Source organism: Juglans regia, chromosome 2 (genome assembly GCF_001411555.2).
Source record: "Juglans regia cultivar Chandler chromosome 2, Walnut 2.0, whole genome shotgun sequence".
NCBI classification, from domain to species: Eukaryota; Viridiplantae; Streptophyta; class Magnoliopsida; order Fagales; family Juglandaceae; genus Juglans; species Juglans regia.
The window spans coordinates 23,504,724-23,576,812 of record NC_049902.1 but is presented as its reverse complement, the minus strand read 5'-3'; the positions used below and the strand labels follow the sequence as shown (position 1 = coordinate 23,576,812).

Below are 72,089 nucleotides of genomic sequence, written 5' to 3'. Positions count from 1 at the left end.
AGCAGACGAACCTAAGAGATGTTTTCCTCAGTAGAGGCTGGGGAAATATCTGCACATTGAGGGGGAAGGTATACCCCTCAATGGTTCAAGAATTCTATATGGGGATGTGTGACATGCCTCCGGATGCATCCTCTCACACCGTGACTGTACGCGGTGTTTCCATTGAGGTATCGGCAGATGTCATCGGCGAGCACCTCGGGATTCATCGAGGTGCTCAGACATTTACACACTCAACACCCCGTGAGGATGTAGGCACTTCTGCATCATCTACTGGCCGGGGATGTGAGCCAGCATCAGCCGATGATGCAGGCCAGTCAGAGGCTGAGGATACTGGCGTCGAGGCTCGGGATGATGACCGAGACGAGGATTTCTACATCCTCACCGGGAGGGATCGCATGCAGATCGAGCGGAAGAACGCCTTCAACCAGAACCATCTGCTGCATTTCTTCCGCATGTTGCACCTTATTGTTGCAACAAATGTCGATCCTGTGGCTCATAAAACCACATTTAGTCGGCTTCGGGCACAATTTTTGATACGAGTGGCACGTGGAGATCCTATAGATTTGCCACTGCACATTTTTGAGAGGATCCGTTACGAGGCGAGCATCGTCTCCACGGATAATCTCCCATATGGTGTCCTCATCAGCCGACTATTACTTGCACGGGGAGTGCCGACCCAGCCAGAGGAGCGGGTCAAAGATCAGATGAGCCCCCTCGACATGACCACGCATCGGCGTAGCATTGGACAGGCGAGGGGACGTCAGCCACCCCCTGTAGAGGATCTAGTTCCTCCGACGCAGCCTGAGCCAGGTCATGTCGGGAGTAGTAGTCAGCATACGCCGAGTACATCTGCAGGAGATGTGCGGCCTGCTTGGGTTGATGCGGTCATCTCACAGCTGACTGCGCATATTGATCATAAGATCGATCGATCGCTCGAGGCTATATCGGCGTCTGTTGCCGAACTCACCCATCGTGTAACTATCCTCAACGACAAGGTTGATACCTTGACTGAGGAAGTACGGAGTTCGACTTTTGCGGATAACGTTATCATCTGACTGTTGTTTACTACGTTCTATCAATTTTTGTATTTTATTTTTAATATTTGTAACGAAAAATATTATGGAATATTTTTATCGTTTTTTCATTTCAATTTTTAATCTTCTTTGATGTTATAATTTTCAACATTAATACTAAATCACTGCATTTCAAATATATATAAATCAATAATATATATTTATATATTACAAAGTGTGTATATATAAATATATACAATTCAATTTTTTAGACTTGTTCACAAATTATGCACAATAAAAATACATAATTTTTAAATTAAAGTCATTTAATTTAAATTTACAATGAACGTTCGAATGTTATTACTTAACGTTCGAACATTGGTGCAAACATTTTACGTTCGAACGTAAAATTAATAACATTCGAACGGTTGCGCCAAAACATTTTACGTTCCAACGTAAACAGACATAACGTTCGAACGTATATGTGACGTTCGAACGCATATTTCACATACGTTCGAATGTAAAAAAATCTCATTCTATCTTTAGTGACGGTTTCCAAAAACTGTCACAGAAAATGCCTTTTAGTGACGGTCTAGGGACTGTCACAATTTCCCAACCGTCACTAAAAAGCAATTGTGTTGTAGTGACTTTACCCAAGGCATAAGGTTGAAACTATTCAACATATATATATCTTAATTCCCTTTGAATCAATGACCAACTAATTATAATTAAGTATGAGAAATGTTTTAGCCACAAATAGATTCCACAAAAGTAAACTCACAAACTGATTTGACTTGATGTTGTATGTTAGATTGTAAAAATATTTTTACTATAAAGCAGATCTAACCTATCATACAAAACAATGTGAGTTTGTGAGTTCACTTTAGTGAGATCTCTTTGTGACTGTAGTACTTATATATATATTCTCATCTTTGAACTAACATTAATGCACCACTTTTGGTTGGGGCAATGTAAAGTGTAAACACATAAAATTAGAAAAATGATAAATTTACAACTCTCTCACAATTATTTTATAACTCTTTCACAAATTTTACTATTTCCTTCTATAGTGGCATCCTACAATATCATTGTTTAAGAAGCCAAGTGTGTGAAGAAAAACTCTTAATACACTCATTTTGTTTTCATTTTCTGATTTTCATTTTTTCATATAGGTTATTTCTATCATTTAGAGTGTGGATATTAGACCTATATATTACAATCACATTAATAGGGAATATTAAAAATATTGAAAGATCTAAAGATATTGCAAATGTGCTAGATAGAAAAAAATAAGTATATATACTTTTTTAATATTCTCATAATATAATCTCATTTTTTTATATTTTTTTAATTTTTGTTTGACTTATAAATTTTTATTTTGTGTGTAAGACATAATTATACGACATTGTATAGACATAATTATATGTATGATATTGTATATGGAGAAATATTGCAAATATCAAATGTGATAATTTGTAAAAGTCATTAGGTAAAATAAAAAAGTTCGTTTTGATGATATATTTTAGAGAACAAGATGTATTTTAAATATAATTTTTTGTTATTTTAGATTTTTTTTTTCAATTCAATCTTTTTTAAAAAAGATTACAACATGGCTACATTATATATATATATATATATATATATATATATATATCTTGACATAATATCAAATTATTGAAAAATTAGTTGTTATCTTTTAGTTATTTGCTCATCGTTTGATATATCACGTACATCTGCAAATAGTAAAAGGACGGTGCATGCATGGTTAATTAAAAACTTAAAACAATATTGATGAATAGAATATATATTATTATTTATCTTTTGTTTTAGAAAGCAAATCCCCATATAGATTTGTTGTTGAAATTTATCACCATAATTTCCATATTAATTTCTACAAAAAGGTTTTATTACTCTTTTTCAATTCTTGAAAGAAAAAATTAAAGAAAAAAAAAACCATCAAAATAGCAAAAACGTGATTTAAAAGAATAAACCATGCGTGCATATGCATGCATCTCGATCTCCCGCCCGGCCTCCACCTTCCTGCACTCTTCGTACGTACGTCTTTTTTCCGACCTAATTATTTTCTTTTTCTTTTATCCTAATTAATTGCTACGTACGGCCATGATGACCATCAGCAGCAAACAGATTTCAACCCCTTTTAAAATTTTCAACTAATTATAAGTACTTATTTTGATCTTCTTCCCCGTTTTTTCTTGTTTGTTTTCATGTTTACCCGGCCCCTAGCTAGCTGAGCAATTAACTTTGAATTAATTAATTATTCAAGGACGCTACTTTTTCTTGCATTGTTTAAAGACGTTGATCAAACCAAAAGTCCTACACATATAACAATAATAAATTAAGAAGAAAAACTAATTACAGAGAAAAAGAAGAAGATAGATATCAGCAAAGAGACAAGTTAATCATGAATGGCGCCACAGCTAATTAAATGACAACAACAAATCCGTGGGCGTTCCCACTTGCAGAACGAAGAACAAAAGAACAAGAACAGTCAAAATCCCTTGCTTTCTTTCAACTCATGTCCCTCTCTCATTGTAGCCTCATGACCTTTTGTCGTTCAATACACGAAAGCATGCTGTAGTACCCCGGCCCGCATGCAGCAGCTAGCTAGCAGATCAAGGGGAAAAAAAATCTTAGAAAAAGCATGGAAAATTATAAGCAAGTGTTTTCCAAATTCCCCATGGAAATTAAAGCAATTAGGATCATACAATTATCACCTGTTTCTTTACCTACAATCCTGATCAGTATTCCAATGCAAAATATTGTTAATTATTAGGTCATTAACATGCAGATAGTGGACCATGCAGCACTCATAATGACTGAAAAATATAATAAGCTAATTTAGATATTCAAGCATGCATGCATGTGATCATTAAAGTAGTTAATAAAAGAAAAGATCAACAACACATACAAGAAAACTTTTGATTAGAATAATGATCAGATCGTCATTTCATGGCACAATGATCATTTCATTAGAATCAAATCACACTTTAATAAACCTAAATCACACTTTATTACTACTACATGATGACGACCCAAAACCCCATATATATATATATATAGCTAGCCAGTTTGTGCTCTCTTGCCTAACATATATTAATTATTCATCCCATGCATGTGGGCAATTATTCATGTCCTAGCTTGTACAACAAAACCACCTCAGACCATCCATTTCAGAATATGCATGGCTTCCATTAGGGTTTCCCCATCAAACTAAGTATCTCTTTTATGCCTTATATATTCATTTTTTCTCCTAATTTATTTCTTTTATCTAAAAAGGGGATCATCGAATTGATTCTGAGACACCTGGACACTCCATATGCGCGCATTCGTATATAATTGCTTAATTACCTATTCACAAAAAGGGAAAAAGATCAACCAAAAAAAGTTTATTAGCAATATATAAAGTTCCAAGTACCCAAAGTCTAAACAAACAGAAAAAAAAAATAAGCATCGAGAACACGCGTATGTGTTCAAGCACTTGAGCATATATATATATATATATATATATATATATATATATTATGTCACGATCGATTAGCCTTTTGGTTTAAACAATAATTAGGTTAGGTGTGGGCATGTGTATTATTTTGCTCCGTTCGTGTCTCTCAAAACTATAGTGGTTCTGGGAATCGGTCTTCGAAATCTGAGGGCACTTCCACAATATTATATAATGATGAGAAAAGGAAAATAAAATAAAGGGAAAAAGCAGTATATTCGAAAGGGAAAAGGAGAAGGAATCAATATAATGACGAGGACCAAAGAGGAAATGACTGGTCTCATGTCCAAGGACAGGTCCTGTACCGTGCTTTGGAAACAAACGTTGGAGAGTCATCCACGTTGCATGCAGGAACGACCAGAGTATTCTGGAGGGTTTCCATGCATCAATATATAATACAACCAGATCGAGGCATTATTTATCGTTCTATTATTTCTTTTATTAATCTTAAATGGCATTTAATGTTGATCCAAATAATTATAATACTTTTTTAATTATTTGATAACGTCGAGATAATAGTGATCTAACAAATTATAATTTTCTTATGACCAGAATTTCTTTGCCTAGAACTCTCAGCTAGCTCTTGGTTTATTTAAGTAATTTATCGATACTTAAATAATAAAATTTAATTTATAATATTTAAATTTTAAATTTATTTTTTAAATTAAATAATGTTATATAAACACTTTATTAGGTGTGCTCTACAAATTGATTTAATAATAGGATTTTTCTTTATCAATTCAACTTTATGAGTTTAGCTAAATCAACTAAAAGATCAATTAATATTTAATGAATTATATTCAATAAATAAATGGGCGAGATGTAGGGTTGTGCAATTCCTCCGTAACTCCAACTCCAACCGACCACCTGCTCCAAACTTGACTCCAATAAAGTATGATATGTAGTTGGAGTTCGAAGTTCGAAATTCGAAATTCGGAGTTCATATTCAAAGTTTATGTTGGAAAAATGGTCGGAGACGAAGTCTATATATATAGGCTCCGAACTCTAACCATTTTTTTAAAAAAATTGCAGAGCGACGACGTTTTGCTTCTAATAAAAATGTAGTGAATCTACCTTTACATGAAATGATGCTACTCCATTTGAAGTGCAACGACGTCGTTTAAGCCTACTCTGGTTCAAAATCTCCTCTCCCTCTTCTGCCCCCCACACTTCCCTTTACCCCAAGCCAAGTGGTGGTACAACACTAAACCACCACTCTTCGACTAGGACCACCCCCATTGAAGCCTTATATGGGTATGGCCCTCCTAAGCTACTGCCTTCTGTTCGCGAGACAACTAAGGCCAAAGCTGTGGAAGAAAACCTCAAGTCCAGGGACCAAATTCTGCAACTATTGCAACAACACTTACACACGGCACAACAATGAATGAAAAGTAATGCAGATTTGAAGCAGAATGATCAATCTTTTGAAGTGGGAGAGTAGGTTTACCTCAAACTCTAGACCTATAGGCAGTTATCAGTGACTTGATGGCAAAGTTTGAAGCTTTCATCTCGATTTTATGGTCCCTTTTAGATCATACATAGAATCAGTGAGGTGGCTTACCAGCTAGAGGTTCCTCCGTCTTCTTCCATCCATCCAGTATTCCATGTATGAAGTTAGGACAGCGGGTGAAAGCCTTCCCAATCCTGCCTCCAGTCAATTCTAATGGCGTGATCAAACCCGAACCCAATGAGGTTTTGGCCAAGAGAGTGAGGAAGAGCACAAACCAGCCCTTGGTTGAGCTCTTAGTCCGTTGGCAAGGGCAACACAGTGAAGATGCGATCTGGGAGCCTTACCATAAGCTGAAGAGAACCTACCCACACCTTGTGGGCAAGGTGTTCTAAGGGAGGAGGCTCCTGTCACAAGCATTAGGGCATGGCAAGGAGAGGAAGGTTTGGGCTGTTTGTGGGCTAGGGCACGGAAGGCTTGGATCAGGCGCATCGAGCTGGATTTGCTATGATGGGCTCGACCTAGTTACTTTTCTTGATAATTGTAAAGCCTTACATGGCTCAATAGATGTCTTAGTTAAATTCTCTATTTTACCCTTAAGTTGGTTACTCTAGTCTTGCAATATTATTGGACAATGCTCTATAAGTCAGTAGTGAAATCTCATTGCTATAAGGACTGTAGATGCAAAGGGACAGTTATCGAAGAATCATTTTAATTGAAATACAACTTCTATCCAAACCTCTTCTTTCCTTCTATGTGTTTATGGAGGATTCTCAGTGAGTAAACCCAATTTCATCAATCACAACAACTTGTGTGTTACATATACTTCATTGTTTGCTTGTATTGATTGTTTGACTTTTAAGTCCAGATGTTTTACTAGGGTTCTACTTTAGCAAAAACTAAATATTTGTGCTTAATGTTTTCCTCTATTAATCTCTACATGAACTATAGAAAATACCTCCTTACCAATGGTGGCAAGTGATTTTACCTTGGTTTGTATTCTGATTGGTTTGTTTTAGATGTGTTCCAGATTAGTTTCTTGGTTTTCATTCTAAGATCAGCGGTTTTTTTTTTTTTTTTATCGGTAATTCTAAGACGAGTGAATTTTATTTCATCTTGAATATGATTTTAACTCATTAATAGTAATATAATTTTTTAAACAATAATAATTAGAAATGATTATTAATTAACATATGATCGATAGAACTTTAAAATATGACAAAAATAAATTAGGTAAGAAATGATAAAAGATTATATTAATAATTTGAATATTATTATATAGATAGTAGATGGATAATTCAATATAGCAATAAGTTTTGAATGGAATAGACAAAAGACAAAGTATGTGATATTAGCCAAAACTAAACTTTTGGGATTGCTAATCCAAAAAGGATGGTCTTTGGACTTAAGGATTGAGATTTTAGAATAATTATTTTTAGAACGAAAGCTTTTGAAATAATTTTGAGTTTAAGTCATATTTCATAACTATAATTTGAAATATTACATTAAACTAGATTTTTTTAAATTTTTTTATCCCAAAAGTACGGTTTTGATCCACTTTCTTGGAGATCTTCCCACTGCAACAAGGCCTACATTAAATAACCGAACCTAAGTTTAATGCTGAACCAAAAAATTTAAAAAACTGGAAATTATGTCATGCCTCCCAATCGGAAATTATAAAAAGAAGTGGATTTTTTTGCAAAACTTGCACAAAAGGGCTTTATGTTAAAATTTTAATTCAAGTTAACTAATCTTGATACTCCAATTTATCATTTATTTTGCTTTATTTCTTGAAGTTCAATATCATTTTCTACACTAAGTTTTAAGTTATTGATGGCCTCACATTCTCATTCAAATATGATTTTATGTTTCATATATGGTTAAACTATGGATAAAAGTTAGATGAAAAATCTTCGACATTCAAAGGATTATGTTGATGGTGTTGATGATCAATTTTTGAAGTTTGCATGTGAGGGTTTTCCTACAAATACGTTGATTTGTTGCCTATGTAGAAAATGTGGATTGCGTATGCTCTTCATGCCCAAAATAGTATATGATCATTTGATTAGCAATAGAACTTCTCAAGGTTACACCATTTGGTATGCTCAAGAGGAGAGAAAGGGCAAAAGATCTTACCATGCCACTGATGTCCAAGACAACAATGAGCAAACACATGAAGGCTCTAATGGGATGACAAGCATCTTACATGATATTTTCCCTGTGTTAGATTTTGAAATAGTCGAAGGTGGGCCGAAAATAGATGTTGAAGCTGGAGAAGCTAGAGTGCAAGATGAAAATTGACTTGGTTTTAGCGAGAGAGTTAATAAATTTTATAATATATATGTTGAAAGATACTAATGAGCCACTATATGAAGGGTGCACAAAACACATGAAATTTAGTTGATTATCTATATTTTATTATTTGCTTCTTTATTAAATTAGTAATGCTAGATATAAGTCCCAAATAGACAAACCTCATACAAGTCTTTTGAAAATAATGGATCCCACTAATAAAGAATAGTTTTTTTTTTTTTTTCATTTTTTTAAGGTGGGATCCATTTTTTTACAAAGGCTTGTATGAGACTTGTCTATTTGAAACTTGTACAAATCATTTCTCTTATTAAATAGATGGAAACAGGTTAATATAATTTATAATTTTATTATTATGATGATGTCTTTTAATTTATCTAATGGATTTAGATGTTATATATGTTTCCTAGCTTGTTTGTTAGTTGATTCTAATAATAATCATCTATTATTAATTTATTATTGTTTGTTGGTTATAGTAATCATCTCAAATAATCGTCCAATTTATTTTCTCTTTTTGTAGAGTTTTCAAGTTTATTGGTTTAAACTGACATGATATGTAGTAAATTAGTAATAGAATATAATATAAGTCTAGAAGAGCCCATCATTTTATTAATTAGTTTTTTTTGGCCTAGTCCGAAAATACTAGCCCATTGGACCGGCCCAACTTTGAGTTGGGATCCGATCTCTAACTTCGAGTCCATAGCTCCGATCGGAGTCGGGGTCTGCTTCTTATCGAAGCCGAAGTTAGAGCTCAACTTGGACTCCGACCCTAGTTAAAGTCGGAGGTCGGAGTTAGTCAATCCAACTCCGTCGGAGTCGTAGTCTAGCTCTAATGAGATGTTTATAGTAAATAAATAATTCAATATTATCCATTTAATCTTTTAAATATCCCATCCATAATCTTTTCGACCCAAACTCTAATATATACTCACCAGCTGGAGCACAACGAAGCAGCACAATTATGGGGGCGAAGAAAGGACATTGCATTTTCTTGGAGTGGAAGCGAAATTTCATACATTGAATCATGAATGGAAAGTAAAAAAAAAAAAAAAAAAGGGTTTGCAGTTCGATGGGTAGCAAAAGACAAAAGGACAGGTGGGCTGTTTTATTTGCTCAATTAATTATATATAAACTGAATTGGCTACGAAAATTAATTTTAATTTCATTGACATGTGGCATGCATCGATTGATATTTAATTTTCCCTGATCAAATTTCATCATGTATAAATCAGCCAAAAACTATTTTAATTAATTAGCTGTGAGATCGAGTTGATGATGATGATGATCGAGATCTTTAAGAACTGAAAGTGAAAGGCTCCACTAACCATCAAAACATGATCGATCATGCACTACAAGAAAAATGAATTTTTGTGACTATTTAATTACGGTGAAAAGGTTATTTGTGACTAAAACAGATTTATTTTAATTGTAAATAGTCATTTCACTAGAATTAAATAGTTACAAATAAACAATTTTCTTGCAGTGACGGTGTCATAAGTGTCAAACAATTTTGTGGAAAAAAAAAACATATAAGACAAGTTTTTTTTGTTTTTATTTTTCCTTGAATATCCCACGAAAGAAAGAAAGAAAGGGGAAGTCTGAGACTGACGTTTCCATTAATCCATTAGTGGAACCCATCACTCATAAAGTCCATCTGATATTTTCATAAATGTCTCTTTTTTTATCTTTCCCCATCAAGATGATTATAATTGTCTCTGTCAAAGGACAACAACTCCTACCATTTCCAAATAATAATAATAATTATTATTATATTATTATTACAAATAAATAAGATTTGATTAAATCAACTCACATAGATTGTATAATAGTCTACTAGCCAGTGATAGGGACACGAATATTATTATTATTATTATTATTATTTTTGTAATTTATTTTTTAATTATTGATATTTTGCAAAATAATGTCGACACTCTCAACTCTTTTTTAAAAATCTCCTTGATTTAAAATTAAATTAAATATATATATATATATATATATAATATCATGCATGTATATATATTGCCCTTGTCTTTAGCATTAAGTTTATAGTTTATCTTTTATTTTATTTTAGGGACGTGCTGCGTGCATAGCTCCCAGTTATCGTTGGTAGTTACTGTTAGACAATTTTTTTTTTTTTTTGACTTTTCTTACATGTATTTTTTAACACTTTTAAATATATATTTTTTTTAAAAAATCATAATATTATTAAAAAATACTTTCTTAATTATTAAGTAAAAAAAATAAAAAATCACAGTGATAGAAATAGTATTTTTCTTTATTTTATTTATAATAATAATGAATTGAAGAATGTTTGCCATAAATGGTTTATATAGTTTTTCATAGAAACATGGTTTGGAAGTCTGGTTGTAACTCTCTAAGTTTTTCTTCGTAAAAAGGTATTATTCAGCATTAAGTACCGAAGATATTATTTATAAGGCATGCATCCATGAAAAAAGAATATGTAACAACATTTTAATATATTGTCGTAATTTAAGAATAAATTAAAAGAAATTGTTTTGAAACATCGATCCTATATATCTTCTAGATGGTAGCTAGCTAGCTAGCTGCTTTCAGTTAGATTCGTCAAACACATTATGAGAATTTGCAGTGGGCGGTGCTAGCTAGGACCCGATGGAAATACCTACGAGTATTAATCACACGAATCGGCCCCCATAAAGACGTACGGTTCAAACTTCTGGCACTTTTCATCCACTACTAGTACTTGCTGTTAAAGTAGGAAGAGAACATAACACTCAAAAGTATTTGCTGAAATGTCTCAAATGATTTTTTTATTATTTTGAAATTCTTTCACATTATTTCTGTCATTACATATACAATATTTATATTACTCAATACATGACAACCTATTTTGTATCGTTAGGATACGTGTATTTTAGATTCTTATTTTGATTTTACAAAAATATTTTCAGATTTTATTCCAGAACTTTCTTGGTCCATGACGTGTGCACCTTCTCTGCCTTGAGTGTCAGCTGCTGCCTTATTGCCTTGGGTGCAATCTGCTGTACTCTCGCCTTGAGTGCATGCTGTTGTGGTTGCCTTATCATCCCCCTCAATGCAAGCGGCACTTGACAAACTAACAAACAAAGAGTCAGAGTAGGCCGAGATGTTAAACAAAGAGTGGGTAGAATAGTGCAGTCCAAAGTGAGTAGTTAAACGCAGATAACGAAGAATTTGTTTTACAACTTGCCAGTGTGAATTTTTTGGACAATGCATAAACTAACAAACTTTATTAATAGCAAATGAGATATCTAGATGGGTAAATGTCAAATAATACAGACTACCTACAAAGCTTCTATATAGATGAGGATCCTCAAAAGAGGAACCATCAAAAGCTGTAAGTTCAGTGGAAGTTGACATAGGTGATGAGACAGCTTTAGCATTGTGCATACTAGTGCAATGCAAGATATTAGTGATGTATTTAGATTGACTTAAATAAAGACCATAACTATCCCGAATAACCTTTGTACCAAGAAAAAAAATGTAAATAACCAAGGTCCTTAACAGAAAAATGATTACTCGTAGCAGGAATAAAAGCCAAAATTAACAGAGGATGTGAGCTAGTAACAATTATATCATAAACATAAACTAAGACAAAAACAATATGACCAGCTTGTTTAAAAATAAATAGAGAAGAATTAGACCTGGACTCTTGAAAGCTAAGAGAAAGAAGCTGAGAACTTAGCTTGGAGAACCAGGCCCGAGGGGCCTGTTTAAAGCCATAAATGACCTTTTTCAACTAGCAAATATCCATCGGAAAGTCAGGATTGACAAAACCAAGAGGCTGTTGCATCTACACTGCGTCTGCCAAGTCACCGTGCTGGAACGCATTTTTGATATCTAATTGGTGTAAGGGTCATTTACACGAGACAACAATGGAAAGCAATAATCGAATAATGATGGGTTTCACAACGGGGTAAAAGGTTTTGTTATAATCTACCCCAACTGTTGATGAAATCCCTTGGCAAAAGGACGTGTCATGCGCCGTTCAAGGGAGCCATCAGCACACCTCTTTGTTTTCAAAACCCATTTCAGACCCAGAACATTGAGGGAGGAAGAGGGTGGAACTAGATCCCTGGTAGCGTCTTGAAAAAGAGCCTGAAACTCAAGTTGCATGGCATGACGCCATTCAGGTTACTTAGCGATATCTATATAGGGCATGGGTTCTTCAAGAATCACGAATGAAGAGGAAATCGACGAATGAAGAGGAAATCGTAAGTGAGGTAGAGTGTTTAGGAAAAGGCCATGTAAGAGTTCCATCATTACGCACTATAGGGCAAGAGACATTGGCTTTCAACCTTGTGACCATCGAATGGGTATTTTCAGAAGGAGGAACCATGGATGCAGCAAGCGGCATAAAGGTGATATTAGGGTTTGAGAAGTCTCGGGATTAAGGTAGGGAATTGGGGGAGGCTGGACTCAATGAAGTGATGGGTTTGAGAAGAGTAGTTGAGGGAGTTGGGCTGGATGAGGTTAGTGGGCCAGTGGAGATATGTAAGGGAGAGGCAGGTAAGGATGTGGAGACCAAGTGTTCGGATGGGCTTGTGCCTGCTAAGAGCGGGCTTGAGGAAGTGGACGATAAGACCAAATGGGCTAAAGGAGGCAGGATGGGTGCCAAATGTGGGGCACGAGAACTGGAGACAACAATATCACGAGAGTGGGCCTGATTTTGAACATTAGACTTACATGTAAAGGGAAAATGATTTTCATGAACTTGACCATCACGAGAAATGTAAGTAAGACCTGATGGTAAATGTAGACAACAATAGTCCTTATGATCAGGGCTATATCCCATAAAATTGCACAATTTTGAGCATAGGTTCATTTTATGTTTATTAAAAGGACGTAATTTGGGCCAACAAGCAGCACCAAAAGTTCGAAGAAAATTATAATCAGAAGAATGATTAAAAAGCTTTTGCAATGGAGATTTATTTTTTAAAATGTGAAGTAGGCATCCGATTGATTAGAAAAATGCGGTTTGAAAAGCAACGGACCAGTATTTAAAAGGCATTGAGGCATGGGCAAGCAAAGAAAGTCTCGTCTCAACAATGGGGCGATGACGTCGCTCAACACTGCCATTTTGTGCATGGGAATAAGAGCAAGTGATGCGATGACTAATGCCATATGACTATAGCACTTTTTGAAGGGGGTAGAAATTCACCACCCTTATCCATTTGCACAGATTTCACATTTGTTGAAAAACAGTTTCTAACATAACGCAAAAATGCAATAAAAATAGAAGTGACATCAGATTTTGCTTAAAGCGGACAAAACCAAATATATTTGTGAAAGCCATCAACAATTGACAAGTAAAACCGACATCCAGTAGATGACAATACTAGTGTCGGTCCCCAAACATCTATGAACAATAATTCAAAAGGGTGATGAGAATGAGATGGAGAAGGGGGTGAGGTAAGACATGGGTTTTGGCTTGTGGACAAGCCGGACATGGAGATGCTGGGTTACTTGAATTTGTGGGAAGCTTAAAATGACTAATAATAAAGGAGGTAACTCTGGAGGATGGATGACCAAGGCACATATGCCAATTGAAAGCCGATGTGCGTTCACCAACAAGTACTTGAGGATTCGGTGAGTTGGAGATAGAGGTCGAAATCATGGTGGGAAGAACATACAAGCCATTCCTAACAGTGCCTTGAAGAAGAGCCTCTCAGGTTTGTAAATCCTTCACAAGAAAACAAGAAGAATAAAACTCAAAATAAAATTGATGAACAGACAAAATATTTTTAGTTAAAGAGGGAACATACAAAAGTTTAGAGAAAAGAAAATTGGCAGTAGGAGTATGTAAATGTCTAGAACCAGTATGCTGAATGGGAATAGTAGAGCCATCTTCGACACTGACTTGACCTGTGCCATGATAAGACATAGAGTCCAAATTCAGGTTCTAAAAATCATTTGTGAAATGATTCGTTACCGTAGTATCGAGGAACCAAGCATGAGATTGGGTGGATGACATATGAGGTGCAGTTGTGGTTAGATTGGCTGAGAGGTTCGGTGGAAAGGGGGTTTGATAACTCTGGTAAAAACGAAAATAGCAACGCAAGGCCGTGTGGCCAACTTTGTGACATACTTGGCAAGTAGGTCTGGTATCATTTATATTGGTAAAGGGATGAGGACTGCTGCGACCCCCACGACCTCGATGTGGGGCACGACCCCAACCTATAAGACTGGTGAAAAAGTAGAACTAGGAGATGATTTGGTTTGAGTAAGATTGGCAGACATGTGGTTGTGAAAGAGAGGAGTATGGGTTTGATGGGCCAAGTGAGATTCATGATTGAGTAAATAGCTACATATCTTTTTAGGACTGAGAGGGTCTACTCGAGTAGTGAGAGAAGTAACCAAGGAATCATAATCAGTGCCTAGACCGGCTAGCAAATACATTGAAAATCCTGTTTGGGACAAAGGCTAACTTGTGGCAATCATGGACTTTGCAAGGGACTTTGCCTTATGAAAATAGTTCGTAATGGACTCAGGTCCCTTTTTAAGAGTAGCAAGCTATAGCTGGGTCTGCATAAGGTGCACAGACGACTGTGCCGCAAAAAGATTTTGGAACGTGGTCCATATTTCATGAGCAAAGATGCACTTAAGGGCCCAAGCAAGAACATTTTCGGACAAAGAAGAATTTGAAGCCGAAATAAGCAGCTGATCAAGTTGAGACCATTTGTGGTACTCAGGATTGGGGTTGTTATCAATCAAGGGAGGGGGCACAATTGAGGAGCTGTCCACATGATGAAACAAATGATTACCCTTGAGAAAATGCACAACTTGAGCCTTCCACAAGAGATAATTATCGACTGTAAGCTTCATAGTAATAAAATGACTAGCCGAGTTAAGGGGAGGGGTGTTTATGGTGGAGGTGGAAGTTGGGTCAGAGTCATCGGAAGAGATGGAGGAAGCCATTTGGGTTGTATCAGTGAAGGGCGACAGAGGTCACTGAGCTCTTGATACCATGTTAAAGTAAGAAGAGAACATAGCACTCAAGGTATTTGCTAAAATGCCTCAAAGGGCTCTTTTATTATTTCAAAATTCTTCTATACTATTTATGCATTACATGCACAATATTTATACTACTCATTACATAACAACCTATTCTCTATCATTAGGACATCTGTATTTCAGATTCTCATTCTGTTTTGACATGAATATTCTCAAACTTTATTCCAGAACTTTCTTGGTCCATGCCGTGTGCACCTGCTCTGCCTTGAGTGCTAGCTGATGTCTTCTTGCCTTGGGTGCAATCTGCTGTAGTCTCGCTTTGAGCGCATGCAGTTGTGGTTGCCTTATCACTTGCACCTACTCGGCACCCAATATGAGGGATATTTTCAAAATACCACGCTAGGCAAATGTTGAGACTTAATGTAGAAAAAACCATGCTTGGACTCAGGCGAACAAAGAATGCGTCGAACCAAAGTGTGTAAAGAAAGCTCGCACACTGATGTGAGAAAAATTGCTCGAATTCAGGACGAGCAAGGAGTGCACACACGAGTTTGTCTGTATCCCAAATGAGCAAAGAGTTCTCGAACCCTGGGGTGAGCAACAAAGAAAAAGCATAAAGGTTCGATTAGGGGCTAAAAGTGTATGCTACAGGCGAAGACTATGTTCATCAAAAGTGCCTGCACCTCAGAACTTGAGCAAAAGTCCTTGAACTACAGGCCAAGCAACAAATCTCAGCACTTCGGTGAACACAAAGGGAAAAAAGTGCTAGGTTCAAACAAGCACTATGTTGAGCAAAAATGATCACCACCCTCATGGTAGGCACCACGAAAAGTGAATGTAAGATGAAAAGAATGAACCTAAGGCAGAAAATTGAGTTTGAAACAAAAAAAGGTAGGATGGAAAATTGATGGTAGGATGAAAAAATAAACTCGTCCCCCAGGTGATCAATGCACTCATTCCCCGAGACGAGCAGAAATGTTCGCCTCATCCCCAGGCAAGCGATTTCCTTATGAAAACTGCAAGTCACCCTCGTGGGCGAACACTATGTTGATCAAAAGTGCTCAACCTCCAAAAGGGGAATCAAAGCTTTTGTTGCACAAGACAACAAAAAGTGCTCGCAAGTAGGGTGAGCAAAGGGTCACTAATGTTAGGGGGACAGTGAAGAGTGCTCGCACCCATGGCACCCAAGGCACTCAAAGCGTACTTGTATCCAATACTCATGTTGGGGTGAGCAACAATAGTGTGTACCTTAGGTAAGCAAATAATGTCTGCCTAGTGAGGGCGAGGAAAAGTTATCGTCCTTGGGGCGACCAAAAATGCTCGATCTGGGCGAAAACTATGTTTACCAAAAGTGCTCATCACCCTATGTGGGCCAGCACTATGTTGATCAATAACATTTGGCTCCCGAGCATGTAAAGCGTACCAGATTGATCAAGTAACTTGGGAGCTTGGTTCCCGAGCATGTAAAGCATACCAAATCGCCAACATATTCAATCTCTGATCAAATTGTATAATGTCTTGGGATATTCGACCCTCGATCAAATTGTTTGAACTACGTGACGTGTAACAACATCTCGCACCTGGGGTGAGCACTTTGCTATCATTTAGCAGAGTGATCGCACCCCATCTTAGTACCACGACAATGGCAGCGTTACGACTAGAAGTCTCTATCTCGGAACCCATCTCAAAACCATGAAGCCTATGACACAAATACCCACAAAAAATCTCCATCTCAAACACATCAAGCCAACAGTAGAAAATACCAACCGAGAATCTCCATCTCAGACCTACGACATTTGCAGCACCATCGGTCTATGGTGTGAAAGTGAAGATATTTCTAGTTGCTCTATAGTTCTATCTTTGTCATGGCCATGGTTCATGCCTTGGTCTAATCTAGTCATGCCAATGCGGTTGTCCTTCTCTACTATGGATCACGCCATGGTCGATGAACAAACATAGCTATGCAATTTCTCTAGAGAAGAAAGGTCTGAATCAAAAGAAGAAGGAAAAAAAATAAGCAAATGAAGCACAAAAACATGGTAGATGGATAGTGGGGAGTACGAGAGAAGATGAAGATGAAGTAGTAGATAGTCGGCTGGTTTGATTTAGATTAGGGATGTTTATGTCTCATTAGACTTGTTGTAGGGGTATTTAGGCATTTTGGATATGTAGTAGGATATTTTAGCCTAACTACAGTCTTTTACATGGGCACTTTAGCCAGATCATCATTAGTAACAAGGGCATTTCAGTCCAACATGAAATCTGTAGAGTAACATTTTTATCCAAATTATCATATAAATTCTTACGTCGAAGACTGAACTCGATCTTTGATTATAAATATATATGTGCAAGTAATAGGTTGACAAAATGTTAATGAAGAAATCCTTATTTGTTTTCAAAAAATATCTCATTTCATTATTACAATTTTTTTAAATCTTCACACAAAATAAAATAAATAATTTAACTTTTTTCAAATCTCAAAATAAAAATAATATTAAAAAATATATTTTAACAATATTTTATTCAACTTTTTAATTTTAATTTCAACTCATCTCATCTCATTTCTAAAAATAAATAATAAGTTAAAATATTTTCGTATATTTAATTTTAAATCAATAATAAATATTGTAAAACTTTTTTTATTGAATATTTATTTCTCAATATTCTAAATATCGTTGAAACGGGAACTCGAATCTTCGGATTATTTTTTTTTTTTTTAAAAAAAAGGAAGGTATTTTTCTTTTAAGATTATATAATATGAAAATACTTGGCAAGTAATTGCAATTCGTACGACACCGACCAAGCGTCTTCCATGCGTAAAACTTTCCAATCTCCCATTAAAGACGGCCAAAAAATTCAGCTTCTTCATAAAAAGGCATACGGCTAATCAAAGGGTTAATAATGACTAGGCGGTCTCTATTACTTTTGTCTTACGTTCGACACCTGGAGAAGGTGGTAAATTCTAGTCCAGGTGGAGCAGTGGTACGGAGCATTTGTAGTACACGTGGGAAAGAGCGGTGAATCACTGAATACTCGGTAGGGAGCTGGAAGTGGGCAGCTGCCCGAGTTTCGAGGGGCAGGTGGGTACTAGAGACGGGGACAAGAACCTAGGAAACAGAGCTTTAAGAAAATAATAATAATAATAATAATAATAATAACAAAAGAAGGGGCCCACGGCAACAACGTCGTCATTAGGAGGGCATTGGTTGGGGACCCACGGTGATGGTTTGGTTGGGAGAGAGGAGGTGGTGGGGTCATGATGGAGTGCTTTGCGGAAGAAAAAAGACAAAAAAGAATCTGGTACAAGGGTTAAGTGTGTGTGTGCGTGCGGTGACGTGAGAAAACAGGTGGCGAAACCACCGGTTCCGGCGCGTGTTGGATCTCCAACTTGTATTTCAGGCGCGTGTCTTATCTTTTTCCATTTTTTTTAATCCGTTCATGAATAACGCCATTTTTTTTATCTAAATTTAATCGTACTTATTTCTTTTTTAAGTTGGAATTAAAAAATAAAATAAAAGGAGAGAGACCAAGTTCGGGGACAGTGGCGCCAAGGGAGGGTGTGGACGTTAGTTTACGCGCAGTGCAGGAGCGTGGGTCAGTCTGAACTTCTGCTGCACTGACTTGACGTTATAACTTATGGCAGTTCTGCAGGTGACTGAGATCATGTGATGTTGGGTCGCGAGTAGGGCCTACTTTTACGCACGGAGTGAGTGGAAGATCTTTATGCCCTTCACTCTCCTGAAATAAGTTAATAACCACAATTGAGAATACTGCCACTTTTTGAACCCCGACAGGTTCCACTTCTGGCGTTGTCGTAAATATTAGAGAACATTAGTGGTATTCAGGGTAGAGTAAAACGATACACAAGACTTTTTCACGATATTTTTCATAATATATGATATAAAATAAGATATTTTTATAAAATAATATTGTTTTTTTATAAGACTTTATAATAATATATCCATTTAAAATATGATTATGAAATAGAAAAATATTATTTTATCTATTCAACTTGTCTCTTATTTTAACATCTTATATATTTTAAATTTTTTTTATTTAATAATTAAGAAAATGATTATTAATGTATTAATATTTTTTTATCTTTTAAAAATATGTTAAAATCATAAAAAACTAAAAATTAAAAATAATAAAAACGACAATTTATCCTAGCGGTCACTTGGAAGGCTCCTATGTGCTCTATGAAATATGGAAAAAGTAAAGGGTCTCGCTCGGAGCTCCCGGTCCTTCTTTTTATTTATTTTTTAACTTAATAATTATAAAAATATTATTTAATAATATTATGAGTTTTATTTTTAATTTTTTTAAAAATATTTAAAAGAATTAAAAAATATATAAAAAATAATAATAATTTACCTAGCGGGAACTCCAAGTGGTTAGAGCATCCCATCCGGATGCCTAAAACACTATTATTCCTAAATTATAGGAAAAATTATAGGGAAAAGCTCAAAAACTCCCTCACATCCCATTCCCTATTTTAGGATTTTGATTTAGGAAATGAATATAGGGAATCACTATTCATCCCCTAAATCATTTTTATTAATATTTTATTCAAATAAATAAAATAATTTTTTTTTTCAATCAACTACATTTTCTCTTATACTCATATTTATTATACTTTTAAATAATATTTTTAAAAATAATTTAAATAATTACTAAAATATAAAAATAATAATTTTAAAAATATTATTAAACCCTTAAAAAAATAATTTAAATTTTTATTTAAAATATTCACTATAATAATAGTTCAAAACATAAGAAAAAATATTAAGTAGTGAAGTTTGAAAATGGAAGTGAGAGAAAAAAGTAATAAAGAAATAATAGAAGAATATTATTTTAATAGAATAGAGAAATGATAGGGAATGTGATGTAGAAGGTTTTTTAAAAATGAGTAAAATTTAGGATAAAATTATAAGGAGTGTCCTTTTTAACTAAAATTTAAAGAAAAATTTAAGAAATCGGATTGGAATGCTCTTAGACCCACCCATGAAATATATTATAAAAAGTATATCCGACCAATTAAATAAATAAAAACCATGATGGCGAACTTGGAGATAATTTGTTGGTATTTTGAGCCAATGGATTCCCTAAACCTGCCGTTGTTTCTCTCTCTCTCTCTCTCTCAAGTCATTTCACCAACTCCCTTTATATTTCGTCATCTTCCACTCTTCCATCGCCATCTCTCTTTTCTTCTTCTTCTTCTTCTCCTAGCTCGCTCGCTCTCTCTCTCGCTCGCTCTCTGGCGAAAGCCGTCCCAAGATTAACACTGGACATCTATACGTATCTGTTGATTTAATGGAGTCTACCACTTCTACAAGGCGGCCATGTTTCATCGAGGAAGATGATGGGTTGGCCTCTCTGGCAGACATGGAAGCTGGGTTCTCTGGAAGTCACCACCACAAACAACCTTTCTTGTCTAGGACACTTTGTTACAGTGCTTCCAGTAATTATAACATGAGTGGTTTCAGAAGCTTTTCGGTTTTGTCTCCGAGACCTAGGAGGTTTTACGATGCAAGATTTGAAGAGCCGCAGCCCCATTTCTTGGAATCCTGTTTTTTCTGCAAGAAACCACTTGGGTGTAACAAAGACATCTTCATGTACAGGTTAGCCCACCGTTCTTTACAGTCTGTTCTGGTCCATATCCCTCTTTTCTTATCTAGAGGAAATATTTGATTTACCGAGAATATCATCTTGGGAATCATTATTGTGTACAAAAAAGAGCTTCTTTTTTCCAATTTTCATAGTCTCAAACAGATTGAAAAATCGTGAAGCTGTAACCTTTTTATCAATCTTTTTATCTTTTTCGATGGAGTTTAATCATATAGACCTCGCAACTAGTCCGAGTCTACTGATTTAATGATAAATGGGTCATTGATGGTAATTTTGGCTTGATATTTGCAGAGGGGACACACCATTCTGCAGTGAAGAGTGCAGACAGGAGCAAATAGATATAGATGAAGCCAAGGAGAAGAAATGGAAGCTGACATCTTCTATGAAGGCCTTGAGAAAAAAGCAGGAGAGAGAGTCCACCTCCCCCAGCAAAACCCAGGACTACCCTTTACGAACGAGCACCATAGCAGCCGCTTCATAAATAAACAAGAGAGCATTTTGAGGCCAGAAGAGAAAGCAATTATGTCTAATAAGTATTCGATCAAGAAGAAGAAGAAGAAAGACATATTTTGAGGGTTTTTGTTTGTGTTTAAACTGTGAATATTGCTAGCATAACTACGGGGTGTTACGTTGGGGGCTGGCGTCTGCCCTTACGAGGACGCGATGCTCTTTGGGAATTTTAATTTTCCACTTTTGTTTTGTCTGATAAAATACTTTTTCGTTTTTTGAAACCGAGTAAAGCAAAAGCTTCAGCTTTTTGAATGAAGAAATAGTATGAAGAAAATCTTCCTTCTCTCTCGGGTGGATATGGTTTTATGAGTTATATATATATACGTTGATTGAAATTCTTTTTTGTTTCTCGGCTGCGGATGAGTTCAATATGGTCAATTGTTTCTAGCTTATTATCATGATGCTTTTATTTGATAGATCTTCTGTGCTCGAGCGATGAATATAATAATTGAATTTGTTTAGAGGATAAACGATGTGTTATTAAGGAGTACTTAGTCCGGTTTTTTTTGTGTTTTTTGTTTTTTGTTTTTTTAAGTTTTACGTGTTTCGTGGCTCTTTCGAGCATTCGTTTTACTTGGAGACGAAGCCGAAGGGAGGGGGAGGTTCCTGGTCTTTCGGAAAAAGAGAGCTGCATGTGTGGGAATATGGAAAGGAAAATGAATAAGAAAAAGATACGTAAAGCGTGCTTTACTATAAATTTCTCTATAATTTGATTAAAACACACTTATTAAAATTTTTTCTTAAATTTTATTTATCTTTTAAAAACTTCCTACGTCTCACTCTCTATTTTTTTCATTTTCTATTAAAATAATATTTTTTTTATTATTTTTTTATTATTATTTTTTCTACTCATTTATTTATACATCTTTAACTACTCATTTTTTTTTTTTTGCTTTTATGAGAATGATAAGAAGAAAAGTACTTTTTAACTGATTTTTTTGACATTTTCTTAATTATTTCATTATTTTTTGTACCCATATTTTTTATTTTTCATATGTAACGGTGTTTTTCAAACTACTCATCTCTCTAAATGAAAATATTTGTAAAATTAGTGCTTTCGTAATAATAATATTTTAAACAAAAAATCATGTTTTCACAAATGGTCAATTTTTTTTTTTTTAAAGATCATCTCAATGATGACATTTTTTTTATATTTATACGATAACAAATATGAGTATGAGAAAAAGTGTAGATGATTGAAATAAAAATTTATTTTATTTGTTAGAATAATATATATATATATATATATATATAAGTGATTTAGGGATGAACAGTAGCTCCCTAAATATAAGGAGTCACTGTTCATATCTTAAAATTTTTCCTTAAAATAGGAAACCGGATTGAGAGGTTTTTTTTTTTTTTTTTCAAAATGTTAAATTTATTCTCTAAAATTTAGAGATTTGATGGGTTTAGAAAAGCGGAAGAGAATGCTCTAAAGGCTCGAGGAAACACCCAAGAAAAAGAAAAGAGAAAAAAAGCGGTTTTAAAACCACAAAATGAGCTTCCTCCTCAATTCCATCCCTATGATTAGGTGTGCATGCAAACAGAGAAGGGAAGAAAGAAAATGGCAAGAGTGTGGATGAAAAATGAATGGAACTCGATAATTATAAGAAATACAAAACAGTGTAGAGAAATTCACTAAGTGCTTGATCAAAATAATGGAGAATGATTGAAAAGAATTGTATTCATCTTCCTTGTTCAAATGTTTGTACAAGGAACCAGCTTGTATAACCTTACAAGTCTTTCACTACTACTAGAATCTTGTATCCCTATACACTAGCTAACAACCTCTTTCAAAAGGACAAAAAAATTCATCCACAAGAAGATTCCTCTCTTATTTCTTCTAGAAAATTCTTCTTCCCACTTTGCTAAGCTGTTATCAGATGCTAATGTAGCTTATACTAACTCTTCAACTCAGCAGCTTCATTGACTTTCAATAGCCCTTGCAAGATGGAGAGTAGATATCTACTACTCCCATCTTGAGCATACATGAGTAAAAGCTTTGAGAATTCAAAACTTTGGTAAGCATATTTGCTATCTGTGACTAGCTGGACTCATGTTTAGTGATAAAGGTCGCAATCAAGCTTTATATGCTTGGTCCTTCCATGAAAGACTGGTTCGTGACTATATACACATCACATTTGTTGTCACAGTATAGAAAACTAGCTTGAGGAAGTGCTACCTGTAAGTCCTCGAACAAGTATCTGAGCCATGTTAATTCACAACATATATTAGCCATAGTTCTATATTCCGTCTCTGAAGAAGACCTAGAAACAACATGTTGCTTCTTAGATTTCCAAGACACCAATGAGTCTTTAATGAAAACACAATATCCTGTCACGAATCTCCCAATCCGAATCACTGTAACCATGTAACTGTAGCTTTGAATGTGGGGGATAAGACAACTCTTGGCCTGGAGCCTTTTTGATATATTTTAGAACTTTGTGTGCTGGATGTAGATGTGGAACCTGAGAACTATCCATGAACTGACTTAATAATTGGACTGGATATGAAATACCAGGTCTAATAATTATTAAATGCAGTAAACGACCAACTAACCTTCTTTAAAGTGTTGGTTCTGGAAGTAATTCCCCTTCTTCTTTACTTAACTTCACATTTTGGTCCATAGGGTTCCTAGCAGGTGCTGAGCCAATAGTCCCCGAATCATTTGAAATATCAATAGCATATTTCCTTTTGGCATATGTGAATACCATGCTCAGACCTGGCCACTTCAATCCCGTAAAAGTACTTCAACTTACCCAAATCTTTGATTCTAAACTTGTCATGAAGAGAATCTTTGAGATAATTAATGGTATCAATGAATCACTAGCCACAATAACATCATCTACATATACAGAATAACTGTGAATGAACTGTTAGTACTCTTAGTGAACAAACTATAATCAGCTTTAGATTATTGAGTGTATCCTTGCTCAACAATAAATTTGGACAGCCTAGAATACCATTGGCGTGACGCTTATTTCAATCCTCATAAACTCTTCTTAAGTTTACACACTTTCTTGCCATTACTATTAGAATACCCAGGAGGAAGCTCCATATACACTTCTTTATCTAACTCACAATGTAAGAAAACATTATTCACATCAAATTGGTAAAGATTTCATCCTTTTATTACTGCAACAGCCAACAAAGTTATAACAGTAACAAGTTTAGCCACGGGTGAGAAGGTCTCATGGTAATCGAGACCTTCTTCTTGAGTGTATACTCCCATCAACATTAAACTTAATTTTATACACCCACTTACACCCAATTGCTTCCTTATTAGGAGGCAAATCAACTAAAACCCAAGTGTCATTAAGTTTAAGAGCCTCAATCTCAGCTCTTAAGGTTGTGCACCATTCAGGAGAATTTTTGGCTTATTGGTAATTTTTAGGCTTAGATTCGGCAGCAATGGAAACAACACAAACTTTGTGTGGAGTGGACAGATTTTCATAAGAAATACTATCATTAAGAGGGAAAGCATTACCTAAGGAATTCTGGCCCTTTTGCGTGTCCAACACTTGAGATGGGTGAAGAGAGACAACATGTTGACAGGTAAAGTCCTGCAAGTGTGATGGTGCTCTTTGAATCCTCATTGATCTGCGAGGTAAGTGAGTGACATGTGTGATATTTGATGTAAGGTCATGGATAGGAAGATTTTGAAGGTTACCACCTGATTCAACTTGAATAAAGGTTTATGGAATTTCTTCTTCAGAGATTGTAGTTTGAGAATTTGCCTCAATTTCTTGAGAAAGTTTGGAGGTAGATGTGACAGGTTCTGTAAAAGTGGTAGGAATTTGAGTGAAACTGACATTGCTTTGGTCTGGTTGGGTATGAATGTTAGTGAGGGTCTCATTTTTGTAAGGAAAAACATTTTCATAGAAAACTACATTCCTAGAGACAAATATTTTATTAGTTTCAGGATCCAACAGAGTGTATCCTTTGATCCCAAATGGATAGCCTATAAACACACACCTTTTTGCTCTAGGATCAAACGTGTGCTTTCCATTGACAATAGTTGTCGCAAAAGCTAAACAACCAAAAACCTTAAGATGGATATAATCTGGTTTCTTGTTGAACATAACTTGATAAGGGCTTTTGTTATTTATTATGGGTGAAGGTGCTCTACTTATGAGATGAGCAACAGTTAGAACACAATGGTTCCAATATTTTAAGGGAATATCACTTTGAAATCTCAAGGCCTTGGCAGTGTTTAAAATATGCTGATATTTTCTCTCAACAACAGCATTTTGTTAGGGTGTCTCAACATAGGTTATTTGGTGTATGATGCCCTTTTCAAACCAAAGTAAAGATCATTTGAAGTGACAATGGGGGAGAGTTCAATATGAGAGGTCTTGGAAGTGTGATGCGAGGAAGTCATATAAACTTTCGATAATAATTAAGACCATTGACATGGAAGTGTGATGCGAGGAAGTCATATAAACTTTCGAGGAGTAATATCAGTCAAGCCACCAACCCTCGGTGGTTTTAAGAGATGCATAAGTTTGTTTTTCTTGTAATATTGCTAGCCATCATATCTTAGATAATTATCTTTCATATTTTTTGATGTAACATTAATAGATAATTAAAGTTATTTTCTAGTTTTTAATTATCAGTCAATCATTTAAAGCGATATAAAATGATCAAATAAATTAAATAATATTTCTAAATAACAAAAATTTGTAAATATTTTAACGAAAGTAACATTAGGTACAAGTTTTAAATAAATAAGTTTCGTATGGACCTTTTTGTAAAATATGAATCTTACTAAAATATAAATGGGGATTTTACACTTTTTATAGTAGAATCTACTTTTTTATAAAAGTATTGTATACAATTTGTCTATTCAGAACTTTTACAAATTATTACTATTTTAAGATAAACACACTTACTTTTGTATGCTATTATTTTGCTTCTTGAAAGGGAGGGCATTGACATTGATTTTTGTAAAATATTTAGGTAACTAAAGTTTAAAAAGAATATAGATCAAGTTTATCTAGTATTGGTTTATATAAAAGTTAGCTAAAACAATTTTCAACTAAATTACCCAAAATTTAACTAGCATCTAAATAATATATATATTAATACTTTTTCCTCTCCCTTCCTTTGATTGCCCTCTTCTTTCTCTCCCAAAAAAAAAGCATGAATAAAAACTAAAGAAATATGATAGAGCTACCGAGAATTGGGTCCCAACTTGGGCTCCGACACTTTTTTTGTTTGTTTGTTTTTTTTTTTTTTGGTTTTATTTAGTTATTAAGGATGTATTTATTAAAAAAATTTGTAATTTTTTTTAAATATTTAAGGATATAAAAAAAATCTATGAAAAAAGAAAGAATTGGGCTTCTCGAGACCCATACGAGGGCTACACCCTCGGTGTGTGTAGCACTACTCAAAACTTGTAGCACTACTGAAAACTAAAATAAAGAAAGAAGTAATAATTTAATGGTACAGAGAAAAGTTAGCTAATGCAATGCAGAGGTTTATATAGGTTATGCAAACCACAAAAATTTACTTCATTTATGGCTTTCTTGGTTACTTAGATGAGATGAGATAAAAGTTGAAAATTGAATAAAATATTGTTAGAATATTATTTAGGTTTTAGAATTTGAAAAAATTGAATTGTTTATTGTATTTTGTGTGAGAATTTAAAAATTTTATAATAATTAACTGAGATGAAATGGGATGAGATAAGATGATTTGTGTAACCAAACGAGGCCTAAGTTTAATTTGTCTTAATTACTACAAAATCAATACCAATGCTCTAAAGTAAATTACTGTTCTTGTTTCTAAAGTTTAAAAAGGTTCGAATAAGTCCTCGTGATGCTGATAATTAAGGTAGTAAAAATAAATCGGAGAATTGGAAAACTGGCCCTATCCTAACCAGACCAGTTGGTTTGGTTCGGTTCAGTTTTGGACCGGTTCTTCCATTTTAAAGACCAGACATAACCGGTCTGGTCTTAGTTTTATGTTTTATAGGACCGGACCGGTTTGCATATTTATATATTTTTAATTAATTTTTAATATTATATATAATATTTTTAATATTATATATAACATTTTTAATATTATATATAATTTTTATAAATTATAATTATATATGAAATAATGTTATATTATAATTTATAACATAAAATTTAAATTTTCAACATGAACAATTATTTGATCATATGTTTTAAATATAAAATATATATTAATTACATTTTATGGCTTAATAAATTCTCAACATTATTCATTTTGATAAATATAGTAGTAATACTAATATACATTAGAATATTAATTATTATATTATCACTAACACATAATAATACATACCAATAGTATTAGTGTATTACTAATATTTATATATATTAATATATATATATATATAAGTATAAGAGATTAGAGATTTAATATATATTAAAACTTGAGAAACTAGACCGAACTGAATCGGAATCGGTAAAACTAGAAGTACCGGTTTAAGAAGGTAACCGGTACAACATCGGTTCTTAAAAATACAAAATCGATATATACCGATTCGATTCTAAAATTTATCCAAAATCAAATTAAACCGGACCGATTGCATCTTAATGATAATGTTTTAAATTAGTCCATCCGTCGAGACTTTGTCAATGTGTTGACGGAAAAAGTTGATGTAGCACTTGACTGGCATGTTATAACCAAACATAAGGCTTAAGCTGACACCAGTTAGATGCATTTTAACAAATAGAAACGCAAAGTCAGCATGCCACATCAGCAAAGAATTTAAAAATAAAAAATAAAAAAAATAAAAAGTAGAAAAACAAGATTTTTCTAAAAAAACTTATAATTGTTTTTTTCTAAGAGCCTATTTGAGATTGAGGTAAGAGTCTTAAAAAATGCTTAAATAACCTTAAAAATTCTTTAATAAAAAAAATTAAGTTATTTCTGTGTTACATATTAAAGTACTTTTAATTTCAGATAAGTTAAAAAGTACGTTTGAAGAAAAAAGTAAAACGTACTTTTCCAAATAATGTGGAAAGTAATTCAAATTTTAAAAAAACTATCAATAGACAAAAATATCCATATAACTTTCAGATAATTACAACTTTCAAACTTTCAACTTTCAAGTATATGATCATAATTTTTAAAAACTTAAATAATCTTCATTTCTACCTAAGAAAGTATTTTTTTTAATTTATTTTCAAACAAACGTAGCATGTTTAAAAGTGCTTTAAACATATGGTTATCAAACAGTAAATAACTTTTTAATAGTAGAACTTATTACTTAAGTTATAAGCTATAAGCCCTCAAGTTATAAACTATATTTCTCACCACAATCTCAAACATGCATTAACAGTGATAAAAAAAAAATAGTTAAATTTATTTTAAAAATAAAAAAGAACTCATAATAAAATAAAAATATAAACTTTTTTCCATCACAAAGATTAACAATTAAAAAAGGAGTAATACATATATTTTTTTTTAAAGAAGAGGCTTGACGCCCATTCTTCTCGTGGCGGTCGGAAGGACAGCCCTTTGAGTGGCCCAATCTGGATCGCCCGAAAGGGTGGTGGTTATTAGTTGCACCTTTGAGTGGCCCAGGTCGGGCCCCCGTAGAGCGGCCCAAGTGAAGGGGTGAACAGCCATTTTTTTAATTAGTCATTTTTTAAATATGTTCATCTAGTTTTTATATTTTTTTAAAGATATTTTTTAATGTTTTTAATTTATATGTTAGAAATTTTTAAAATTTTCTTCTATTTTATGAGTTTTTATTTTAGAATTCTCACCCAACGTTGTAAATTGTTTTTTTTTTTTAAATCTCTTAAACGTTGAAAAAAACTCACAAAGTTATTAAAAAATAATTTATTAATCATTAAGTAAAAAAAAAAAAAAAACTAATGGGTAACTGTTTTTTTTTTTTTTTTCAACAACCCATTTCTCATTTTGATATAATATGTGAATGAGTGTCATGTCAGCATTTCCTACCACTAACCTAACAGAATTGTAACATAATCTAACATTTTTAACGGTGGCATTTAACCCAAACATATCGGTATTGGGTGTCTATGGTAGGCGTCGCATACTGCATACGACGGATTTGAAGTGGAAGATAGGAGCACATGTAAAAATTACAATATGAGAAATAAAAAATAAAAATAGATGTGTGATGTAGAGATAATTAGTAGAATTTTATATACATCTACATATATTATATATATATATATATATGAAGTCATTTTTCAAATGACAATACTAAGGCTTTCGAGAAATGTGACTTCTGTATTGTATTGATAGTGCAAATTATATTTTTTTCAAATACTTTTAAATCCCTTTAAACATTTTAAAAAAATCATAAATTTATTAAAAAATACTTTATTGGCCGTTGAGTTAAAAAAATAGTATCAGTCGCTTTTGGGAAGCACCATCCTCAATGGCCCAAGCATTTTCTTTGTTCAAAACTAGGGGTGTAACCGGTCCGGTCCGGTCCGGTTTTGGATAAAATTTAGGACAGAATCGGTATGTATCGGTTTTATATTTTTCAAAACCGATTACGCACCGGTTACCCTCCTAAATCGGTACTTCCGGTTTTACCGGTTTCCGGTCCGGTCCGGTCCGGTTTTTCGGTTTTTTAAAAATATAAATTTCACAATTTGTCATTAAAAATTTGTTTATAAAAAAAAAAAAATTGATTTAAAAAAAACTGTTTTATACTTTTATTAATATATTAGACTATATAATAGTATTAATATTAGACTATTGATATAGTTATAAGTTATATATTAGTATTAGTTATAAACTTTTAGTGATTTAGTATTAACATTTTATGTAATAATTTATAAATTATAATAAGAAATTATTTCATATATGAATATATATGTTATATATAAAATTTCACATAAAAATTTATAATTATACATTATATATAAAACTTATATATATTAATATTTAATATATATAAAATATTTTGTATAAAACTTATATATAAAAATATTATTTTTTATTTTTTTTAATCAACCGGTCCGGTCCGGTTCGGTCCGGTCCAAAAAATTCCGGAACCGGAACCGGACCGGAACCGGCCGGTTTTTACGTTTTAAAAACCGGTTCCAGACCGGACCGGTTCAAAACCGGTAAAACCGGTCCGGTTCGGTCCGGTCCAGTCCGGTTTTCCGGTTTGAGTTTACACTCCTATTCAAAACCCTAACTTATTCCCTAAAATAGGGAGCTGGATGTGGCCCTCTTTTTACGCAAAAGTTAAAACTGGTCTCAACCATTTAGGGAAGGAGCACGGATGAGGAGCCTAATGTGGATGGTCTAACCAGCACTAACCCATCCTCGCATATGACACTACATTGCTCATAGAACACAATTCTAGTATCTGAACCATTAAATATAATACGACTCTTAAGCTAACGGTACATAAGAAAAATGTAACTAAGTAAAATCCACATCCACCTGAACATCTTCAATACTTCATTTCTCCAATCCTATTTGTAATTCTTCAATACCTTAATGTCAAGAGTCTGATGGTCTGATAACATATGATCCGATTCTCCAAATAGAAAACCTGGACTTGAAAGCCCCAATCCACCTTGTATATAAAAAATGAATAAATCTTTATATCAGCCTACTGTTGACTGCAGCCGCAACACACTTGACGTGTGGATCGGCTGATGTGCTCAGGTGTGTGAAGGGGAAAAAAAAAGAGCGTATAGAGGAAAAAGAAGAAGAAGAGAAAAGTAAAGAAAAGAAAAGAAGCTAGATCAGGTGTGCTACGACTGATGTGCTACAATGGGTTGTTTTATAGCTTTACTCATAAAAAAATCATAACTGTCTAGTGCTTAAACAATTTCAGGTGAGTTTTTATTGTGCTCGCCTTTGCAAAAACTGGCATGGGCCCGGTCCGTCCGATAGACCCGATCCAACCCACCTGATAAATGCGGGTTGAATTTAGATGCGGGTTGGATGCTATCTATCGAACGAAACCGTAGCCCGTGCCCCTTCGACTCTTTCAATTTTTCTCCAGCAAAAGAAAAACCCTAGCCCTCTCTCTCTCTCTCTCTCTCTCTCTCTCTCTCTCTCTCTCTCTCTCTCTCTCCATCCTTGACTGCCGATCCAAGATTGCATTCCTTCTCCTCGACCCTTTTCTCTCTTCTCTCTGTCCCGCAACTTCAATTAATTTATTTTCTCTGGATTCGAAGACTCAACGTCAACTCGATTGCTGAGGTATGTTGGAAGTTACTCGATTCCTAACCCTTTTCTGTTGGGTTTTTGCTGCTGTCAAGTCCCACATCGGTGGGAGATAATTAAGGAGCAAGCCTCAAGACCTATAAATTGGGTTCTTGGCCTCTTAGTTAATTATACCAAGTCATAAGCTTAATTAGTAACTTGTGACTCTAGTAAAATTCCTCTATTAGCCTTTTCTTGTAAAAGGGAAAGAGTAAAATTTGGGGTGAGGAGAAAAATTGTGTGATTGTAATAATTTTTCACATAATGTATTTTCTTCTTTAGGTCTGGTGGTTTTTCTCCTGTTTTGGGAGTTTCCACGAAAATTCTTGTGTTGTTATTATTTCTTTGTTTTTCTTGATATTCCTGCAAAAGGTGGATCTTGGGGGGTGAATTTGGGAGGTCCAAATTCCTAACAAATGGTATCAGAACAGGAGTCCTTTTTGGCGGGTTGGCGCTTTGGTGTGGTAGTGTGGATACGTACAGTCTAAGGAGGTTTTGTCTAGGAGATTGGTATTTAAGTGGTTCAGTGTGACCCTCCAATCTTTCCTAGGAGCCTTGAAATTCTGTCTAAGAAAGGATAATCTTTCCTGGGAACTTACTTAGTGAGTACCATTCATTTCTACGGTAAAATTCATTGAGGTAATGTAAGGAAGTAAGACTTCAAATCCTATTAGATATGATGTGGAGAAATTTGATGGGAGAATTAATTTTGGCTTGTGGCAAGTTCAAGTCAATGATGTTTTGATTTAATCAGGATTACACAAGGCGTTGAAGGGTAGACCAACCCCTGAAGTCAGCAGTGATACTAGCGTGACTGGTGAAACAAAGAGCAGATCTGTAATGAGCGATGGAGATTGGGAGGATCGGATTTGAGAGCAGCAAGTGCGATACGTCTGTGCTTGGTCAAGAATGTTCTTTGCAAATGTATATGGAATATTTACGGCAAAGGAACTCTGAGAAAAGCTCGAAGAGTTGTATTAGACGAAAGACGTCTCAAATCGGGTGTACCTGAAGGAGCAGTTTCATACACTGCGGATGAGTGAATGTATGACTATTTCAGATTATAAGTGTTCTCAATAGCATTGTCTCTGAGTTAGAATCTATTGGAGTTAAAATTGATGATGAGGATTAAGCTTTGAGGCTCATCTGGTCTCTTCCATCTTCCTATGAGCATATGAATTCTATTTTGATACATGGAAATGAGAAAATAATTTTTTCAGAGGTTACTAGTAAACTCTTTTCTGAAGAGTGAAGACTAGGTGGTGGAACTTTGCATTGGTGGTAGCTGGTAATGGGAAGAAGAATAACTCCATGAAAATAAAAGTAGTCTGCTGGGGGTGTGGACAATCTGGGCGAGTCAAGAAAAATTGTCCGAGTAGATTCGGCAAGTGTCTCTCTCCATGAAGACGATGTCTTTTGAAAAAGGGACATGTACATCCTTATGACATGCCGCTAATTCCCAAAGTTGCCATGATAGAGGATGTGTTAATGTTAGTGGGTCCATAAGTTTGCACACTGGCATTAGTTTGGCATTAATGTAGGGTGTGTGGTGAAAATTCATATCGATGGCTAATGCACTTCCAGGAAAGCCAAATGTGGAAGTTGTACCATAATTTTTCAACAAGGTTATTTTCGATATGGGTTGAAATTGAAATGCTTGGAATTGATTTATTCTGATTGGGTATGCTTTTATGGTTTAGCATGATAGCAGAAGCTATGAAGATTTTCATTGTAGTGGAGCATGGCTGTGGGATCAGCCAAAGTCACAAGGTGGAGATTGTTGGGTTTTTGCTCCTTTGGAGTCCCACACCGGTGGGAGAGAATTAAGGAGTAGGCCTCAAGACCTATAAATAGGGTACTTGGCCTCTTAGTTAATTACACCAAGTCATAAGCTTAATTAGTAACTTGTAACTCTAGTAAAATTCCTCTATTAGCATTTTTTTGTAAAAGGGAAAGAGGTGAGAGTTAAAGTTTTGTAGTGGGGAAGATTTGTGGGTGTCATTTGGGATGAGGAGAAAAATTGTGTGATTGTAATAATTTTTCACATAGTATATTTTCTTCTCTGGGTCTGGTGGTTTTTCTCATGTTTTGTGAGTTACCACGTAAATTCTTGTGTTGTTATTATTTCTCTGTTTTTCTTGATATTCCTACAAAAGGTAGATCCTGAGAGGTGAATTTGGAAGGTCCAAATTCCTAATATTTTCCAGTTTTAGATTTTAAGTTACTCGTGTTTCTAAGTCTCTCTTTCACATTTGTTTGCTGATTTTGTATGTCGTTTAAAATTTCTCCTTGATTTCTTATTTCCCATGTCATTGCATATTGGGTGCATTTCTTTGGCTGAGATCTTTTCAACTTTTTAAGCTGCTGGCTAGAACTAGCTGTTATGAGTGGTTGGGAAGCATATAGTGGTTGGTTGTTGTTTGAGATTGGTAGTGCAAAGGTTGATAGCATACAGTGGTTGATTGCAGGTCATTGTTTCTCCTATTCCGTTTTATTATGATGTGGAACTTGTTTGCCTATCTCGTTAGAGATGGAGCTTATAATTTTGGCAATGAACTGGTGGTTATTGGGTCAAGTAATGTAGTTGTAACGGATATTTGAGTTTGGTATTAGATTATTAATAGTTATTGGGTCAACTTGCTAGTTATTGGCAATGAACTGTTGCATCTTTGTAGTTCATCTTCTTGTTGGCGTTCATGAGTAGGGATACACTAGGAACATTTTGAATGATACACCCCTGTATACTTTTTCCTTTAGGTCATTCGAATCTATGTATCTCATATTGGTGATGAGGTTTCACATACACACACTCATGAATATGGGTTGTTGGTATATGTGTGTGTGTGAATGTATGTATATGTGGCCTAGGTGCAGGCCTCACTTACGCACACCTCTTAGGATGGCAGGACCATTTTACTCATAGACAACTGACCTGCGTCCCCATCGTGGCATTGCGTCCCACGTGGCAAAAAGCAAACGATGCCGTTTCCTTCGATTTCCACTCCCCTTCGTTTCCCCCTTCCCCCCACTTCCCCCTTTCTCATTCCCTTTTCCTCCTTCGTTCCCTTCCCCCCATTCCCCTTCGTTTCCCCCTTTCCCCCCATTTCCAGACCTAATTCGATTCACCCATTCCATCTTTCACCGTTGAAATCAACCCACGAAACCGACGACGCAGTCCCTTTTAAGCCGAAAGCTCTGTCTTTCACATTCATTCGTCTTACTCACAGGAAATGAAAGAGTTCTGTTAACCGATGATTTTGGGGGGATAGTAATCTGTAATTGTTTTCCTTTTCCTTGAAGTTTTTATCAAATCTGAAAGTACAAAAGGTATAACAGAATGGAGGTTCACGTTGTGATTAGTTTGCCTTTTAATTGAGTTTTACAAACTACTTTATGTGGCAATATGAAGATACATGTAGGAACACAATACAATCTAACCAATATAAAAGGAATTTTCTTGTTTAAGACAAATTGGTGTGGAAATTGAGGACTGCCAGTGTATTTTTCATAATTGACCTTTGACATTGATTCTGATAGCATTGTTTCACTCTTTCTTTTAGCGTGTTGAGCTCAGATATGCTTAGAAGTTAGAACTATTAGCATTACCAAACTGATTTGTTTAAGAAGCTGGTTGAGTTTAGTTTTTGACTAAATTCTGAAGACTTCGATGAGGACTGTATTGAGCCTAAACAACTCTTGGGGAAAGCCATATGAGGTTTCACAAAGTGAAATTTGCGAGCGGCAAAGGTTGTCGTCAAGCTTTTGTGACGAGAATTCTAGACTGATTTCCATTCTCCTTGATGAGATATCTATTCAGATTCTTGCTAGAATTTTTTTTTGATAAGTGAAGTATATTAATAAAAGAATAGGCAAAAGCCATGTTCAGTACAAAGAATGTCCTAGCTAAGTAGGAGCATTAGAAACAAGGAAATCATGGAAATCTTGGCCATTAAAGTTAACGGCAACGGCCCAAGTACAAAGAGTTCTAAAAAAGAAAGCATTTAGTTCCTCCACTGATATTTCTTTGTCCTCAAACGTCCGTTCATTGCGCTCCTATCATAAACACCATATGATGCAAATAGGCAACATCTTCCATACAGCCTTGATCTGTTGGTTACCTCTTAGATCTGTCCAACTAGCCAAAATCTTCACAACATACTCGAGCATAACCCAACCCAAGCCTAGTCTTCTAAATACTTCATTCCGAATCCCACGAGCTATATCACAATGTAGTAGAAGATGGTCCATTGATTCACCATTTTTCCTACACATGCAGCACCAATCTGTGATGATCACCCCTCGTCTTCTCAAGTTATTCATTGTGAGGATCTTGCCCAAAGAAGCGGTCCACACGAAAAAAGCAGCTTTGACAGGTGCATTGCGTCTCCAAATCATTTTCCAAAGGAACTGAGTTGGAGGTTCTTGTGATAAAGATTTATAATACGAGCGAACCCAGAATAGACATTTCCTGTAGGTATCCACCACAATAAATCAGCTTGATGGTTACTGCATTTGAGTGAATACAAGAGGCTGAAAAGAACTGCAAAACTGTCCAATTCCCAATCATGTGCCACCCGACTAAAATTCATGTTCCATTGGATTTGTTCGCCCACTATCACCATAACTTCCGCCACAGAGACATCATTGGCACTTGCCACCCTAAAAAGAATAGGAAATAGATCCTTTAATGCACCATTTCCACTCCAAGTATCGTACCAGCATTTGATCCTAGTCCCATCTCCAAGACACAATCTTGTGTGCTGGGAAAAGACCCCCCAACCTCTTCTTATATGTTTCCACAAACCCACACCATATGCCCCACTCACTTCATTGGCCCCCCCCCCCCCCCATAATTCTCCATATTTACTCTCAATCACCATTTTCGATAAAGCCTCAGGTTTTTTATGGTATCTCCACAACCATTTCCCAAGTAGTACCTGATTAAAGATTCTCAAATTTCTAATGCCCAAACCACCATAAGAGATAGGTTTGCATACTTTCTCATACCTGACTTGGTGAAATTTAAACTCTTCACCCTATCCTCCCTACAGGAAATCTTGTTGAAGTTTCTCAATACGAACCGCCACACTTGTTAGGATAGGGAACAATGATAGAAAATAGGTCGGTAAGTTAGATAACGTTCTCTTTATCAAGGTAATCCTACCGTCTTTTGACAGATACAATCTCTTCTATCCTGCTAATCGATGCTCTACTTTCTCAATCACTATATTCCATAAAGAAGCCGCTCTCGAGGCGGCCCCCAATGAAAGGTCAAGATATGTCATAGGAAGTGAAGCAATCTTACACTCCAGAGTATTAGCCAATTGTTTTAGATGCTGCACAGCTCCAATAGGCACCATCTATGATTTATCCAGGTTCACTTTCAATCCTGAAACTGCTTCAAAACAAAGAAGAAAGACCTTTAATACTTGAATCTGATTATTATCTGCCTCACAGAAGATAAGAGTGTCATCTGCAAACAATAAATGCGAAATATTAATCATTCCCCCACCTGGGGATCCTATCGAATAACTAGTCACACGCCCATTTGCAACCAGGGATGAGGTCATTCTTGTAATACCCAGGCTCTAGGCCCAGCCCGTTTGAAGTCAGCCCGGATGCATGGAGCTAGCCCACGAGCACCTGTTGTGAGGCGAACGATGTTGTTTTGGGAGGGATTAATTTTCCCTTTTTGCTCCTGCACTGTTTCTCTTCTCCGCTGGGTTCCCCTGCTCAGCAATCTGCACTTAACTCAACCGTGCGCACCAACCCACGACTCCAGCAGTTGATTTTTTTCATCTCCTTTCACGCTCAAGGTTCGATTTCGCTCACTTATACAGACTTCTCAATCGGGTCCTCTCATTATTTTTTCTTCTTCCCTATCTCTTCACCGTGCGCTCGACTCAAGGGTTTGAACTTCAAATTGTGTTTCCACTGCAGATTTGTTCGGCTTTTTGAACAAAGATTGGTAACTTCTTGTTCGGCATCCCTCTCCTTTGTTTTATTTTATTTTATTTTATTTTACTTCTTCTCCTTCCTTCTTCTTCCGGTTTTACTCGTACAGGTCTCCTTTCTATTTTCGGTTTTTGCCCTGTTTTGATCACATGCACACACACTCTGCTTTGCTTGTCGTTACTCACACACTCAACTTGATAAATTCCCCTTTTGCGCAGACCGCTAGTTTCTTTTCAGTAGAAGATTTTGTGACTTTTATTTTTAGGTTGATGTATTATTTGTTGGAGCAGTGGAGTGTGTTGGAATTATGGATGTTGAGGAGTATAATTTTGGATGATTTGTGAGACTGTTTTTGAATTATTATTTGAGACTTTTTGGTGTAAAATGATGGGTACTTTGGAACTAGTTGTATTGAACTTTCGTGCAAGTTTTGAATTGTTGAATGATTAGAGAATTGATGCGTGCACTGAAATTGTTTTATTTGAAGGTTGAAAGTGAAGTTTGGGTTGGGTTATATTTTAATTCTTGGAGTTGCTGTTGTTGGTTTTGGAAATAATTATAGTTGGTTTGGTGTTAATAGAAGGTGGTGGCTATTTTGGGTTTTAAATGCGAATGGTTTGAAGAGAGACTTGTTCGAGTTTATTTGTTAGGATAGTTATTGAGCTGTGAAGGGATTGTTTTGATTTATTACTCAATAAATAGCAGTCTACTAGATTGGTTATTAAATGTTGGATATATATTCTTTTTGTTTAGGTGGTGTTACTGTTAGAGTTCCGGCTCAAGGTGTTGATAATACGAAGAAGTCAGGTAAGCGGGATTTATATACTAATTTTGCATAAAACAAATAAAATGAGGTTGACTTTGAGAATAAATGTGTTTATTTTTTTGAAAATAGATGATCTGAAAACAATCTCAGATGTTTATTCTGCATATGCATAAATTCAATATAAGAGAAAGTGTTTTTCTATCATGACTGATGTAGACATGAGCTAGTTTTGTGCACTTTATTTCTGAACTATGCAAAAGAGCGAATAAGAAATTTTAAAAGTTTTGTTATGAGCCAATGAAAATATTTTGATTCTGTTTAGTCGAACATGTGAAGCGATCTAAAGCAATTAAGTATTTTGTTTTGATATGATGTATCATCTGAAAACCTTGGCATGAAGTTCTGATTCTGTATATGATTGTAATCGGATTTTCGATGAAATCTATTCTATTTCTGTTAAGGCCCAGCCACGGGTATAATGGTGGTTTATAACCCTACCACGGGGGTGAAATATGGAATATGGCCTAGCCACGGGTATAATGGTGGTTTATAACCCTACCACGGGGGTTAAACATGATATTTTCCCGATGTGATACTAAATGATGATATAATTATAATGTTTCAGTTTAGAAATGCCAATGGATTTTCTTTTCGGAATAAGTCTATTTTTCTGGAAATTTCGCTCTAATGTTTTTGTACCAAGTTTTGTTTCTGCCTTCTGAAAGTAAATGTTTTGTTCTGCTTATCAAATCTTGTAAATGCTCATGTTTACATGCTAGTATATGCTCTTTGCTTGCTGAGTTGTTGATAACTCACCCCTTTAATCTTCATAATATTTCAGATGACATTAACGGTTCAGCTGAGGATCAGTATTAAAGTTTATGGAGAAGATTAGTAGTGAATGGCTGTTGGGTATCTCGTGGTATTAGTGTTGATGTTGGAAGTTATTTATATTTCTTAAGTTTGCTTCAATGGATTTAGACGGTTTATGGAGACTTATGTTAATGTTTCATTATTTCTAGTTTGTTATTTGAGACATGAAAAATAGTTGATTTTATTTGAGTTGTTGGGTTGAAAATTGGATAGATGAGTTTATATGGTTTATTTAATTGAAGTATTTACATTCGATTTAAGGTTTGGGAAAATATATATTCTTGAATTTAGAAGTACTCTAGCCTTGTTAGAGTTGATTATCAGGTTATATTAGTTAACTCTCTGGACCCTCAGGGACGGGGTGTTACAATTCTGCTCAAAGCCTCCATTACAATAACAAATAGTAATGGTAACAGTGGATCTCCTTGTCTAAGGTCTCATGTACTGTTAAAAAAAGCCTGTTGGACTTCCATTTATTAGAACTGAAAATTTTGCTGTAGATATACACCAACGGATCCAAGATCTCCATCTCTCCCCAAAACCACACCTCCTTAGGAGGTCAAGTAGAAAGTCCCATTTAACATGGTCATACGCTTTCTCCATGTCTAGCTTGCATATAATCCCAGTATTTCCAGCTTTCAGTCTATTATCCAAACATTCATTTGCGATAAGGGCCGCATCTAAAATCTGTCTATCCTTTACAAAAGCATTTTGAGGTTTTGAGATTATTTTTCCCACTACCTCACTAAGGCGATTCGCAAGTACCTTAGAGAGAATCTTGTAAACCACATTCACTAGGCTAATGGGTCGGAACTCCCTGATCTCCTCAGCCCCAACCCTCTTCAGAATCAAAGAAAGGAAGGTGGCGTTTAGGCTTTTCTCAAATTGTCTTGCCGAATGAAACTCCTGGAACACCTTCATGAGATCATCCTTTAATACCTCCTAGCATGTTTGAAAAAAATCCATTGAAAACCCGTCAGGACCCGGAGCCTTGTCTTTGGCCATTTTCCTCACCACTTCAAAAACCTCAACCTCCTCAAACGGCCTCTCCAACCCTCCTGCTCGGTAAGTAGTTGTTCGAAGAAACCAACTACATGATCATTAATTCTCTGCTCATCCTTATAATCTGCCCCATCTATCTTCAGCATCTCAATATTATTAGATCTCCTATGAGAATTGGCTACCTTGTGAAAAAACTTAGTACATCTATCTCCTTCCTTCAACCATAACGCTCTCGACTTTTGCCGCCACGATATCTCTTCTAAAAGAACGATCCTCTTAAGATCTGCAACTAGCACTAACTTTTTAGCTAATTCCTCCTGTGTTAAGGTCCTAGACTCTTGTAGCCTTTCCATTTCTGCGATCTCTCTTGTCTTGGTTTTTTGTGTTCTCTAATGTCTCCAAAAGACTAACTATTCCATAGTTTTAAGTCTTATTTTAGAGCTTTCAATTTACCCGCCAACGTAAAACTTGGAGTGCCCTGAAACTGATAAGATGACCACCACTGTTTGACCCTATCAACAAAACCTTCCGTTTCCAGCCACATGTTTTTAAACTTAAAATACCGACATCTTCTTTGAATCCCACCAGAATCCAACATTATAGGCCAATGATCTGAACAAATTCGAGGCAATCTCTTTTGCCAAACCTCCGGGAGTGCCTTCCCACTCAGGGGAAATTAAGAATCTATCTAGTTGAGACCATGTCTGATTATTAGCCCATGTGCATAACCCCCCCGCCATTGGTAGATCCACTAAATTCAACTCAAAGATGCATTCGAAAAATCAGTCATAGCTGGACACAATCTTCTATTACCAAAGCTCTCACTGGGAAATCTTGTAACATTGAAATCTCCACCAATACACCATAGAAGATCCCACCAACTATAAACACCGGCAAGTTCATCCCATAATAATCTACGATCATTGTCTAAATTAGGATCATAAACCCCTGCCAATGCCCATAAAAAGCCATCTGAAACGCTCTTAAACGAGCATGCTACCAAAAATAACCCAATAAATTCCTCTTTTTTCTCCACTACCCTTTGATCCCACATCACTAAAACACCTCCTGAAGCCCCATTAGTTGCCAAATATACCCAACCCACATGTGCGCAGATCCATCAACTTCGTCTCCTGTAGGCAAACAATGTCCGCCTTCTACCTCGCAACAAGTTTCTTACTTGAAGACGTTTACTCGGCTCATTTAGATCGCGGACATTCCATGAAACAATTTTTGGTTTCATTTGGGAAAGGCCAGCCCCTTTCCTTTAGTCCTCTCCGTGCTAGAGCTACCTTCAGAGTTCATTAACTAACTCAACCTCCTGAGTTCACGCTGTTTCTTGGATCCAACTTTCTTTTGTTGTTGATAACCTGCTTCGATAGTCGTGAGTAATGCCATGAATTGCTCCTTGTAGCTTTCACACTTCAAACCCACCATTTCCTGAATATTCTTTACAGTGTTAAACACCCAGTTTCATGCACTCGACTAATATGGAAACAAACACTTCAACGGGATAGGATTTTGCATTCAGAATTCTGGTTGTTCCTCCATATGCTCTTTTCCTAATACCAAACCCACTTCCCCAACAGAGTTGTTTGACACTTGAATAAGCCTCTGGGAGTTCTCCTCATAAAAAAGGAATAAAACTCTATTGGCCGAGTCCCCTGTTTCACTGTCCTCCATTAAAACAACATCGTTAAACAGCACAGGGGCACTTGCCGGACCCTCGACACCTCCCCACACACCGTCAGCAGTTTCTGTGCACTCCCTGGAGGAGGAAATGCACTCGGTGGTGGTGAAAGGTCCACTTCCAGGACTGATGCATTCAGATTCGTCACCTGCATATTCATCCCGCCCTCCAGTTGCTCCACCACCTTCATTAGCGGCTTTTGAGGGCATTGCGACGAGGATTCCGGCAAGTCCACCACTCTCTGGTGGCGGCGCGACAACATCTCCCACGGGAAGACTTCCTTCCTTCGCCCGCGTATACTGCCCTAGGCCTCCACACGTTTCGGGCCTTAGGAATGGGCCTTGGCCTAACAGCCCTCCATCCTTGTCCATGGGGCCTGACTCATTCTCGGCCCATAATGGCCAAAACTAGTGTACGAGGCCCTTGATGGCCCCTTGTTGTCCCTTGAAAGCCCCTCCCCCTTTCTTCCCCTCAAACGCCTCATTTCACCCATCTCCATGCCATCCCCGACAACACTCAACAAATTGGCCACTTCCCACTGCAAATTCCCCAACTGCAACTGCACCTCCCTTACCATGCAGAGTTCTTCCCTCACGTCACTTTTACACTCACTTTCCTGAAAGAAACCCTGAGGCACTCGAGACTTTTCACCATCATATCCTCCCCCGACGACCCCATTTCTTGGTACATCAAAGGTCACCAATAGAGATAACGCTTCTTTATAGGATTTCGAATGCATCGCTTCCCCCCACTTCCTCCTCTGAACATTGCCACCAGATCTAGCTCGATTTCTAACTACCTGGATGACCTCCCTCAACACCTCCCTCAATCTTCTCCATCCCTTTCCCCCTTCTTCTTTAGGAATAATAATAAAGCTATGGTGGCCCCCTTCAACATACACCACAACCTCTATAAATCTGCCACGGTGATTCAGCATCTTTGTGCAATAAAACTTGGATATCGCTCCCTTATAGATGAGTAATAATAATTTCTTTTACCTATCTCACTCTCCTCTAATGCTCTCACAAGCCACTGCGCAGTGCTCAACCCCATCAATAACTCCTGCTTAAACCTCCTACCTTTCTTAGAGATACATACCAGACCTCATTCTCTCACGACGGAGAAAAGCTTTGATTCAATGACTAGCTCCCTTGTGCTTCCCATCTTAGCCTATGTCAACGGAGTTGATAAAACTAACTAACCACCATTCTCGACAGCAAACAAGAGACTTGGAAATTTTTTTACTTTTTTCTCCCACGTATTGGGATGGAATTCTTGCTAGAATTCCTAGGATGAACTATTTGCATCTCAAGTGCTGGGGATATCTATTCAAATTTGTTATGTGCGGGGATGAAATTAGCATAAATAGATTGACCAAAAAATGCTAGTTTGATTGAAGTTGCATAATATAAAATGTGCTATTCTATAACGCATTTTATTTTTATAAAATGGCTATAAAAATAGATTTCCAGAGTTTTTTTTGGTGACTTTTCTGTTTGTGTTCTCAAACTGATATAGTTAATTCTTGGTATTTTCAGGTTCTAGACTAATTTAGTTTTAATTGGGTCTGCTGTTTGAAATGCTATTCTATAATTTTTGTTGAATGGATATTAGAAACATTAATGTTTGCTTGATTCCTGTCCTGAGCTGCCATGTACCTTTTTATGATATTATAATGTACTGCACTAACAAGGCAATACCAAGATCCTTTGCTTGGCATATATTACATTGTTTTGTTTACTTCCCCTTCCTATGCAACATGAACAATTTTCCATTGGCCCCACTTCTAGATATGATAAAGAGAAATTTGTTAAGATTGCAGAGTTTGAATTGTTTTGGTTGCATTCTGATCATCATTTTTGTTGAAGTTGATTTTGAAGTACTATTCTATAATTAAAGCTCCAACTTCGAAAAAGATACAATGAACGGTTAAGAAAGGAGAAAGAGTTCGAGAAGAAACTCGATGATATCGAGAAGAGGGAGATTGAGCTAATTTGTAAGAAAGCGGATGAGATCGAGAAGAGAGAGTTGGGGCTTCTGGAGGAAGAAGTTGAAATAAGGTGTTCACGCACATTAGTCTGGCTTTATTGGGCTTTTGTAGTTGTTGTGTCATGTTATGTAGTAGTATCTAGGTGATTTTGGAACTTAATATATGTTGTTTAGTATTTGATAGTATCTACGTTATTAATAATATGTACATCTAAACTTTCTATGTTCTTACTTAACTTTTCATGTTCTTTAATCTAACTAGTTTGTAATGGAGTCAACTGAGTTTGTAATTGCTTAAATTTCTCTGTTGAGTAACTTGAATTTGGTATTGGGGCCTCACTTTGGGATTGAAGGAGACTTAACAATACAGGTATGGCACCATATACTTTTGTAGTACTGCTGAAAATCTTTGTAGAACACTTTCGTACCACATAAGAGAAATAAGTTCTCCAATGTGTTTTACATGTCAATGTCGGTGCATGAGCATCATTGTGATTAGGGCCGCTATGGAAGGACAAGCATTATTACAGGAACATATTCTATAGTCCCACTCAAGCAAAGAGCATGGAGGGAAGGGAGAAAGTAGGACTCATATACCACACCTGCTATATACAAGAAACAAGCCATCATTTCTAATCTAAAACCACACCTGCTATATATTTCTCACAATATAGCCATCAAATTACACTCATATATATATTTCTCAAATTACATCCATCAAACTTAGTTCCAATACACTATACAGTTCCAATACATTCCATGACTTAGATTCCAATACACAGCATACAAAAGGATCTTCATCACTCTATCCATGAATTACATTCAATACACAAAAAGTATGTGAATATGAAAATTAAACCATCTCATTGTGCCGGTTGTGATCCATCCAATCCAAATTGCATCTATAACGAATAATATTCAAATATTAATGTGATATCGATAGTACTATTTAAATATTTTAAATTTTTGCAAACTTACACTTTCTTGACTTGCAATCGCTGTTTCTCAGAGCACAGTTACACTATTGTCTAGAATAGCCTGGTGATACATATTCATCAGAAAACTCTAGAAAGGACACACTAGCCTGAGATTTGGAAGAATAGACTCGATATCTTTAAACATTTGAAAAAAAAATCACACACATTAAAAAATAATTTTTTAACCATTAAATAAAAAAAAAATCAATAGATTCTCTTAGTAGCTTCTCTATCTTATTTTATTTTATTTTTATTTGAGAGTTGGCAGCTTGTAAAATTTACCTGTTATGTTCCCTGATAACTACATGATGTTTTTCATGACAACATAGTTGCTGGTTCACAACCAAGTTCCAAAGTAGTACTAGCAACTTCAAGAAAGAAAGAAGTAAACCTGAGTTTTAGCAGTACCTTATAAGGTAAAGAATAAGCCAACAATGGAATAACTGATCAACTAGCACAAAAATCCAGAAAATCTCAAGCCTTGCAAGAGCAACTCATTTTGGCATTACACAAACAACTCTAAAAAAATCTAAGTTCTTTCGTGAAAAAAAGGGTGTTGTATATTAGCAAATGTTCCCTTTAAAATAGTTCAACCAACCCAGCAGTTCTCATAATGCTATTAGTTCAATATATACGCAAATGGTGAATAGTTTATTCATCCAATTCACTGCCTTACTGAATTGACTGAAGTAGCAAAACAGATAGAAAAGAAGTATCATAAAAAGGATACAAACCGATGGTGCTGATAAATTAATTAGGAACTCGCTAGAATTTATAGTTAAAAAGAACTCTTTTTTGGCAAAAGGTAAGAACTTGTTATTACCTCCTCGATGAGATGACGGCCTGTGATAGATCCACTCCAGCACTCTGCAGCACTCAAGCAAAGCACCCAACAACCTGATTAATACCAAATATCCCTTTATGTTCTCGATTCATAACATAGCACCTCATTAAGAAAATTTTTAAAATGAAAGTTTGAAAATATGAAGAAATGTGTAAAGAATGTCACCAAGAATGTTCGACTGGGTCTTGAAGAACCGAATCACAGTGGACCTCTCACGGAGACCGCATACCTCTCTCTCACCCACGACGATGACCGTGACTCAGCTATGTGACGACGGTGACCGCAACAACTGGAATCTTTCACCCATGACGGCGACCAAGGACAAAATGCTTAATCTTCATAGGAACTCTCTGGTTTTGCTCAAGCAACGATGGTCATAGTGAGAAGATAGACCCATTTCAATTTTCTTTCTTTGCCTATTTCGTGTTTTTTAATAATATAGGTTGACATGGCATGCCGATGCCGCAGTGGGGACGCAGGCCGGTTGGCCATAGAATTTCTGTTTGCAAAAACGCCATTCCGTCTACTATCTATCCATGATTTGATCAGATAGGAAAAAAATAAAAAAACAAAAAAAAATCCTGGGTGTACCAAGTATAAAGTTGATCTTCATCCACCTTTGTATATGGAGTTTGGCTTTGTTGTGAGATGCGGGGTGGTTCACACTCTGGGGAATGTAGTGGTGAAAGCAAGGAGGGATTCAAAATTCTACAAGAAGATCGCTATTTATTATATATATGCATTTCTTAGGAAAATATGAAGGGAGAAGTGTTGTATTCAATATACCTCATGAGAGTCTTTTGAATGTTGGACAGGTTTTCGTTGTATGATGCTTTGGTGGTAATGTATACAATAAAAGCAATTTTGTTCATACGATGAAATTATAAATAGTGGGTTCCTTTTTAAAAAAAAAAAACTGAATGTTTGTTTATCCGACCCGAATGTGTTGGATCGCGTCGGGTTAGGTTTGTCTTAGATGGATGTCGGGCTAGGTTGAATCAAGCCAAAAAGTTCCTTGGACGGGTGGCCTAATTTTGATATTCAAGTATTCTCATAATACCTCATTACTATTTATTATTTTATTATTACTTATTTTCACATATTTTTCATTACTATTCACTATTATTCAATATTCTATCATTATTTTTTTATTATTATTCACAGAATACCTAAAAATACCTCATTACTTAAACGCAACCTGATCATACTCTTGAAATTCATCCAACCTCATAAACATTTTACGTGAATAACAATTCTTATTTGTAAAAGTTCTTCCTCTGAATTTGGACTTTTATAAAAAAGGGAAGGTTAGAAGCTATACTCGAATTCGAATTTAAAGTCCGACACGAGTCAAACCATTTGGAAGTAGAGAAGTGTTAATTCACAAAAAAATTTATAAAAATAAATTTATAAATTAAAATCATTTTATATAATATTTTAAACTTATTTTATAATAAAAATAATTTTATAAATTATAATTTAAGATATCATATCAAACTACACGTTGTAAAGTTTATTTTTATGATTTTTTTTTCAGCTACAGCAGTTATCTTGGAAGTAATAAATGACCGTTTGAGCAGTGGCATTAAGAAAAAGAAAAAAAACTGCTAAAGCAAAAGCATTAACTACCCGCCATCCCTTTCAATTTCATTAATGGTCAGCTAACACTCCAACCATTCAGATCAGACACACAACAGTAACGCACTCTATCTCTTTTTCTCTCTCGCTGAGCAAACAATGGAGGGTCTGATTAAGGGCTTGATCGACGTCGCCCTCGGCCACGACAACAAGGACGACGAAGAATCCAACCCGCAGGCCCGGGACGAGCGCTCTAGATCCAGTTGGGCCCAGGTTTGCAACCCATCCACACTGAAAGAAGAATTCCTTTCTTGTTTGCTCTTTATTTCTTTATTACATTTCGAACTGAGATCATTGATCGGCGCCGAAATACACAGGTTGTCTCCGGAGAGCCAGATGAGGGTGAAGAGGGCTCTGATAGAACTCATGGTTATACTCAGAACCAATGGAATAGACAGGTATGGATTTCGATTTCCAAAATTTGTAGTGTGGAATTTGAGTGGAAATGCAAATCAAAATGCGGTTTTACAGGGAAAGAGTGAATTGGGGAGTCAAGATTGGGAGGTAGCGGGCTCGAGACCTTCGAGGCAGCCTGGAAAGGTGATTTTTTATTATTTTTCTCAAGTTTCTATTGCTTCCGTATTGTGGACCTTAGTTTCTGTTAACAATGAGCTAAACCATACGTTATCAGAAACTGTTTCATTATATTGGTTTTGTTCATAGGTTTAATGGGTGAACCGTGGTATTAAATTGCTTTAAAATTTATAGAGGATTTTATTTTGGCTTCTGAACAAGCAGTTTGGAAGAGTATATAGGTTTCAGTGTAGTCGTCAATTCCACAATGGATAATAGTCATGAGATAAATAGTTACAATAGTAAGTGGTTGATATGCTATAAGTAAGCCTAAGTGCAGGCTTAAGGAAACCAATATGTCATATGAAGGCCTCACTTGGAAATTTTTTCAGGTGTTTAATTATCAAACACATTCAAATTTACAAGCAAAAATAGGTGTTAATATATTGTTCACAATATCATGCAATTAATATAAAGATCACCATGGTATGATATTCTTTCTATTAACTTTTGGATGAGTATTATGCATTTTATATAAAGATCGCTATGTTTATTCTTGACAATATTTGACTGCTGGCTTCGCATGAGGGGTACATAAAGGTTGGAGCTATTGAGCAACATGGTTATGAACAAAACCGTTGGAATAGAGAGGTTACTTTTCTAGTCCTCCGATTATGGTAAAGATGCTGGAATTTGTGTTTATGAGTTGTAATTATGCTTGGTGGGATTGAACTCTTCATACAGGAGAATGAAGTGGAGAAGAAGGATGAATGGAAGACTGTTGGCGAAAAGCCTCGAAGGAAACCCCAGAAGGTATTTTTCCTACTCAACTCATCACTCTTAAAAAAAGGCACATTAAACTGAATCTTGGTCCTGGAATTAGATTATTGTGGTCGCATCATCGATTTCTGTCTTGGATTCTTGGCATCACCATTTCATGTTAATTCCAGTGCTTAGAACTACAAATGCTTTGTGCAGAATGTGAACTTTTCTTTTTTCAAGTATCTGTGTTTGTTTGTTTGAGAGAGGGGTGGGTATGTACTGACCAACCCCAAATGTTTCATTTATTCTATTTTGGTGGTTTTTGTTCAGATAATGAAGATCCAGTACCTAGGAGCAAAAGTGTTCTGAGGTTTAATGTTAGTTTTCAGCTAGAAAATTGGACTTGTTGCCTTATAGTGCCAATGCCAACTTTTTGTGGGTTTACTGTACAAAAACTATGGACCCTAGCTCATCCTTTACTTTAGGACATGCGACGGAGAAACTCTGGTTTCCTTGTCACAATTGACTGCAATATTATAAGATGCTGCATTATAAATCTGATGCTTCTTTTTTTTCATTATCATCGTCAATGTCTAAGTGATTCACTGTGATCGACATGTTAACAGATTCAGATGGATCAGTGGCATGGATACAAACGTGCTCCAACTGTGCAAGAATACTCTGATGAGGTTGAAAATGGTTCTTACTTGGAACCTGCAGAAGAGGAGCTTGCTGACCTGTCACAAGCTTGCAACAAGCTTTGGGAACTTGATTTAAATCGTTTGGTACCTGGTAAGGACTATGAAATTGACTGTGGTGAGGGAAAGAAAGTTTTCCAAAGGGAAGATATGGCACAAGGAGGCCTATTTAACTGGGTGAATGAAGACATATTTAGGAAGCCTACTTTTTCTCGTTTCTGTTCTCTTCTAGACAATTACAACTCAGATGAAGGGTGCAAAGAAGTTGTCTCATCTGGGGAGAGGCAAGAGCAAGCTGCATTCATAGAAGAAATTAGTAGGACTGCACCAATCAAGTATCTTCACAAGTATCTCTCATCCAAGGGCATTATATCTGAGAACCATCAAGATTTTAAAACAATGATGACTAGTCTCTGGTTTGACCTCTATGGCCGAGGTGGTACATCTGGTTCCTCTTCTGCTTTTGAACATGTATTTGTTGGAGAAATCAAGCAACGTGGTGAACAAGAAGTTTCTGGCTTCCATAATTGGCTTCAGGTATGTGTCTCATTACTCATACTTACCAATATCTGGACTAGTTCATACTTATGTCGGGAATAGTTTGTTGATTTTCTGTTGAAGGGAGTCAAATGGGGCAGTAAGTTAGAGCAGTATCCAGACATTTCTCAAACTAACACACTTTTTGAAAAAAAAAAAAAAGGCATTTGGTTAGCCAACAAGTATGGATTTCTGTGGATAACAATAACTGATTTCTAAGTTGCAAGCTTGGAATGATTATTGTCATGCTACATTACAATAATCATTCCACAGAAAAAATGCCCACAAGCTGTTAGAAATATGGTCTAGTGCTATTAGTTTTGCTTTGTTGTCAATTAGTCACAGATTTAATCAAGTATGTTAATTATCACGTATGTTAATTTTCTCTCACGTTGACACCTGGCAACCTCAAATTATTAAAATTGTTAATTTTTCTGAATGAAGGGTGAATCATAATCCATTTGTCATTTGTTCTCGTTTCTTCCCAGTTTTACCTTGAAGAAGCTAAAGGCAGGGTTGACTATCAAGGTTATATTTTTCCTCGACGGCGTGGGCAAATTGTAAGTGACTTGTATGCTTTTCTTCCAGTTCTACACTGAGAAAACTTTGGAAAAAAGAGAGTTTCAGTTTAGTTGAAGAATAAGAAAAGAGAAGAAAAAAGAGAGGAAAGGGGAAACTAGGCTGTGAGAAAGAGAGGACCCACCAATCATAAAATGTATTTATTAACTTTATCATTATTAGGTGCTCTCATTTAAGGAAAATATTATTTCCGAAAAAAATAGAGGAAATAAAAAGAATAAAATAATAAAAAAAGATAAGAATTTATGTTAGAAAATATTGAAAGATGAGGAATGATATTAAAGCAAAAGATAATACCAGCAAGCAAATGGGTTAGTGGTTATGGGTTTTTCCCTTCTCAAGACCAAAGATCAGCCAAAACTTTTTCTCCACATCCTTTTGGGGAGGGCACGTGTTCGTCACTGTGCATAGGTGATGTTTTAACTGCTTATAATGACATCTCAGCTGGGTTTGGGAAAAGCTCTCAAACCCTGCCCTTATAGGCAGTATTTTAATGAAGGGAAAAATAAGGTATGTTTCAAAAAAAGCTACATCCATAGTCACAATAAATTTTTTTGAGGGGGATGACAACACTTATATCCCTTGTGAGTTGGCAAATACCCTGGGGAAAATACAAAGATTGTCTCTAGGTTTAAAAAGACGAAATTGATCCTTGAGCTTTTTCCCTTTTTATAAAAGGTCCTTATGTCCGGTTTCCATGTAAAAATACCAGGAGGATGCTAACGCATTCTGCTTCACAATTACAAAAAGTAGAATTGAATTTATTAAGCTTCTGTAGCTGCCCATGCTAAGAACAGAGCCACTTAGGTTTGTTTTTCATTCCAACCGAACCCCTTATTGAAAAAAGCCTACATGATGGAAGAGGATTCCAGTTTTATAGCCTGCACATAGAAAAACATTATCCAATTGCATGCAGGCTGAACGAATATGCATTTTTCCTACTATTTATTAATTTACTTTTCTTCAATAAAAAAGTAATTATCGCAAACTTTTATGTGGCTTTTGAGGATCAGTATTCTCTGTAACTTTAAGAAATTGAAGTAAGAGATGGTACCCCAAAGTTTGTTTTACCTTTTCTCTAAGGGATGAGAAAATAGATTTCATTTTAGAAATGTACTCACCTTCTCTGTAACTCAAGGAGATTTCTTTTAGGTTCACCAGATGGCAGATTTTTATAAAACTTTCTTCTTACAAATGGTTATCCAATTCTGTGATGATGCATTACTTCAAGTGGGTGTTGCATTACTGATGTCGATATACTGAAGATTCTGTTTTCCTTCAAACAACCACCTTTCTTAGGATGACGCATCGCATTAATCACTTTAAGTGGATAAGCAAAATTACCGTTTTGACCGTTTTACACACTTAAGAGGGTGGTGAATAATTGTAGGTCACAATATTAAAATTCAACTTTGATTGTTTAGCAAACAAATGTGCATGTACGATTCATTCATGACTCAATCCATAAAAGATTTCAGTCACTACATAAAACAAATATTATAATGCAAAATAAATATCAATCACAAGACAAGATTTTTTTGTGACAAAGTGAAACCTTTTAAAGAATTATTTAAAGGTAAAATACTCTGGGGGTGGCCTACCCAGAAGAAACCAATCTGCTATCTGAAGATTAATACAAATAAGTTTTGTTACAAAACCTATGTAATATGAATCTTAGTTGACATGACAAAATGATCCCTTTTTCCCCTAGTGCAGTTGCAGCTGAACTCTAATGATCTCCAAATTAGGTTAATTTCTTCCACTGGAACTCCCATGACTGATCACTCTTCAAAACCTTTTAATCTTCGTTGTGGTCTTTAGAGTAGTTCAATAGAAATCCAATAGATTGGATCTTATGAGAACATATGAGGAGAACATAGGAGACAGGTTCCTTCTCGTGTTTTCCCTTTTAGCACACGTGATTGATCAATCTCTGATTGGGTGTCTAGAAGTGAATTTCGTGCTCCTTAAACAGTCCTTGGTTTGAAAGAACTCATTCTGAATTTCAAAACCACACTTCTGAAAATCTGCCATTGGACTGTCATGATGAGTTGTTGACAGGCCACTTTTTTCTCATTCAAATCTTCAGATAACATTATCAAATACCCAAAACTTGGAATTCCCTTAAAAAATAACAAATTACAGATTACCTTACTGACTATTTAAATGCCAAACCCAATTGAAAAATTAACAAATTCTCGATAAGATTATTCACTGTCTAAAAGTTATAAACCCCAACAACTCAGAGATAATCTTATCTATTGTTTTGAATACTGAAATTGGCGAACACTTAAAACCTAACAATAAGGAACATAGTTTGATATAGCAGCTGTTGATTATAGAACCGATATAATTTTCAACATAGTGCTTCCTTTTATATCTGAACTTTTAGTGATTTTGATATTTTAGGCATAAATAGAAGCTTTTGATTATTGTGGATGTGTTGCTTTTCATACATGGTGACCAGTTATCTAAGAAAAATTAGGCAGTAGATGTAGCTCGCATTTATATCCTTGATTGAAAACAGATCTTGCTAGATTAAATAAATAAATTATGTTGACAGAAGTTGCTTAAAGTTGTTTTTTTTTTTTGTCACCTATTCCAACTTGCAGCCGGACTCCGAAACCCAGTTGCTCACAATTCAGTTTGAATGGAATGGGGTTCTCAAATCTGTATCAAGCACTTTAATTGGAGTGAGCCCAGAATTTGAAATTGCATTATATACCCTATGTTTCTATATGGGTGGAGAGGACAATTCCATTCAGTTGGGTCCGTATCTCGTTAATATCAAGTGCTATCATCTTGGAGACAGAATTGGGTCTGCATATCCTATTGCTGAGTGTTGAATATCAGGTTGAAGTATCCAGTTACTTCCCTGCATAGCCATGAGTTATATGTGTGAGAATATATAAATCAATTAAAAGTTTGGTAGTGTGTGATAAAAACTTGCAATGATGGTCATAAAAGTTCTGCGCGTTTTGTTCTTTTTAATAAAGATTTATTGTTTATAGAACGAAGATAAATAATCTATGCAAAGAATCATTATTTTCTGGGATTTACATAGTTGATCTGATGAAAGCTTTTTCTTTTTCCCCACTTCTGAAAAGTTTTTGATATGATCAAACTTTAAAGAACTACACACTCCATTGATATATCATTTACTGTGTTGGACTTATTGACAAAGGATGATACTGCATTCTCTACTTTCTTATATAAACCATTATTTTTTATTTTCAGCCCTACAAATTGGCATGTCTTGGCGCTTGGCATGGATTCATGCTGATTTGTCATTCTATTTTCTAGCCCTATATTTGGTACTTAACATCTAGGGAATTTGGTTTCTGGGATCCTTCAGGTGTACACAAATGCAATATCTAACTTGGATTCTTTTTCTTATCTTTTTCCTTTTTACTCATTTAAATGAACCTGAATCAAATAAAAGAGTCCCAGGGCAGTTTTCCCTTTCTACAGAATTGTACGTCATGTTGCTTGTAAGTTTTGGTTTTTTTACTTTATACAGATGATTTTCTTCTCCATGTCATTTTATCTTTCTGAAATTTTCCAGTAGCTCAATTGTATATATAGTCAATCAATTGGTTTAGACAAAGTCGTAGAAGTGGGGGAAATAGACAAATTATGAAAGGAATAGATGCATAAACCTTACGAGATTCGAGATTCCTCTAATCTCAAAATATCAATACTTGAGAAACTTCCAAGAGTATGACTTATAGAAATATCTTTGTCAAGTTGCGAGATATTTTCATATCAAGATGTGTCTCCATTTGACCTCAGTTCACGTGAACTATCGACGAAGGCTCATGCCTTTTGGGGGATCCAGACACATTATAATTTGCCAAATAGGCTAGCTAGCTAGCTAGCTAGTATGGGAACTATATATATGACATTGCAGGCTCAATTTCCCATTATCAGTGTGCTAGTGTTGATCTTCTATTCCTTTGAAAGAGAGGAATAATCGGCATATATATAATGTTTCTCCGGTTTTGTTATTAATTAGAATTTTAATCATGTACTGCTAATTAATGTATATATGTACTGGCTTCCAAGGGATAGAATTAGCTTGCAGAATATTTGCGGGCCTCAGTAATATTTGCTAGCTAGAGGACAACGAAGACTAGCCAGTGTACGTTACAATTGTGAAAGCAGTACTGGCAAATGTAGTCATCCCTAATTTGTCCCAAGTTCAACCTTAACCATTCACTACCTTCCTTTCGGAGGCATCAGATCTCGTCTAATTTTGTCTGTGACATTGAACAATGAGCATATACCAAGAGAAATTTGAATATCCCATATTTCACTTTTTGATTTCATATATATACCGAGAGATCTTCAGAGAGACCAATGTTTAGTACTACAAGAAAAATAAGTATTTGTGACGGATTATTTGTAACGAGAAAAACTATTTACAATGAAAATAGACTCATTTTAGTAGAAAATAATCTTTTTTCGCAGAAAATATATAGCTAGCCACAAATAAACAGTTTTCTTGTAGTCGATTGTATGATCTATTTTTTTTCCTTCCTTTTTTGCTTGAATGATAACATCTAGTTTTTTATGTGTACGTGGCTTAACAATACAATATATGAATATATGATAGATAAAGAGAAGCTCGCTACCCATTTTTTTACGAGTATATATTATACGTTGAACCCACCACTTCGTTCTTTGGGGAAAGCCTTCATATACATGATGTTGCGTTCATGTAATCCTTTCAGCTAGAGCTGTCCTTGGTCATGACACCATTTTATTTTATTTTATGTTATATTAATTTGTTTTGGTTTGATCGACATTGGCTTGAAATTAAGTAATCATGCATGCAATTAGTCACAAACATTAATCAAAGCAATGCATGCAATGTTTTCTGAGTACGTATCCTCTTATTCATTTTGTTTTTTTACCATTTCTACTCGTCCTAATTTTCTCCATTTTCTTTCACTTTCACTGGTACTTTCTCTTTCTTCGTTATCAATTTCAATTATATATTTTTTCTCAGTCGATCCCAATGCTTTTCACCAATGGAGAGAAACAAATTAGAGACGGAGAAATATTGAAGAGATAAGGTTTCACACACTCCACAAAAAAAAATTATAACGTTAGGCTTAGCTAAGAAGTACGTGGCCACATATATGCAGCTAAGCTCAAAAACCATATATACCTCTTGCATAAAGACCAAACTATATATCGATGTCAATGGGCCGGGGCACGCAAAAAGATTCGGATTTATCCTTTTATATACGTTAGAGTCCACGTGCTCAATCTTGCTTCTATTCGATCTACTCAGCTATGAATTGATGATCAATATCACCCACGCACGCACAATACTACTTCACACCTGATTACTACATTATAATCGGAGTCCACGTACACTTGTACACTCATTACAAGAAAATTATTTATTTATGATTAATTAATTCTAATAATCTTTTAATTGTAATAAATTATTCACAAAAATTCATTTTTCTTGTAGTGACCTTACTCTATTACGGCCTTATCATTCTAAGATGGTATATATGCTACAGGTCCTATAGTACTAGTACTACTCCCGCCCTTAAGGAATTATAGCTCAAACGTCTACGTATGAGTGGCCTTTTTTTTGGCCAATGCAACATTCTTTTGGCTAAGCGCACATTAGTATTGGATTGGCAATCCCATACTATTATAAGTAAGTCATGAAACTTTAATATGAAATGCCTTACTTTCTCATATATAGACAATGGGAGCGCTTGCACAAGTGTCCTTGCCAGGTCATGAGCACCTACATTTTATCGATGAAGGAATTTCCAAGTACTTTAAGGCCTTGTTTGTTTTCCAAAAACATCTCATCTCATCTCACCTCATTATTACATCTTTCTCAAATCTCCACACAAAATAAAATAAACAATTCAACTTTTTCAAATCCCAAAACAACAATAATATTAAAAAATATATTCTAACAATATTTTATTCAATTTTTTAACTTTAATCTCAACTCATCTCATCTCATCTCTGAAAACAAACGAGCCCTAAAACTAAATATTGTGGGAGTCTTGACTACGTACTACATGATGAACTAGTAGTACTACCTTGTTCAACATTCATATCCATGGGGCAGACCTTCCAAATATTATCATTATGGCTGTCAATTTTTTATAGACCCACGAACGCAACACATAATAAAAGGGCTAGCTAGGGTTGGATATAATTGGGTTTGGGTCGACTTGAATTTTATCAGATTAACTTTCGAGTTATGTCGGGTCAACCCATGGGTTCATGGGCCACAGATTAGTTGGGTCAACACGTGACCCAATACCTGGCCACCACATATTAATTTTAATTAGATATAGAATTTTAAATTGATAAAAAATATAAGTACTCCTGTTTTAGATATTTTCTTAAATTCTTCTTGTATATATGGCCTTTGTCTAGTTATATAATAATAGGATTAATGATAAAATATTTATGAATATTTCTCATTTCTTTTAAACGGATCAAAAGGATCTGACTAATTGGATAAACAAATGGGTCAATTCGTGAAATAATTGCATTGGGTTCGGGTTGAGATATTTGACGCGTTTAGTTGTGTTGGCTTCGGGTTGAATCGAAAATGACCCAAACCTGAATGACTCGACACGAACCGGTCAACACGATTGACATGCATGCAGCCCTGATGATTCTCGACTATGGCACAAGAGAATTCGCACTGAAACTCCATATACATGATTTATTTAGAAGTCAACCTTGTGCATAAAATTCAAATATAGATTACCCATAATATGAAAGCATGCCTAAAGCATGTAAAAAGGCTTATATTATATATATATATATATATATATATCTAGTCTATACTTAAAAGTGCCTATAATTTACTATTTATTACTGTTTATCAACAGTAATAAACAGTAAAAAAGTATTTTTTTCGCATGGCTTTCTGCTGTTTTTCGCATGGTTTTCTGATGATTCTCGACTATGGCACAAGAGAATTCGCACTGAAACTCCATATACATGATTTATTTAGAAGTCAACCTTGTGCATAAAATTCAAATATAGATTACCCATAATATGAAAGCATGCCTAAAGCATGTAAAAAGGCTTATATTATATATATATATATATATATATATATATCTAGTCTATACTTAAAAGCGCCTATAATTTACTATTTATTACTGTTTATCAACAGTAATAAACAGTAAAAAAGTATTTTTTTCACATGGTTTTCTGCTGTTTGTTACTGTTTATAAACAGTAATTATGAACAATATATTTTTTTTACATGTTTATTTAGTTTTTCTATTTCTTTTTGGGTTTATCCGTATGAATGTCAATGTGCAACGTAATACCACAATCGTGCGTGAGGAATGAGAGAGAAAAAAAAGAAAAGTAGGAAAAAATATTAATTTTTGAATTTTAAATTCCAACCCTTCATCTTTAATCTTCAGATTTAATTTAACGGTAGAAGTTTAAATATTGATTTAAACTAACATAAAATAGATAATTAAATTTTAAATATTATATCATACACTTAAAATTAACTTCAATTTATAAAATACTAATTTCTCATCATTAAATAAAAGATAAAGTTTTACTGAATATTAAATAAATGATGAAATTTTGTTAAATATTTTTAAAAAAGTATAACAATATAAATAATTAGAGTTTTAACATAATTTAAATATGATAATATTCTTAATTAACTAAGAAGAACTGATACAACTAATGAAGAAGTAGCCTAAAAATATATCCTGAATGTGTATTTCGCTTTTTTATTTTTTATTTTTTTCATGTATTTTTTTAATCATCATAAACATTTTAAAAGAAAATAAAAAATTTACAAAATTATTAAAAAAATACTTCTTCAATCACTAGATTAAAAAAAAAAATTAAAAAAAAAAAAATAGGCAAACGTCCCTAGCTTGGACGGTACCTACTGCTAGTATGTATATATACATATATAAAAGAGAATCCGCCGAGCAATTATTTATTTATTTTTTAAATAAAGCTTGACCTTGAGGCATCTTAATTCCTTCACACTTGTATTTATAAGAGATGATAATTAATTATATATATGGCGCTCCAAAATCAGTGGTAGGAATTCGCATGACAGATGCGACTTTTGTTCCCATCGGCCGCCAAGATTAAATGGAGCCCATCAACGCTCCGACTGTCGTTTTAAAAGGAAAAAAGTGTATGGTGATCCTTTATTGGGAGGTTAAAGGCCATTTGGATTGTTACAAACTTCCAAGCAAGCATATACAGATCAAAGAAGGATTCAAGAAAACGAAAGCAAAAGACATGGCCACAGCCACATGCAGCCAGGCGCGCGAGTATTGTCCGTCCTTTGAGAGAGCCTTCTGGTCCTTCTTATCCTAACCAAACCAAAACCAAGAAAATTTATTAAAATTTCTTTGATTTTTTTCATCCACATATACTACAAGAAAACAACTTATTTCCTGCCAGCTATTTCCTGCCAAAAAGATTATTTTCTGTTAAAATGAATCTATTTTTGTCTCAAATAGTCATTCTAGTCGCAAATAATTTATCTCAAATGCCCTATTTTTTTGTAGTGATAAAAGCATTATGAAGGACAGAACATGACATACGTAGACAACCGAGAACCAAGCAGGCCTTTATTTTTTCTACTTTAATTCCTTACATTGTGGCAAAACAAAACCATCCGTTAGTTATCAGACCCAAGAGATAATGGTCCAGAAAATTACAGACTCATATCTATTAGGTACGTTATATATACGTTCATATCTTTTTACATCGACGAGTGACTAAAAACGTCAGTAGTACTCATGCATAAACTTACTTTGTTGTTTTCCATGCATCTTTCTCATGCCTCTAAAACTTTTAGTTGTTTACTATTAATTTCGAGAAAATTTACTTATATATGTGTCCTTTTTAATCATGCACGTACGCACGTAAAAAAATTTATGAGTCTAACTCATCTCATAAAATCGGTTTTATAAAAAAATGTTGTTCATTCTTTATAAATATGCTTAAGACATTGTCTATAGATAATAAGAGATTATTTCTCAACACCCTCCCTCACATGCAGACTGGTATTTTTTCTGCTCCTTGTTACGAGATTAGTGTGACCCTCATTCATCCTGTGACAGACTCTGTTACCTTGTGAAATCATAACTTATCCCAAAATGTTAAGTTGATGGGAATAGACAGATTTTATTATTTATTTTATATCTTAACATTCCTGCTCACATGTAGGTCAGACTCCCCCCAAATGGGTGGTCCAACATGTGAAATATTTAATTAAATGAGATAGAGTCAATGTTCGAACTCAGGACATCTACTCTGATACCATGTCAAATCATCACTTGTCTCAAAAGTTTAAATTGATGAGAAGATGTAAATTTTATTATTTATTTTATGTCTTAACAATATATTCAATTATAGTACGTACTGATCGATCTCACAACTACTCACGAGGTATAAATCATCAACATCGATCTATCCAAACTTTTTTTCCAAGGTTCATCAAGAAATATAAACCAGAAAAATTAATATTACGTAAAATCAAACATTAATAAAAGTAAAAAAAGGTTATGAAATTTATAGTTGTTCTTATAATCTGCTGTTTTTTTTCCAGTAATCCAACCTCCTACCATATATGATCATGAGATTACCCTGACTCATGATCATCTAGGATAAACACCCAACTCGTTGACTAGGACAGGTACAACTAGCGGCAGCTGTTAAGTCAAAATATCAAGGGTTTGCATGCACACCTCTTTTAGATATTTAAAATTCTCTATCTGGTTAGATATTAAAGCTTCATTTAATATCTGGTTAGATATAAAAGCTTCATTTACGTTGCATGCAGGGATCTTTTAGCTTGTACACGTGTTTAGAAAGGAATAAATCTAGCTACCACATTCAAATTCCCGATCGAACATTCTCATGTACTATACAAAGTATATTGCATCCATAATCATAGGCAATTAATTACATATTAATGATGAGGTTCGTAAATTTTAGGGAATTTAATATAGATAGGAATGACAATGTGTAACCGCGTATAGCGAAAATGACCCAGCTTGAAAAAGCGAGCTGACTATATATGTATTGCTTTGATTTTTGCGCACTTTTTCCTTTCTAAATTAACAAGAGCCCACCAACGTTGTCTGTTTCAAAGATCCTACAAGCACTCTCGATCGAGGTTCTCTTTTATAAATATACACCACAGCCTCCTTCATCCATTCCCACATCTCTCTCTTCTTTTTTTTCTCAAAAACACCACGTTCGAAAGAAAAAAAATGACTTTAACACTACGTTCCTCGACTTCATTTATCAATCTCAAAGATACCAAGAGCCCGAAAACTCCCGATCACGATCAATTCACCGGCACAATTTGCTTTGCGCAAACTAAGCCGTCGTGCCGCATCCGGGTGATCAAGAGCTCGATGAAATTAGAAGCGCAGCTCTCGCTCGAGAAGACGACCGTGAATGGCGCCGAAGGGTACTGGGGAAATGATCATCATGATCATGAAAAGCGAGAAAAGCTTCATGCGCTCTCTTCAGGGGGGCATAATCAGGATGGAAACGATTCAAGGGTTCCTGTGTTTGTGATGCTGCCACTTGACACAATAACGCACGGAGGGAACTTGAACAAGCCGCGAGCAATGAATGCAAGCCTGATGGCGTTGAAGAGTGCAGGAGTGGAAGGAGTTATGGTGGATGCATGGTGGGGGTTGGTGGAGAAAGATGGACCACGCAGGTACAACTGGGAAGGCTATGCTGAGCTTGTGCAAATGGTTCAAAAGCATGGCTTGAAGCTCCAAGTTGTCATGTCTTTTCATCAGTGTGGAGGGAATGTTGGAGACTCTTGCAGGTATATATATTAATTAATTTGCAGTTCATATATTCTTTCTGCTTGTTCTCAAAGGATGAGATTTATAAATATATTTACTTGTTCTCTTTTTGGACAGATATTTTACCATTTGATTTATTTTTCATTTAATTTAGATTTGGTCTTGTGTTATCTGATATTGAATGTTTGTGGATGTGGTTTTATTTGAGAATTTCAATACCAATAAATTGTGTTGAGCAATTACTAGATACTATCTTATATCTAATATAAATACAACTATATATTTTACCACCAATTTTAGAATTATTCAACATGATAGTGTCATTTAAAATACCAACTAGTTTTTCAGCTTATTTAAATACATTCCATTTAAAAAAAAAAGTTGTAAAAAAAGTTGTGTATGTCTCATTCTTCTTCTAATTTAATTAATATTTTATTTTCTGAGATAGAGTAATAAATATTTTTAACTCCTGATAACCAATTTAATTAATTATTTTATCTTTGAATTATAAATATTAATATTGCAGCATTCCTCTACCTCCATGGGTGCTAGAAGAAATAAGCAAGAACCCAGAACTAGTGTACACAGACAGATCAGGGAGGAGGAATCCTGAGTACATAAGCTTGGGTTGTGATTCACTACCTGTTCTTAGAGGAAGAACACCCATACAGGTCTACAGTGACTACATGAGGAGCTTCCGTGACAGATTCAGAGATTTCTTGGGCGATGTTATTATGGTACGTAATTGATAAGCATCTACAAACATCTATCTATCTTTTTATGGAGTGGCCCAGCTAGATATGTTTGGCAGTCGTAAGTGAAATGAGATTCAAAATTTTTATTTTATTATTATAAATTTTTCAATTTTTTATATAAAATATAATAAATAATTTAATTTTTTTAAATCTCAATTCAATTTTTTTAAATTTTTAAATAATAATAATATTAAAAAATAATATTTTAAACTTTCATTTAAAATAAAAAATTATTGTCTCACTGTCCAAACCTATTCAAATCTCTTTGACTAATTAGCATATTAGGCAAGTTTCATAAAGAATTATTCACTAGTAAAAACGCATAAATTCTGGTTGGTTCGTGATCTCTTTTCTTCTTTAATTCAAAATAAAGGTAAATCAAGCTTTGAAACTTAATAAAAAAACAAAATGATGGCTACGATGTGATGAACTTTACATAGAATTATTTAGAAAGGTATAAAAAAATAAAAATCCTGTTTTGGCACGACTAATGATGATCTTTACGTTGAATTCATCCACCTATAATTAGCTTAGTCCTTTATTTAATTGACAGCAGTAGGCTGTAGGATCTCACTTTGTAATGATATCATTTTCAAACAGTACCAAGAAATGAGATAATTTCTTTCAGCTTTAGGAACTCAAAATCATCATTTTATTTTTTATTTTTTGCAGGAAATTCAAGTGGGAATGGGTCCTTGTGGGGAGCTCAGATATCCATCTTATCCAGAGAGCAATGGAACTTGGAGGTTTCCTGGAATTGGAGAGTTTCAATGCTATGACAAGGTATATTGAATACAAAAGAAAGAACCATGCTGGAAAAAGGAAAAATCGATCATATAGTAAATTAGGAGCTGGAAAGAGGAAAAATGGATCGATCATATACGTTGGTCCCAAATATATGGCTCATAAATTACACTATTTGTGCTAAACCTTATTGACAACATAAGAAAGAAACATGCATAGATAATGACCAACATTAATAATATCATATACGTAATAGATCATAGAATTAAGCCATGTTTATATAATTATATTCTTATACAAGCTGCTGCTTGTATCTGATGCAGTATATGAGAGCTTCCCTGCAAGCAGCAGCAGAAGCGATGGGGAAGAAAGACTGGGGAACAAGTGGACCCCATGACTGTGGCCAGTACAATCAATTTCCAGAGGATACTGGATTTTTCCGTAGGGATGGAACATGGAATAGCGAGTATGCACACTTCTTTCTCGAGTGGTACTCTGGAAAACTACTAGAGCACGGTGATAGAATCCTTGCTTCTGCAGAAGGAGTATTTCGAGGAACTGGAGCAAAACTTTCTGGGAAAGTAGCTGGAATCCACTGGCATTATAGAACAAGGTCACATGCTGCTGAATTAACAGCTGGATACTACAATACTAGACATCACGATGGCTACCTTCCAATTGCACGAATGCTGGGAAAACATGGAGTTGTATTGAACTTCACATGCATGGAAATGAAAGATGGAGAACAGCCCGGGAATGCAAGCAGTTCACCTCAAGGGTTAGTTCGGCAAGTAAAGATGGCAACTAGGAGGGCAAGGATAGAACTTGCAGGGGAAAATGCTCTGGAGAGGTATGATGCAAGTGCATATGGACAAGTTTTGGAGACAAGTAGGTCAGATTCTGGGAATGGATTGTGTGCATTCACATACTTAAGAATGAATAAGAGGTTGTTTGAACAGGAGAATTGGCGGCATCTAGTGCACTTTGTGAAAAGCATGTCTGAAGGTGGTCGAAACACGAAACTTTCTGATTCTGACTCCAGCGGGACAAACCTCTACGTTGGATTCATCAAAGAGAAGACTCTGAAGAATACTAAAGAGGTTGCTCTTGTGTAAAGAGTATATATATATAGGCATGACCAATATTGTAACGATGCATATAATATAGCTTAGTGCATACTATAATCATGTAGAGAAAAAAGGAAAATACAAGTGAAAAAACTGAGACACATGCATATACGCTATAACATCGATCTCCTATGCTTAGTTTGATCAGATGGTTAATTAACACATCTGCAATACGCTAATGCAGTGAAATTTAGGGCCTAGTTTTTTAAGGCATTGAGTTGTCTGGTGCCTACAGCATAGTAGGTATTTATTTGACAAACAACTATTTTGCTTAAAGTTCTCCCAGACTTTCATTTATTTAGTTTTAATGTTTCTAAGGTCCGAAAGTACTTTAAGCTGTTTCAATATTAGTGCATGCATTGTCGTTCTTCAAGTTGAGATTTTTACATGTAATCTTTTTTAAGTAAATAGAGGACATTTTTTTCATCTTAAGCGTGCCAATTGATATATAGAGCACAAAGAAAAACACAGATCAAGGTTGTAATGCCCCGGTCCTGCGGGTCCGGAAAATTAACTCATGTCACATAAAAATCATTTTCCATCTACATAGTACATGCTATAATTTTTCTCTATCGCACAAAATACTCATTAATTCACATCAAATACTCCAGTATAATTATTCTAAGACAATACAAAGTCTTAATATAAACATTAACCTCCCAACAAATCAGATCATCAGAGCACAACAAACTTACTGAATGAAAATCCTCAATACTCATATAAACCTTCTATGCTTAAACCATCATTTTTAACTCCTCTCACCCATGCTCCATATTCTTGATCCTCAACTGGAACATTCAAATCATCTGAAAAATATTGTGGAGATAAGGGGTGAGTTATCAACAACTCAGTAAGCAAAGAACATATCCTAGTATGTAAACATGAGTCATTTTTAAAAAGTTTAGTATGCATAAACAAAACATTTCATTTTTATATGCACATCTCAAAACGTATTATCAAAAAAATCAGAGTGATTTTTCCATCTCTTCATATATATATATATATATATATATAAACATTTTCTTATCCAAAAGCCATTTTCATGTTCAAAAACAATTTTCATGTTAAAAAACGCTTTGGCATAACATAACATAACTGAACATCTTCATCTTATCATATCATATCGTATCGCATCATGTCATATCATATACCATGTTTAACCCTCGTGGTAGGGTTGTGCTATCCCCGATGGCCAAACTAGGCAGTATCATATTGTGAAACTTCTCATTTTTCATTCTCGGAGCCCCGAGTGTACATACATGAAAGAACACATAAAAGACCACTTTGTTTCCAAAGTGAGTGCACTCATATCATATCATATCATGTTGGTACCAACCATATCACGTGAACCAGTATCATCATATCAGAACTATATTCAGAATCAGAATCAGAACAGATAAGTATGCCAAAGGTTTTTCATATCCATATCATATCAAACCACGTGTTGAACATATTCATATCATTTCCATTTGATCGTAAACAAACTCAAATCATTTTCATATCATATGTACAAAAATTCACAGATATCGTATTCGCTCTTTTGCACATTTTAGAAACATGTCAAATATTGCTCATGTCTACACATTTCATGTCAAAAACATTTATTTTCTCTTTCATATGTATCTTATGAGTGAATGTAAAACATATACTGAGGTTATTTTTCACTTTTTCATTTTAAAATAATTTGCACATTTTTACAAACCAACCTCAGTTCATTTCTTTTTATGCAAATTTAGCATAGGAACCTCGCTTACCTGGACTTCTTAGCTTTTCAAAAATTTCCTTAACAATGCCGAACAAAATTAATCATCACTTATAAGATAATCACGTAAATTTCCATAAATTTTCAATCAATCTCGTATTTCGATATTCAAACCTAAACTTCTAAAATAATCTATTTTTAATTCCTCAAAATCCGAAATTCTCATTATTCCTAATATATCAACATCACTTTCTAAACTCATCAATATCCAACTTACTAATTCCAACTAAAACATTAAATTCTAACTTATTTACGACTGAGATCTTACTATAATTTATAAAACCAAATAACATAATTATATTGAAATCATCATAAGTAGAAAATCATACTTTTGTTTAAATAAAAAAAATATTCTTTTAAAAGGATTCAAAATAAGATTTTGCACTTACCGATTTCTTCAAAATTCATCAGTATTTACATAATAAATATTCAGTTAAAATATCAGTCTTTTACAAAATCAACTTAACAGTATTAAATCCACACGTCTACTCCCAAATAAAAAAACATACTTTGCAACCCATATAATATACTCATGATTTCAAACCCAAAGAACATAATATAAACTCATTAAACTAAATACCCGAAACAATAAATCTGGAGGCATACTAAAAGGGGTAAAAAGGTAATAGTACTTCCTACTATTTGGTTAACCTAAGTTACATATATATATATATATATATATATTTATATAACTTATAAGAACAAAGCCAGAGGAACAAAACACACGGACTATAACTTAGTATGCAGCGGCAGGGACTTACCCCAAGGAGATTGAGACAAGCGTGGAGGGGTACGGGGCGACGGGGCTGGCTGGCAGGACAGTGGTGGCGCGACTGAAGAGCAAGAGTGTGGTGGAGATGCCATAAAGCTAGGCTGAGCACGAGAGAAAAAAGAGAGGGTGAGGTGAGCGAGCAAGAGGGCAGGGTGAAAAGAGTAAACCAAGAGAGATACTCACCAAGAGGGGTTGCTACAGGGTGAGGTGGCCTAAGGGTGTCCAGCGCCCTTTTCCGTGTGGGTGGCAACGACTTGGAGTGGCTGGTGCGGTGCAGTGGGTGGATCTCTGTTTCGGGTGGCTAGAAACATGGGAGTTTCATGGATTGCAACAGAGGCTACGGGAGGCGTTGAGTGGTGGCTGGAGGTGACGGGACCATGGCTGGCAGCGTGGTTGGCAGGTTGATGGCACACGGTGGAGGAAACACTCCTCTGTTTCTTGGTGTAAAAATAGGGGTGGTGGTTTTTACTGGATGCAAACCGAGCCCTTCAATTTGGTGTTTTACGAAGAAGCGATGGCTGGTTGCGTGAAGAGAGGGCAACGAAAATGAATCTAGGGTTGAGAAATGCTTAACATATATATAGACTATAAGTAGGAAACAGATCAAACCTAAATAAAAGGGATGGGGGAACGTGCATGAAAATGGCAAAAAATGGCGTGAACCCATGCGACGTGGACTTTGAAAACGTTTCCCATGGACCTGGGCCTGGGCCTTGCAGTGGGCTGGGTCTTACAAAGGCCATTGCTTAAAGTGGCATTAATGTAGCAAATTGGTTCATATGGATAGAAATGAAATAAATGGCTAGTCCATTTTCTCCAAGAAAATGCCTGGGAAACTTGCATCGATCATACAATATTAAATGTTGGCCAGCCATAAATTATAAGCTGAAAAATAATGCTTAATAAATTCAAAGAATGCTTTTCAGTAGTAGCAACACAACGTTGGCTGGCCTATATATATATATATAGCTTCTATATATAATCGATGCCAAATATTATATAATCTGTGAAAAGAATACATTATACACAAAGTGACATGAGGATAATATGCCAAAGTTTGAGAATTAACATCAGCAGGACAATAAACTCCACAAGGATTACATAATAAATTCAAAGAATGCTTTTCAGTAGTACTAACACAGTAACACCCCGTATTTTAGTGTATTTTTTTAATTGAATGATTATTTGTTATTAATTTAAAAATTGATTCTCTTGTTTTAAATTTATAGATTTTAGTGGGTTTATTTTTATGATTTTTATTAATTTGTGAAAATTAAATTTGACATGTTTCCTTAATATTAATAATTGTTATGCATTTAAATTTCTCTTAATTTAAATTAGTTTGTGGGTTTTAAAATTATTGTATTGTTGGGTTTAATTATTTTATTTTATTTAGTCACTGTGTTTAAATTTATTTTATTTAAAACTGTTGTGTTGAAATAATTTTTCGTTGGAATTTTGTGACCCAAGTTGTGAGTTTTAGACCTCATTTATTTCCCTTCATTTTTCTTTTTCCATTTTCTTTTTCTCTTTTCTCTTTTTTCTTCTTTTTTTTTTCCTTTCCTTTTCCGGAACTGCTCCCTCCCGCGCGCGACGCCCTCTCCCCGTGCGTTTTCCTTCCTTTCCCAGCCCGCTGCCATGCGCCTTCATCCAGCGACACTGCCCAGCCCACGGCCTTCCCCACGCTCCGGCGACCACCTCCCTTCAATCTCAGCCCCTCTAGCGTCACTGTCTACCCCCACGCGCAACACTATGCCGCGGCGTTCCTTGTGCTCACGAGCCGCCGTCGCGCCACCATTTCTTTACTACTTCATCCTCGACCTCCTACCAACCTAGTGCATCCATCATTGGCTCCGATCTGTCACCGGTGAAGTCCCATCTATCTCCATCTCCGATTTGAGCATTTTGGCCTTAAACCGCCGTCCACGCTGCCACCCACGGCCAACCACTACCACCACTAGCTTCACCGACATCCCTAAGCCCTACCCTAACAATCTCGGGTCTTGGTTTGTCACCATTCAAAAGTGGGTTTTTGAGACCCATGGCCACACTGCTTTTGGCACTGTTTTGTTGCTACGTTGCCGCTTCTAGCATCTCCGTGACCTTTCAAAAATTATATTATAGCATTGTAAGAATTTTCTTAAAGAACTTTTGAGATTTAAATGTATTTTCGCGCTAACTCATATTTACTGTGAATTGGTTGGTTGTGCCGGACTGAGTCCGAGGAGTAAGGGGGTCGGTTGGATAAAATGATGGAATTGTTGATGTGATTGGTTTATGCTATGAGATTTGTTGGCTGTTTCGAGTTTAAATATTGATGTTTTGTGTTTGATGTGGATTATGGTGGATATTGATGATTTTAGGAAGTGATGATATATTTTGGGATTATGAACGTTTTAAGTTTTGACGAATTAAAATAGGTTATCTAAGAAGCTTAGGCTTAAATATCGAAATCCTTGATTGATTGAAAACATATAGAAATTATGTGATTATTTTTATAGGTGACGATTTATAGTCGACTCGACATTTTTGAGGAAATTTCTGAAAAACTAATTTGTCCAGGTAAGCGGGGTTCATATACTAGTTTTGCATAAAAGAAATTAAATGAGGTTGACTTTGAAAATAGGCTTGTTTGTTTCATTAAAAGAACTATGAAAACGACCCCAGATGTTTATTCTGCATATGCATAAACTCAATGTAAGAGAAAATATTTTTCTGTCATGACTGGTATAGACATGAGTTAGTTTTGTGTATTTTGTTTCTGAACTATGCAAAAGAGCGAATATGAAAATCTAAAAGTTTTGTTATGAACAAATGAAAATATTTTGATTTTGTTTATCTCGAACATGTGAAGTGATCTAAAGCTATTAAGTATTTTGTTTTGATATGATGTGTCATCTGAAAACCTTGGCATGAAGTTCTGATTTTGTATATGATGGTGATCTGATTCCAATGATATCTGTTCTGTTTTCTGTTAAGGCCCAGCCACGGGTATAATGGTGGTTTATAACCCTACCACGGGGGTGAAACATGGAATATGGTCCAGTCACGGGTATAATGGTGGTTTATAACCCTACCACGGGGGTGAAACATGGAATATGGCCCAGCCACGGGTATAATGGTGGTTTATAACCCTACCACGGGAGTGAAACATGAAATATGGCCCAGCCATGGGTATAATGGTGATTTATAACCCTACCACATGGGTTAAACATGGTATTTGTCCCGATGTGATGCTAAGAGATGATATGATTATAATGTTTCAGTTTGGAAATGCCAATGGATTTTTTTTTTGGGAACAAGTTTGTTTTTCTGAAAATTTCGCTCTGATGTTTTGTAACAAGCTTTGTTTATGCATTCTGAAAGAAAATATGTTGTTTTTGCATTCTAAAAGAAAATTTGTTGTTTCTGCTTTCTGAAAGTAAATGTCTTGTTCTGCATACCGAACTTTATAAATGCTCATGTTTACATGCTAGTATATGCTCTCTGCTTACTGAGTTGTTGATAACTCACCCCCTTATCTCCATAATATTTTTCAGATATTATGATGGTTCAGCTGATGATCAAGATATTGAGGCATTGGGTGAAATGATTTAAGTGTAGTGGTTCAAGCATAGGAAGTTTTTATGAGTATTTGTCGAATTTTATTAAGAAATTTTATTGTGTTGTGATGACTTGGCATTTTGAAAAATTGGTTATATTGAGGAAATTAGATTGAATCAAATTTTCTAAATGATATTGAAAATTTGGAGTCTATTTTTTATATTGTTTGAATGTGAATTGAAGTGCTAGGAAGTAACTTTCCGACCCGTGCGGGACCGGGGCGTTACAAACACAACGTTGGTTGGCCTATATATAGAGCTTCTATATATAATCGATGCGAAATATTATATAATCTGTGAAAAAGCATACATTGTACACAAAGTGACCTGAGGATAATTAATATGCCAAAGTTTGAGAATTAACATCAGCCGGACAATAAACTCCACAAGGATTACATAATGCAAATGTGGACATTTACGACGATAAGAAATCAGCCCTTTTTTAATGCTCAAATTCTTCGCAAATACCTCCAATAATCGTTGCACTTGATCATTCGCGGTGATTTTTAATTTCCTGCATTTTCGACGAAATTAAAATGACATTTTTGAGAAATTTCAGCAATTAGAAAAATCATCGCAAAAACTACTATTTCCAGCAACTTTTTTCCGTTGTAAATGTCTAAAAAATCGACAGAAATGGCTTTTTCGTTTACCATTAAAATCGTTGAGAAAAGTAAATTGCGGCGATACAGTTCGTGGCAAAATGTTAAAAAAAGGCTGCAAATAGACCAATATTTTTTCCAGATCGCCATTACTTATTTCCAGCTGGTAAGTTCCGTCGATAAAAACTTTTTGCGGCAATATTAGATCACGGCAAATATGTTTATTCTACAAAAAAAACTTATTTGCGGCAAAGTTTACTCACGGGAAAAGGTGTTTCAGAAAATTAAAAAAAAATACACAAAACAGAATAGAGAAAAAATATAATACACATCCGAATTATATGTTCTTGCTCAAAAAAACAATTGTACAAGTGGGAAGTACAAAACCAGACTTACAAATAATCTAAAAACCAATAACTAACTAACTTTCTTAGCTTTAAAAACTTGCTCCCTTCTGGTAGGTTCTATTCCTAATCCTGCGCATGAAACTAGGACCAAGTATGTTTCTTGCCCAGTCTGCAAGACATCAATTATCATATTAAAAACACTGAAAATATATCTATAAGTCATTCTCCCAATATGAAGCTAGCACAATAAGTTATGTGCAGCATTTATTATTGTGTTACTGACACATCTTTTACCTCTCTTCCTTCTGTCTTATTGATTCTCACATTGATACAAACATAATTTAAATAATGTACAGGCATTCAAAACAACAAAACATGATTTTGATTGCAATTGCATAGTGACATCTGGCAAGCAGTTTACTTCTACATTTCTAGTTGATTAATCAGTGAACAATAATTATGATGTCGTTTCTTCTAGTACAGTTGCATGAGTTGATTTGCTTCAAAAGTCATTAGGCTTGGTTGACAAGGTTCAGAAAAAGATAGCTTTAATCAATGAAAATATGGACTTGTAAGCACTAATAACTAAAAGTAAAATGAATTTCATGTTATGCATTTTCTACTGCAACTAAATTTTGACATCTGTGCTTCCAGTTAGTTTGAGAAGAAGGGGTTTTATAGCCATATATTCAGAAGTACATTAAATTTTTGTGTCATGCTCAATTCTTAAAATAATTAAACATATAGATTTTCCTTCAAGCAAGATTGAAGAAATTCTGGTTTGCTTTCAAGACTAAATCCAAAATTTTGAAAACTTTGAAAACCTCCCATCTAATCATTACAATTGTTTTAAATTTCTACACAAAATAAAATAAACAATTCAAGTTTTTTAAATCCCAAAACAAAAATAATATTAAAAAATATATTCTAACAATATTTTATTCAACTTTTTAACTTTAATTTAATCTCATCTTATCTCTAAAAACGTCTCCAAAAACCTTTTGAGACGGACCTTTTGGAACGAAATAGAGATGAAATTTTTTCGTGTCTAAAAATGCATTCTCTTCTAGTGAATTGGATTATTAGGCACCACATCATCACAACAATCTTTATTGCTCTATAAATCTCTAAAAATTCCAACTAAA

At 35.1% G+C, this 72,089-nt stretch overlaps 3 protein-coding genes across 4 annotated transcripts; all 3 read left to right on the top strand.

Annotated features, from left to right (window-relative positions):
- The first annotated feature begins 20,422 nt into the window (after positions 1-20,422).
- Positions 20,423-21,685, top strand: LOC108991584 (FCS-Like Zinc finger 2-like). Its single transcript, XM_018965903.2, has 2 exons — positions 20,423-20,880; positions 21,179-21,685. The coding sequence occupies exons 1-2, from the start codon at positions 20,573-20,575 to the stop codon at positions 21,366-21,368; spliced, it is 498 nt and encodes a 165-aa protein (XP_018821448.1). The 5' UTR covers positions 20,423-20,572; the 3' UTR covers positions 21,369-21,685.
- A 25,584-nt stretch (positions 21,686-47,269) lies between these two features.
- Positions 47,270-53,463, top strand: LOC108991590 (poly(U)-specific endoribonuclease-B-like). Of its 2 annotated transcripts, XM_018965911.2 has the most exons (8): positions 47,270-47,529; positions 47,634-47,714; positions 47,788-47,856; positions 48,430-48,480; positions 48,574-48,642; positions 49,218-49,826; positions 50,315-50,386; positions 53,018-53,463. In XM_018965911.2, the coding sequence occupies exons 1-8, from the start codon at positions 47,416-47,418 to the stop codon at positions 53,249-53,251; spliced, it is 1,299 nt and encodes a 432-aa protein (XP_018821456.2). In that variant the 5' UTR covers positions 47,270-47,415; the 3' UTR covers positions 53,252-53,463. The 2 variants fall into 2 exon arrangements, with proteins under 2 accessions (XP_018821456.2, XP_018821457.2); XM_018965912.2 differs by lacking the exon at positions 48,430-48,480 and having other exon boundaries at positions 47,316-47,529.
- Positions 53,464-60,590: 7,127 nt separating this feature from the next.
- Positions 60,591-64,048, top strand: LOC108991591 (beta-amylase 3, chloroplastic-like). The gene is made up of 4 exons (XM_018965913.2): positions 60,591-61,253; positions 61,760-61,970; positions 62,661-62,771; positions 63,056-64,048. Exons 1-4 carry the CDS (start codon positions 60,679-60,681, stop codon positions 63,845-63,847), a joined length of 1,689 nt encoding a protein of 562 aa, XP_018821458.1. The 5' UTR covers positions 60,591-60,678; the 3' UTR covers positions 63,848-64,048.
- The last annotated feature ends 8,041 nt before the right edge of the window (positions 64,049-72,089 follow it).

Bases quoted from the DNA above. Each gene is read 5' to 3' on its own strand.
- LOC108991584 (XM_018965903.2), top strand. From the start codon at position 20,573: ATGGAGTCTACCACTTCTACAAGGCGGCCATGTTTCATCGAGGAAGAT. The intron at 20,881-21,178 runs GTTAGCCCACCG...TGATATTTGCAG, and splicing joins AAAGACATCTTCATGTACAG to AGGGGACACACCATTCTGCA.
- LOC108991590 (XM_018965911.2), top strand. From the start codon at position 47,416: ATGGAGGGTCTGATTAAGGGCTTGATCGACGTCGCCCTCGGCCACGAC. The intron at 48,643-49,217 runs GTATTTTTCCTA...ACATGTTAACAG, and splicing joins CTCGAAGGAAACCCCAGAAG to ATTCAGATGGATCAGTGGCA. The intron at 50,387-53,017 runs GTAAGTGACTTG...TCCAACTTGCAG, and splicing joins CTCGACGGCGTGGGCAAATT to CCGGACTCCGAAACCCAGTT.
- LOC108991591 (XM_018965913.2), top strand. From the start codon at position 60,679: ATGACTTTAACACTACGTTCCTCGACTTCATTTATCAATCTCAAAGAT. The intron at 61,971-62,660 runs GTACGTAATTGA...TATTTTTTGCAG, and splicing joins TCTTGGGCGATGTTATTATG to GAAATTCAAGTGGGAATGGG. The intron at 62,772-63,055 runs GTATATTGAATA...TATCTGATGCAG, and splicing joins AGTTTCAATGCTATGACAAG to TATATGAGAGCTTCCCTGCA.